The 72,089-nt window shown below is 41.8% G+C and overlaps 2 protein-coding genes across 2 annotated transcripts; both read left to right on the top strand.

Annotated features, from left to right (window-relative positions):
- Positions 1 to 39,959: 39,959 nt before the first annotated feature.
- Positions 39,960 to 49,476, top strand: LOC133367531 (vomeronasal type-2 receptor 26-like). The gene is made up of 5 exons (XM_061591624.1): positions 39,960 to 40,250; positions 43,823 to 44,683; positions 45,539 to 45,766; positions 46,359 to 46,485; positions 48,581 to 49,476. Exons 1-5 carry the CDS (start codon positions 39,960 to 39,962, stop codon positions 49,474 to 49,476), a joined length of 2,403 nt encoding a protein of 800 aa, XP_061447608.1.
- A 4,520-nt stretch (positions 49,477 to 53,996) lies between these two features.
- Positions 53,997 to 60,785, top strand: LOC133367530 (vomeronasal type-2 receptor 26-like). The gene is made up of 3 exons (XM_061591623.1): positions 53,997 to 54,005; positions 58,306 to 58,432; positions 59,884 to 60,785. The coding sequence occupies exons 1-3, from the start codon at positions 53,997 to 53,999 to the stop codon at positions 60,783 to 60,785; spliced, it is 1,038 nt and encodes a 345-aa protein (XP_061447607.1).
- Positions 60,786 to 72,089: the final 11,304 nt, after the last annotated feature.

Raw genomic sequence — 72,089 nt, 5'->3', positions numbered from 1 at the left:
CTCCTTTATCTTCCTCATTGGATGATTGCTGTTGATAACCTGTGAGCTTAGGTGAACTAATGTTCAACAGACAAGAACTCTATGTAGACACAGAGGGAGGGAGGAAGCAAAACCCCTCAACCCTGTGCATGCACTGGCAAGGGGGCTGGCCTTGCCAGTATCAAGAAAGCACCCAACATAGGGCCAGATGGGACAGTAGCAATACTGAACTGAAAAGGAAATATGATTAACTGCATCAAATCAAATTTTCTAAAATTGCTCTAAGATGCTGACAGAACTTTAGAACCAACTGAAAAACTTGAGTGACCTCAATCAGAGAGTGTTGGGAAGCAGAGAGATTAGATATGGATACCCCTATACTTCAAGGCATGACAAGTCTTGAGAAGACACACTTTAATGATGGCCCAGCCATTTGCTGACAGAGAAAGCTTTCTGGTTGCTTTTTGTGAAGTGAGTGGAAGATAACTTGTAGAAGAGAATACATAGCCTTTGAGATAACAAATGGAGCCTAGGTGACAGGATATTGATATACTACCATAATATATGTGGCAGATACAGGACCAAGCCCGCAAACCAAGATCACTGAAGAAACAAAATGTGGCCAGATGGAGAGGATGAAGATGTTACAGAAGATTTCAGGTATGAACAGTTCACCTGAAGGAAGTGCAAGGACTAACCTAACATGAAATTAAGTCCCACTACCATGTTCTACATGGTCCTTCCAAGATGTATAATCATATATGAATGAAGAGGCACAAGGATGCCCAACCACAACCATAAGCAACAAGTGTCTGAGGACAACCAATCAACAATTGAAATTTGCTAAATTAATTAAGCCATGATTAAAAGTGATATAATTTTCCAGGGTATATAAGAGACCAAATCAGAAGCACCACTACCCCCCACAGCCAGTGTTGAAAGCCTAAAGAAATATAAGAGTCAAAGAATCCTGCAACACCATCAATGGCAAGTAAACCCCTGTGTTAGGAAATATTAACATTAGAGTTAATACATTTTAATTGGTTGTTATTATTATTATTATTTAGATTTATATCCTGCCCTTTCTCACAGTAGGAGCCCAGGGCAGCAAACAAAAACACTAAAATCACTCTAAAACGGGTTGTAACAGATCTCCCATTTCATAATATCAGTGACTTCTTGGATTTTTGATTGTATTCCCACTGGGTCTCTAGTGGCTGGCACCAAGTCTTCTCACCTATCTCACTGAGGTGTGATTTCTGAATCTCCCTGGTGGAGTCAGAGATTTCAGCTTGCTGTAGCACTCCTATGCACAAGGACTGACATGGAAAAATTAGAGGGTTAACCCAAATTCTTGCTATGGTGTCTGTCATTGGGGTTCTAAAGTGATGCTTCTAAAGTCAGGGAGTGTTAAAAACACGGGGAGCATTACATAAAGTATTTTCCTATATATGTATGTTAATGTATGTGTTTATAAGTGAATATTAAGTTTAACAGGTAAAAGCAATCCCATGTCCTGTTAGCATATAGAGCAGAGCCAGCTCTAGAAAACAGGCTTCAGAGATCTAATCTAAGAGAAATAGAGCCTCCTTTAATTCCTTGAAGAGAACCATCGAGGAAGGACAAGTGGCCCAAGACAAGCCATGTTTGAAAGATATGATACCTACTGTTATGAAGTATGGTGGAAGCAGTATGATTCTGATAGAGTAATTTGGCAAGCCCCAATAATATATAAGGTGAGCCTCCAGTCCAACAGAAAGAATCCGTTGAAGGTGTGTAATATTTTAGGAGCAGCATCAACTTTTCCCCACCATTTGACTTCGCTGTTTGTTGACTGCAGAAAGAATCCAGATGGCTGCAAATCAGGACCAAATGGAGATGTATTAATTAGAAGTTATCAGGATCAGAAGAGTTTAGAGACCATACAGCAAAAAGCTTATATAAATATAATGGCTATGATCTGAAAGCACTTGAGGCCACCACCTTGCTGAAGCTAAGCAAGTCTTGGTCTGGTCAGTGCCTGGATAGGAGACCTTCTGGGAACCACATGTATAGCACCTTGGGTTCCATGGTGAAAGAAAAGCAGGGCATAAATTTAACAAATAAATTAATTAAATCCCAATATAACTTAGGATTCATATTGGTATGTGGAGTTCCTGTGTAAAAGATATGGCCATAAAGTAAGTTATCCTCATATAGTATATGGAAAAAGGATGGAGAATGGTTCATGCCCCTGAACTTGAAGAGTGTGAGAATATACTCATCTTTATATAATCACTGGAAAAAAGCCCATCCTGAAAAATCCAGAAAACAATAAATGCCAAGCAAGATTTTCACCAGCATTATCTGATATTATGATGGAAACCCTGGATTCAGATTCAGAATCTGAGTGCAACAGATCATCTATAGCTGTATAAAAGGAGTAGCCAGATCATAATTAGTGAGTTGAAGACTGTGATAAGGCTATAGTGATGCATATTTTCTCTTATCATATTAGCTAAATGTAATGAAAGCTGTTATAATAATTGTTTTATAGGCTGAACACTATATATATGTACAGTATAGGTATAGTATTATCAGGTTTTCCTTGTTAAATTAAATGGATTAACATATGAATATAATTCAGTGTTAAGATATAAGTCAGCAATTGTATCAAGAAGAAGATTGCTTCCGAAGCAGCTTTCCTGCAGAAGATGAATCAACAACCCTTGATGGAAGAAATAAAGACACCAGGCTTTCATGACCAGTGTGTTATGCTCTGTCAGCTCTGCACTGAGTCAGCAGTGCTGGTGGGGGCTGGAAATTCCTGGGTCATTAGCAGGGAAGGAAAGTCCTTAGCCGGCAGTCTGGTTGTAAATCTGCCAGGCCAACGAGGAGGGAACCTGATAAGGGCCAGGCCAGTCTGAAGCTTACTTGCCAAGTCAGAAGTCCAGAAGCAAGGTCAGTAGAGGTCCGGGATCAATTGCCAAGGGGTCAGTCCAAGAGATGCTGCAGGGAAACTAGGTATACACGAAGCCACGCCTGACGTTGCAGTCAGCAACAAGCTGAACCCAAGGTGTTCCTGATAAGGAGCAGGTTTGACAGCAGGTGTGGGCCCTCAGCGTTTGGGCCTTAAGGGGACAGGCCTGCCTCTCTTCTGCCTGACCTTCTGCTGTCTACGTTCTGCAGGTGAGGGGGGAGTATCCTGTTCACTGTCTGCGTCTGGCTGCAGGGCCTCCGCTGTATCTGGGGTGCTCTGCAGCTGAGGGGGAGAAGGAGCTGGATTCTCAGGAGTCTCCTCCATGTCTCCTTCTGAGTCTGCTGCTCCTGGGTCTGCTGCCGTTACTCCCGAGTCGTCCTCATCTGAGGAGTCCTCTGACGGGGCCATGACATGCTCACTGTGTGACCAGTGTGTTATGTTCACCCACCATAAGAAGTGATGATGTCATTGTAATTAACTAAGAATCGATGATTATATGCATTCCAAGTTTATATGTCAATAATTTCAGCAAGTTGGGGAGAAATCGGCCAGCCCAGATATTGGCTTGAAATATGCATAAAATGTGCTGAAATCATTTACATTTGCTTACAGTGGCTTAGCTTATAGCTTCATACTGTATAAGTGGAATTTTTTTTAAAAAGGTTTGCTTTAAAAATGGACTTCTGATGCCCTCCCGTCTGAACAAAGTAGCGTTTTGCATGAGAATGTTGACATATAGTATAAGATAAGACATCTAGGCAGGCAGCCAACACTCCTGTTTAAGAGGAAGTTCCTTATATGGTATGGTTAACACCACAACATTCAACTAGTAGTTGACACTGGTCATATTTGCCATCTCTAGGAGAAGGCGTACAGAGGAAGCTAGTGCTGCTTGTGGCAGGCAACATAATTGATAAATGGGCCATGGGACCACACCCTCACTTAGATAAGAAAGTGTATAAAAGGCCAGGTTTTATAGCACTCATGAGCCCTCAACTCCAGCTGGAGGTTGAAGAAAGCAGGATAACCACCCATCTATTCCATCCATGACATCTGATGGGCGATGTATTATGATGTATTTCCATGTGGTTTGTAATTTTGGCTCTGTAAGATGACTTACAGTTTAACTCAGTCTCTCATCTTTTGTAACTTGTTTTAACTAAGATTTGCCTTCAAACTTTTATACTTTGATGTTAAATGGATATCCAGCAACTACATTCATGTTGATATGTATTCCTATTCTTCTGTTCCGGAAATAATGGCTAAGGCCACCTAGAATACATTTTATTAGTTGTAGTGTGCAAGGTGTGAATAAAAAACAAAAAGACTGTTCTGCAAGTCTGACTCCCAAATAGAAAATTTCTGGTACCTCCGAAAACTCAAAAATTCTGGAGTGGGGTCTCCCCTATCTTCTGCATTGGACAACTGCTGTTGATACCCTGTGAGCTTAGGTGAACTAAGGTTTGACATACACAGACTCTAAGTAGACATGGAGAAGGGAGAAAACAAGAACCCTGGACCTGTGCATTCACTGGCAAAGAGGCCGCCCTTGCTGGTATCACTATGAACACCTTTTTTTGTCTTGTAAACATTTAATCTTGGTTCATAAACCATGCAGTCCCTATCTCATCCACCCCATGCTTAACAGCCAAATGCCACACTACCTAGAGGTGTTCTCAAGGAGACCCAGGGGACTTCAGAGTATGTGGTGGGGACAGCTTGGAGAATGAAAGACTTCCACCTGGGTGCAGCAAGAAGTTCATGATAAAGGAGGCAAACAGAGGGGGACACTCAGCTTGGCCTGATCTCCCTTCCTCTCACAGGCCAGGATGTAGCTGGGGACCTATGACAGTTACACTCAGGTAAATACTATGCATAGGATTACAGTCATTCCTCATGGTTGATCAGGGATATGAGCCAGGCCTTCCCAGCTCAATTGCAGGATGCTAAGTACACCAGCCTACATTTTGGAGCTTCCTTGGGGGAAATGTCTATGTGGGCTCTTAGGATGAGCTCCTATCTTCAAAATTCACTACACTACTGTTACCTTGTTATTTAACCACAGGAAATTAAAAAAGACAGTTCTGAATATGTGAGGGACACAATTTCTTCAACAATTCCACAGGGAATCCCCAATTTTTACTGAATAATTACCTACCTGTTTGATTACTGAAAGGACTGTAATTAATTCTGATGCTCCTCAAAACCCCTGTGGATTTTCAGTAGCCACTGGAAAAACTAACAGCAAAGCTTGGGAAGGATGCAATACATATGCCCAGTACTACTGAGAAAGGATCTGGAATCCACTAATCTGGTCTTCCATACTGCCAGGTTATGGCCTCTCAGAAAATTAAACTATCATTCAAGTTGGAGAGCTTTAATCATGGAGACTCTAGTGACAGTTCTAAAGAAAAGAACCGGGGAATCTAAGTATAGATGGAATATTTGCTCTTTGTTGAGGATTGTGGTTTTAGTGGTCTTGCTGCTGATACTGTTTCCTCACAAAGTATTTCAGGCCCACATAGTAAAATGCAGGATCCAGGATCCACACCTTCCACTTCATAAATATAATCAATCAGGAAATTTCATCATTGGTGGCATTCTTTCTCATGGTGGCTTCCTCTCCAATTCAGAAACCTTAACTGAAGAACCCCCACCTTCATCTCCAGAAGATCTATTGTAAGGTTTTTTCCTTGTTTTTTATTTTTTATTTTTGTTTTTATTTCAAGGTAAACTGAAGAACATAAGAACATAAGAAGAGCCTGCTGGATCAGGCCAGTGGCCCATCTAGTCCAGCATCCTGTTCTCACAGTGGCCAACCAGGTGCCTGGGGGAAGCCCGCAAGCAGGACCCGAGTGCAAGAATACTCTCCCCTCCTGAGGCTTCCGGCAACTGGTTTTCAGAAGCATGCTGCCTCTGACTAGGGTGGCAGAGTACAGCCATCACGGCTAGTAGCCATTGATAGCCCTGTCCTCCATGAATTTGTCTAATCTTCTTTTAAAGCCATCCAAGCTGGTGGCCATTACTGCATCTTGTGGGAGCAAATGCCATAGTTTAACTATGCGCTGAGTAAAGAAGTACTTCCTTTTGTCTGTCCTGAATCTTCCAACATTCAGCTTCTTTGAATGTCCACGAGTTCTAGTATTATGAGAGAGGGAGAAGAACTTTTCTCTATCCACTTTCTCAATGCCGTGCATAATTTTATACACTTCTATCATGTCTCCTCTGACCCGCCTTTTCTCTAAACTAAAAAGCCCCAAATACTGCAACTTTTCCTCGTAAGGGAGTCACTCCATCCCCTTGATCATTCTGGTTGCCCTCTTCTGAACCTTTTCCAACTCTATAATATCCTTTTTGAGATGAGGCGACCAGAACTGTACACAGTATTCCAAATGCGGCCGCACCATAGATTTATACAACGGCATTATGATATCGGCTGTTTTATTTTCAATACCTTTCCTAATTATTGCTAGCATGGAATTTGCCTTTTTCACAGCTGCCGCACACTGGGTCGACATTTTCATCGTGCTGTCCACTACAACCCCGAGGTCTCTCTCCTGGTCGGTCACCGCCAGTTCAGACCCCATGAGCGTATGTGTGAAATTAAGATTTTTTGCTCCAATATGCATAATTTTACACTTGTTTATATTGAATTGCATTTGCCATTTTTCCGCCCATTCACTCAGTTTGGAGAGGTCTTTTTGGAGCTCTTCGCAATCCCTTTTTGTTTTAACAACCCTGAACAATTTAGTGTCGTCAGCAAACTTGGCCACTTCACTGCTCACTCCTAATTCTAGGTCATTAATGAACAAGTTGAAAAGTACAGGTCCCAATACCGATCCTTGAGGGACTCCACTTTCTACAGCCCTCCATTGGGAGAACTGTCCGTTTATTCCTACTCTCTGCTTTCTGCTTCTTAACCAGAAGCTGGAGCCTCAGAACATACACTGACAGGGGAACAGGCAGCTACCTTGGCATAACTCCCTTTGTATGAAATGGGACTTAGTAGCCATTCACAGGATTGTGCTGTTACTGATTTAAGTTAATGATAAAAGGAATACTGAAGAATAGAAGCCCCCATGTCTCCAGAGGAAAATGTATAAAATTTAGTAGAATGAAGATATATTTGTGTGTATAAAATAGCAACTTTGAATGGTTCATTTTGGTAAACTTTTTCTGACTAGGTATGTTATAGAGAAGGTATAGGAAGGTTTGTGTTATGAAGCTGAATATCGTTCCATTTTATAATCTTTGCATAGGCCACATGAGACTAAAGACTGCCTCACTGAACACAGCATATAAATACTGTAATAATTATAAAATAGAAAACATGCTATAAATAAACTAACACCAGAATGGAAAGTTTGTTTGCCTAGTTTATTTGCAGCTACAGTTGTACAGAGTCAGAGCATTATATACTAACACCCACGTATTGAGGAGTAATCATCACAGAATACGCTATGATTAACGTCTAAGTTGAAATGTAAAGAATTTCTATCCTTGACATACAGATTGCAACTCTTGTTTTAGGGTGGTGCCCAAGGGTTACCAACATATCTTGGCCTTGGCATTTGCAGTCAAAGAGATCAATGAAAACCCTCAGCTCTTACCCAATCACACTTTGGGCTTCCACATCTATGACAGCTATGTCAATGCAAAGAAGACGTATCATGCCACAATGCTACTTTTATCCACACTGGAAAAATTGGTTCCCAACTACATATGTGATTTCCAAATTAATCTGACAGCAGTGATTGGAGGACTAGACTCCCACATCTCCCTTTATGTGGCAACTCTCTTGGATATCTACAAGATACCCCAGGTAGGACACCTGTGCCTCCATGTGTGTGGAATGTGAACACAGGCCACATTCACACCAGACTTTTATTCCAATTTAAACAGTCATGAATCCTGGCAGAGCTTGGAAAAGTTACTTTTTTAAACTACAACTCTCATCAGCCCCAGCCAGCATGGCCGCTGGATTGGGCTGATGGGAGTAGTAGTTCAAAAAAGTAACTTTTCCAAGCTCTGGGAAGTGTAGCTTGTGAAGGGTGCTGAGAGTTGTTTTTGTTTTTGTTATGTGCCTCCAAGTCGACTACGACTTAGGAGACCATTATTACTCTCACAGAGCTACAGTTCCCTGAGTTCCTTAGGAAGACGCATTGATTGTTAAACCACTCTGGGAATTTGAGCTCTATCAGGGGAATACGAGTCTTCTAACAAGTCTTAGCACCCTTCATGAACTACACTTCCGAGGATTCTTTGGGGAAAGCCATGGCTATTCAAAGTGGAATAAATGCCTGGTGTTGATGTGGCTTACATATTTGTTTCATACTTTCTTGCCACTTCCAGTTTGTATTTTATTATTTGAATATAGCGGTACATGCCTGAACAGTGCTCTTCTTTCTTTTTTTGAATGTCATAGCCAGACTAAGAAAGCCCCTTTTTATAATGCATTCATTAAATAGGGGTGGGGGTCATGCATATTTTATTGCCTTTATTTTCTTCCTCTTCTGTATGCAGATACATAGATACAGCCACAGACTAATGCAAGTTAATACAAATCAATGGAAGGGTCCGGCCCTTCATTGAATAAGAAAAAACAAGAGGGTGGATTCCCAGAAACAGCAGGGAAGTAATTTCTCTTCCATCCCCTAGCAAGGAGCCTATTATCCAAGGGTTCCTAGCAGGGGCTCAGCTTCTTCCCTCACTTACCATTTTCAGGGAACCAGCCTTTTTTCTACTTCTGTGCAAGTTAAAGTAAAATTTTATTTTGGTCACAGACCACTGCATAAATGTCATAAATAAATCAAAACCATTTAAAATACATAGAATCAGGGTTGAATAAACGGTTACAATCAGTACAGGCTTCACCTGTGGACTTTCAAATGAGAACACATGGAACAAAGTATTGGCTATAAATAATAGGTTTTTCTACTGTGCAACTGGGCAGAAAATCATTAGGATTCTTGCCAGCCACCAATATATCTCAAGTAATGACCTGAAATGTATTAGATTTGGCAGGGACACACAGATCTAGGTCCAACAAGCAAGCCAAAGCATGTTACAGGCAGATCAAAGCACACTCTTGGTTATTTATGGCAAAATTGAACAGCCATCCTTGTACAGACTATCGGAAGAATGCATGTTGTTATTCTGTCCATGGTTGCCTGTATATAGCAAATCTTCTATATGATCTTTCTACACTTTTGCAAAATCAAATGTTTTTCGGTGCCAATCACCACATTTCAATGATGTAGTTACAAAGACAGTTCAGTCTGTGATAGGCAGCCATTTAGCCAGCCTCTCCTGAGGAGGTATCACAATATTCGCTATGTATTAACTGTTGTTGCTGTTAGATTTTCTTCTGGTTTAGAAAATCTGTGATGTTATTTTCATGGTCTTTTGTTCAACATGCCTGCTGATGGGATACCAATCCTCGATATCTCAAAGTCGCTTAAAAAGGCCAATAGCTCCAGCCTATTTTGCTTGACAGTCCAGCCAGCTATATCCCATGTGAGGAAATTGAACTGATCAGTTGTTGTATTGTTGGTTCTCCCATTGTCCCATGGGCAAGTTACTGAGTATCCAATTGTAGGTCTGACTGAGAGGTTAGCTTGGTAAGATGTTTGTCAGTTTAGCTCAATGATCTGATTTTGCTCACTGGTCTTGTCCACATAGACAGCACCAGATTCTGGTGGGGGCATAATAGACTTTTTTTTTATCAATCACACTCAAGGGAAGCATCACGGGAGTGTGACCCAGTTCCTCGGGGCCAAGATATCTGGATTGTAGCCAGTCTGCGCCAGACATTAAGGGCCGAGTCGGGGCGTTCAAGCAATGTTCCTTTGGGGGCACAGGAAGCTCTTCAACTGTGTTGTTTGGCTTTTTTAAAGAGGATCCACGAATAAGAGGATTATGACCCTTACAGGAAGGAGGAATCCCGACAGAGATAGTGTGCCGCTTTAGCTGTCCAGTCACCAGCTCTAGATTCCTAGGATCTGACATCACTAGGCAGCAGGGTGATTCCAGGTCCCGTACCTGCCACTTCATGGCTTTGTCCTGCAAGATGGAGTGAGCAAGCGTATCTCTTAGGAATGTGAGTCTGGAGATTATTTCTTCCTGAGGCTGAGATGGCAAAGATAGAAATGAATTTAGTAGTTCTTTTTCTTCCGAGACCAGGTCAATTTTCGGGTTGTGGAGTGCTTGATAGAGCATGCATTTTGGACTATGTCCAGGGCTCGCGGAGCTTTCGGTGGGCTGGGGCTTGTCTAGGCAAATAAGAGTATTACTCCAGTTGTTACATTTAAGGGGTCATGGGATTTTGTGGAAAAGGCTGATGCAATTTTGATTCTCGAATAACCTGGATATTAGGATTCCGGCATGATAGAACTGGAGAAGATGGCAGCGGAGTAGGAGGCTGTGGATTTGAAGCTCCTCCGTCGTTTATCATTTAACATCGCTAAACATCTCTAAACATCTTTAAATACCCTTGGTCTTGTGTAGGAGGTGAGCTAGCGTTCTGTTTTCCTCCCTCCTTTGGATACCATTCTATGAAGATCTCCTACAGCCCTTACCTTTTTCGGTGGTGGGGTTGCTGCGGCTGGCGTTTTTCATTGCAGCCGATGCCTTCTCTTGCTGCCACTGCAGTCGTGTTTTTCCTCCCGACTTGCGCCAGTGCTGCGACTGCTGGAGTCTGTGGTCCTGCTGCGGCCTGGGCTGTTGCGTTTTTGCCGCAGCTCGCTGCTTACTGCTGTGGTCTGGGCACCTGCGTCGCTGTAGTCGCCGCCTGCTTGCTTGCTGCTGCCGTTGGGGGGTCGTGTCACCTTTGGGGCTCATCGTTGCGGCTGGTCTCTTTACTGCCGCTGCTGCTCCCTACTTGCTTGGGCCTTGTATCGCTGCCGGGTGTGCCGTTACTGGGGCGCCGGGGCGCCGCGGCCCTGCATCGCCGTCATCGTTGCCGCCTGTCCGTGGCCCGGCGCCGTCATCACTGCTGCGGGCCGTGTTATTCCTTGAGAACCATCGTTGCGACTTGTCTGTTTGCCGTTGCCACCCCTGCTCTCTGGGGGGTGGGCGTCGTTACTGTTGTCCCGCTGTTGCGGGCTGTGCTGCTGCTTGGACATTGTCTATGCGGCTTGCGCTGTTGCCGCCATCGTTGCGTTGCCTTCATTGCCGATGCCCACCCATGCCGCCTGGGATACCATCGTTACGACTCGTGCCGTCTGGGATACCATCGCTACGACCCAGAGCAGGCATTTTGCTGTTGCGGACTTGTCATCACAGCTTTAGTGCCACTGTTTGTTCGGGTGATCCATCATTGTGGCCGGTTACAGTTGGATGGCTTGTGGAGTGTGTATGAATGTGTGAATGTGAATGTGAAATTGGGTTGCAATTATATTGATTTAGTTTAAGTTAAATTGATTCATTTAATTAATTACAGCTGTGTAGGATACGGAGGCAGGTCTCCGGACTAATTTTATTAGGGTGGGTGGCCTGTTGATTGGGATAGGAATAGAGGCATGTGCAAGCCAGGGAGGGAGGTGGGGGGCCAAGTTATAAGAAGTTTGGGCGGCAGGTGCTGGAAGGGTGCTGCTGGCAGACCATGCCGGAATAGGGGAACATGGGATAGATGCATTATATCCATCCCATGTTCCGGGTCTGCTCAGAACCAGCCGGAAACTGGGGGACGCAAGGTTCCTACCGACCTTCGACTGCTGTTATGTAATGCCAGGTCTGTAATGCAGAAAACCTCACTCATCCATGACATGATCTTGGATGGGCGGGCAGACCTGGCATGCATTACAGAAACTTGGTTGGACGAAGCCTCTGCTCCCATTCTTGAGGCCATGTGTCCACCAGGTTTCCGTTATGCACAGCAGCCGAGGGTGGGAAGGCGGGGAGGGGGTGTGGCAGTCATCTATCGAGAGTCCTTGGTTTTTGCCAGACCTCCTCTTCATAGGACTCAATTCGTTGATTTTATGTACTGGAGGTTGGGCCCGAAGGGCAGTTTAGGGATCTTGCTGGTGTACCGCCCACCCCGCTGCACAGCAGATTCCCTGGCCGAGGTGCTGGAGGTGGTCTCGGCTGTACGGGCATTGTCCCCAGAATTGTTAGTGCTGGGTGACTTTAACGTGCATGCCGAGACCACTCTCACTGGAGCCCCTCGGGATTTCCTGGAAACCATGGCTTCCTGGGAACTGCACCTAAGTAATATTGGGCTCACCCATGTAGCTGGTCATACTCTTGACCTTGTGTTTGTCCTGGAAGAGGAGAGAAGTGGTCTGAAGTTGGAAGTGGTTTATTCCACCCCTGTGTCATGGTCAGATCACTACCTGGTAAACATGAACTTCTCTTTTTTTATCATTAATTTTTATTCAAATTTTCAAAAACATAACAAAACAAAACAAAAATAATTAAACAATAAAATAAAATGTTGACTTCCGATTTGTCGCAGATCAGTTATAGGTCTACAATATATAACAATCCTGTCTCTTAAATTGTATTACAAAATCACTTTCCTCCAGTAGTTATCTTAATTAATCATCAAATCTCATAAACATTACTTTATTCTTTCCACAAAAAGTCAAAGTGAGGTTTCACTTCCTTGAGAAATATATCTATCAATTTTTCTCCAAATAAACATATCGATTAATCCATCTCATCAAATCTGTTAGGTCCAATAATTTCAATAGCCATTCTTCCATTATCAATGTTAATTCCATCTTCCATCTTCAATAATCCTGTTAAGTCCAGTAATTTCAGTAGCCATTCTTCCATTGTCAGTATCCCATAATAATCTTGCTATCATAGCCATAGTCATATAATAAAAGTCTAATGGGAATTTCCTTTCTCACAAATATTTCCTTGCCATCAATTCTGAATATGTTGCTGAAATATTGTTGCAAAGTCATATCTCTGTTCTTTTTTTTTACAAAATGCACTGGCACATCTCTTGAAAGTTTGTCCATGGTCACATATCTGTAGTTAATTCCATAGATTTTTTCTATGTCAAGCTCCATCACATCATTCCAGTCCAGAAATTTATCCAAGACATTAATATCTCTAATATCTTCATTAATTTCTTCAGAGACAACGTTGAATTCCAAACAGTAAACTTTATCTCTAATATCCATAAAGTCCAGGTCTTTTTCCAATTCCACATTTGTTCCAATCTCCAGGGCTTGCATCTTCTCTTTAATTTTTCTTTCCTCTCTCACAAGATCCCCTATTTCTTTAAGCTCCTGGTTCATTTTGCCAAATTCAATTTTCATCTCCATTCTACCCTGTCTCAGGGTTTGTTTCATTATCTCAATCTCATCCATTATTTTCTGAAACATAATTACTTCCAGATTCTCAGCCACTTTCTTGATTGCCATTCTTAAAACCACGAAGAAGAAAAAAACCACTTCTTATTTCAGCAACAATTGGGTTAATAATTCAAGCCTGATGACATCACAGTGTAGACAATACAGCCTGCCTTATCTCTTATATGTTCAGGAATGCAAAACAAATTTAGTTCACAGCATCAGAACAGTTAGTGGTGTCATGAACAAGCAGATTCGTCAGAATGAAATAGACCAAAAAAAAATAGTCCCAGACATATGATATTCCAAAGTTCATAAATCAAATTTATTTATTTATCTCCTCGGAATAGAAATCCCTCATCCGTTTGTATCTTTAAAATTCACAATTCCAGGTCAGCTTTTTGCAATCAAAATAAAGATAAGCTTTTTCAATTTCTTTCCTCCTTAATTTCGTGAATGAAAGAGAAGAGTGTTAACTCACCCAGGAATTCTTTATAGCTGATTCATTGACAAATCTCTTTTTGCTGCAACAATTTAAACCGGATGAAAAAAATAGAAAGAAGAATGCTTGCCTGTTAGAATCCGTTTTTCTTTGAAGAAAAGATAAACGTGTCGCTTTATCAGTTAGAGCTTGTTTGAAAATCCGTCCGGCATTGTTGGCTGAACCTTCTCGCATAAATTAATGAAATCCAGTCCTCCCAACTAACACAGGCTTTTGTGGTTAATCTCTACGTTTCTCCCTGCCCGGGAGAAAATCTTTACCAGTCAAAAAGAACCTTCTGACTGATTTTAAAACTGAAAAAGCTTCTTCTGAGACGAGAGCTCGACTCAAAAGCAGGCACAGGCGAAGTCACCCTTCCCGGAAGTCCGTAAACATGAACTTCTCGATACCATGCCCCCTCTGCAGGGGTGAAGGACCTATTAGAATGGTCCGCCCCAGGCGCCTGATGGATCCGGATGGATTCCTGACTGCGCTAGGGGAATTGGAACCTGCTGAAGGTCGCCCGGTCGAAACCCTGGTGAAGGAGTGGAATGATGGGATCACCAGGGCATTAGACCGGGTGGCTCCGAAACGTCCTCTCCCCCTGAATAGAACTCAGCTAGCACCATGGTATACACCATGGTTGTGTAGTCTGAGACAGGAGGTGAGATGACTAGAACGCCGGTGGTGGAAATCCCGCTCCGAAGATGTCCGGACACAGGTTAGAGCTGCAGTAGCTGCCTACCAGGTGGCAATAAAGGCAGGAAAGAAGGCTTTCTTGCTGCCTCTATTGCGTCTGCGGAATGCTGTCCCAGGAGGCTGTTCCAGGTGGTCCAAAGCCTGGTCGGTCCAGTTGCTCAGGAACCCTTGGAACAATCAAAGGCCTCCTGTGACATATTAGCAAAGCACTTCGCTGATAAAATCGAACACTTGAGGAGCTCAATTCAGTGAATGAACCAGAGTTGGCCAGTTGCATGCCGGTAAGTTGGGATTGGTTTCAACTTCTCCCTTCTGAGGATGTGGACAAGGTGCTTACAACTGTGAAGCCTACCATTTGTCTAACTGATCCTTGCCCATCGTGGCTCCTTATGACCTGCAGAGAGAAATTGGGTGAGGGGATTAAAGCGGTGGTAAACACATCCTTGAAAGAGGGTGTAATGCCATCAGCCTTCAAGGAGGCAATTGTAAAGCCCATCCTGAAGAAGCCCTCCTTGGATCCCCAAGTTTTCAATAACTTCCGCCCAATTTCAAATCTACCATTTTTGGGCAAGGTCATTGAGCGAGTGGTGGCCAACCAGTTGTCGACACACTTGGATGAAACGGATTACTTGGATCCATACCAATCGGGTTTCAGGACTGGTCATGGAACTGAAACAGCCTTGGTCGCTCTGGTAGATGATTTGAGGAGGGTATTAGATAGGGGAGAATTCTCCTTTCTTGTCCTCCTCGATCTCTCAGCGGCTTTTGATACTGTCGACCACAGTATCCTTTTACATCACCTGGAGGGATTGGGAATTGGAGGTACCGTATTACAGTGGTTCCATTCCTTTCTCTCCGATAGGTATCAACAAGTAGCATTGGGGGAGGAGGTTTCAGACCCTTGGCCTCTCAATTGTGGTGTGCCACAGGGTTCTATCCTCTCTCCCATGCTATTTAACATTTATATGAAGCCGCTAGGGACAATCATTAGGAGATTTGGGCTGCAGTGTCACCAATATGCAGATGACACTCAGCTCTATCTCTTGTTTAAATCTTCACCAGAGTCGGCTGTGGAGACCTTGTCCAAGTGCCTGGAATCCGTGAGTGGATGGATGGGAAGGAACAAGCTGAAGCTGAACCCCGATAAGACCGAGGTACTGCTTGTGGGAGACAAAGGAAGGTTGGGAGATGTTAACTTGAAGTTCAGTGGGGTGAGTTTACCCCTGAAGGACCAGGTCCGCAGCCTTGGGGTTGTACTTGATTCCAGGCTGTCCATGGAGGCTCAGATTTCGGCAGTGAGCCGGGCAGCCTGGTATCAACTACACCTCATACGAAGGCTGCAACCCTACCTTCCTGTTCATCAGCTCCCACTGGTAGTACATGCCCTGGTCACCTCTCGTTTGGATTACTGTAATGCGCTCTACGTGGGGTTACCCTTGAAAACGGTCCGGAAATTACAACTTATACAAAATGCTGCGGCTCGACTACTTATGAACAGTCGCCGCCGGGATCACATCACCCCAGTGTTGTTCGATTTACACTGGCTTCCAATTGTTTTCCGGGCCCAATTCAAGGTGTTGGTATTAACCTTTAAATCCCTATACGGTTTCGGCCCAGTTTACCTTACGGAGTGCCTTCAGCGCCACCAATTATGCCGCCCGACAAGATCAGCCACACAGGGCCTTCTCTCAATCCCGCCGACAAAAACAGCTAGATTGGCGGGTACTAGAGAGAGGGCATTCTCAGTGGCGGCCCCCACCCTCTGGAACTCCCTCCCACAAGATCTCTGGCACGCCTCTTCCCTAAATGTGTTTCAGAAAGCCTTAAAGACCTGGCTCTTTCAGCAGGCCTTCGGGATTTCCGGGGAGGGTTAATTACTAAGATTGGAATGCCTCCTACCCTGTTTTAATATTATTGTCTGCTGCTGTATTGTTCTTATATTGTTTTTATATTCTATCATTGTATTGTATTTTATCATATTATGTTTTAACTGTTGTACGTCGCCTAGAGTGGCCATTGGCCAGATAGGCGACACAGAAATTAAATTTTTTATTATTATTATTATTATTATTATCTTTTCCTTTGTACACCAATTGTACAGACACCCAGGTCTGAAATGTTATCACTGCTCGAGCATGGCAATAATCATAAAATAAACATTCGATGTCAATAATATCATCGATGTTGCCACACGAGAGGGCATTTTTTTTTGCCAATTGCAGGAAATGGGCTTTACACTGGATGAACGACAGCATGCCTTTAGGTTTCGGAAAATTGGAGAACACTAGCTTTTGCCGGCTTAGGGACAGTTTCCATTTCTGTTCAATTTTAGGGTTTAAAATGATTCTTGATTTAATTTGATCCTGAGACGAAGTCTCGGGTCCCTCTTCAAGGACACGTTGCCATGGGTCTTGAATTCCAGCAGGGGTGAGCATAGAGTCAATTTTATGGTCTAGGGGAACCGGAGGGGGCTGGCAGATGTTTGTTTTCTCAGCAGGAGGGTAAAATAAAGTGGCGTCAGAGTCTGGGACACCTTTGTTGGTATCTTCCTCTTTGGCCTGTTGAGGTGCCCTGCATTTCTGAAAGGTTTTGATTGGAGGTTGTTTTGGGTTATCTAACAGGTCAAAAAGTCTTCTGAAATTCATTCCCTTGGTATATGACGTTATTTTTGGCCTTTTCCCATTGGGTTTGATGTTTTTACTCTTTTTCTGAGTTATGGCCTTGTGCTTTTCTTTTCCAGGATTTCCCTTTGCTGGCTTCTTTGATGTTCTTTCTACCATGGTTTTTATATTGGTTGTTTGGGAGGTCTGGGCAACAGTCTTTTCCCAGATATTTGGCCCCTCTTCGTGTTTATGAAATTTTACTATGATCACCAGCAAATCATAGCATTCCGAAAGGAATTTTTTGATTGAGTCAAGTTCTGTTGCTAACAGCGCCATCGTGTTCTCCAGTTTAGATGAAGCTGATTTCTCCTGAAGTAACAGCAAAGGTTGTTTATCAAAAGGGGGAGAGGGCAGAGGGTTAGAATCCATGCTGATCTTGGTGTGTTCAGGTAGTGTCGGGGCCATGGAATTTTCTTGGATCAGTTTAGTAGTTGCTCTCATCCCTGACTGAATGAAATGGCTGTCTGTATCTTGAGTTGATGCAGGTTTTTGTGGAAGGAAATCAGAGCTTCTCCTGGATCCAGGGGAAGTGATCCCCAGTAATGTTGCTTGGGCAAGCTCTGTAGCCAAGTCTAAACCCTGAGGGGACCTTTCTTCAGGGTAAATACCGAGAATGCACCTAGTATAGTCCACAGACCAGTCAAGGTTAACGGGAGGAATGTTTGCTGCCCCGTCGTCCTTGCATTCGGCATTCAGGGGAGAGGCTCGCCTACCATCCCCCCTAGCTTCCACATTCGAGGAAAACTAAGAGTGGATTTTAGTTCGTCTCTTTCCTATTTTCTTTGGGGGGTCAGTTGGAGAGAGTATAGGCACTCCCAAAGTCTTGCTTGCTTGACGTGCGAGGACCATTTGGTGTCCAGAATTAATTAGCAGCAGACCTAACTTTTCTTATAGTTAGAGCAGAGACAGTAGAAAAGCTCCCCCAGATTAGGTTTGAAGTATATGTCAGCTTCACTGTATTACCCTGCTGCACATTTGCCGTAGCCTCAAGAGATTTACTGTCCGGGGGAGAAAGAGAGAGAGAGAGGGAAAAGAGGAATTTGCTCAGGAACTCTCTTGGCGTTTTTTCTGGTATCTCCTTCAGTGTTCTTCCAATCTCCCCCTCAATTGCTCCAGTGAAAATACAAGCTGTTGGAACTATTTTGGGATGATTTAAGTTGGCGTATCAAGGTTAGGGCTCACCTCAATTTAGAATAGAAGCTCAGCAATGCCCAGGAGCCATATCAAGTGCAGTCGATAGTGCCGCCATCTTTTTCCCTCGCCTTTTGTGCAAGTTAATGAAGAGATTGCACCACAATTTGCTGGCATGGGAGAAGAGGAGAGTGTAATCTCTCCATTAACTTGCACAGACGGAAAAAAAGGTTGCATCCCCTGAAATGCCTGGGAGGGGATTTAAACTCACCCATCCCCTAACAAGGACCCTGTTATCCCAGCCCCCCCCCAAGCTAGAGAATGGACTTTCCTCTTCACCTGTCATAGTAAGGGCTGCAGCCATCTGTGCTTCACGGGACCTAATTTGTCTTATGTTGCAAATGGCAAGGAAAGCATGATGCTGGGAGAAAAACATGCGGGTAGCTACCACCGTATAATAACAATGATTGGCTGATTGTCATGGAAATCCACAACCCAAGAAGAATATAAGTTTTAAAGAGGAGAGAATCAAGAAAACAAGTTGTTCAATGGATTCCTGACATCATATATGTGAATAGCTTTAAGTAGGATAAACTGTAATACAGATGATACTCTCTCTCTCCCCTTCCTCCATTCTCTCTTTAGCTCATATATGGCACTGCTCCAGTGATGGATGACAAAACCCCAGGACTTTCCTTCTACCAGATGGCACCACAAGAAAGTCTAGAATATGGAGGAATACTCTCTTTGCTCCTGCATTTCAGGTGGACATGGATTGGAGTGGTTGTGTTGGATACTGACAACGGAGAAAGATTTGTGCAAACTCTTGTTCCTTTGTTTTCCACAAAGGGCATCTGTTTTGCATTCCTAGAAAGAGTTCCCAACTTTAGTTTTTTCTCTGAATTATATGAATCTCTACAAAAGGGGGCAAAAATCAGTGATAGAGTGATGAGCAACAAAGCTAATGTAGTGGTGACCAGTGGAGATTCTTATTCCATGCCAATTTTTAGATGGCTTCCATATCTATCCGAACGTGAGCACATGACAAAGAATGTAAAAGGTAAAGTATGGATAATGACAGCCCAGATTGAGATTGCTTCATTTGTCTTTCAAAGGAACTGGGACTTTGGAATATTCCATGGTACTATATCCTTAGGAATTCATTCAAATGACCCTCCAGGATTTCATCAATATCTTAACACCAGAAACCTTTCCAGCACAGAAGGAGATGGTTTTGTCAGGGACTTCTGGCAACACTCGTTTGACTGTGTATTCCCAAATTCCATTATTGACAAAGTACAGGGAAATATTTGCAGTGAGGAAGAAAAGCTGGAGAGCCTTCCTGCGGATTTTTTTGAAATGAGCATGACAGGCCACAGCTGCATCATCTACAATGCTGTCTATGCTGTGGCCCATGCTTTACACGCCATGTCCTCATCCAGACTCAGACACAGAGAAAAGGTACACGGTGGAAGACTGAAGACTCAGAAGCAACAGTTCTGGCAGGTAACATGCTAAATATCTTCAACTGACAGAGCACTATACATTGGGAGTTGCTTCTTCCTGATGTCTGGGCTTCCTCGGTGCTGCAGGCCTGCTCTTTGATGTTAGAAAGAGTTTTGTGCATGGGCATGAGAAAAAAAAAACAGACCTGAGTCTGTAGTTTATAGCCCAAGGAAGAGGAATTGAAGTCACAGTGGTCCAGTTAATTCATCACATATACTGTGTACAGTTCTGGTCGCCTCACCTCAAAAAAGATACTGTTGAATTGGAAAAGGTTCAGAAAATGGCAACCAAGATACTCAAGGGGATGGAGCGACGCCCATTTGAGGAAAGGTTACAACATTTGGGGTTTTTTAATACAGAGGAAAGGCGAGTAAGAGGTGACATGATAGAGGTGTATAAAATTATGCATTGCATGGAGAAAACTTAAACAGAAAAGTTTCTCTCCTCTTATAACACTAGAACTTGTGGACATCCAGTGAAGCTGAATGACTGAAGATTCAGGACAGACAAAATAAAATACTTCATCACACATTGCATAGTTAAACTCTGGAATTCTCTCCCCCAGGAGGCAGTGACAGCCACCAATTTGGAGGGCTTTAGTCATTGGATCCTGTTTGCAGGCTTCCCATAGGCACCTGGTTGGCCACTGTGAGAACAGGATGCTGGACTAGATGGGCCTTTGGCCTTGTCATATTCCACCACTACTGCCACCACCTGTCAGGACCCTCCTGTCAGGATCTCACCTCAGGCGCCACCTGATAAGATCCCACCTGTGGTCACCACCTTGTCATGGTCCCACCTCAGGGTCCTGCTCTCAAAACAGATCTCTCATTGACTCTAGCAAAGATCTCTCAAGATCCCACTGCTAGGCAGCAGCAGCAGCCACTCCTTTTAAACAATATTGCCTTGAGACTGTGCCTTCGTCTCCTTATTGCTTATTGCTACGTTGTGTCTGGGTGCATTTACAGGCCACAACCCCCCTGTATCTTTGTGCCTATAAAGATTACAGCCCTGGGTTGCTCTGGACACCTGATGATGTTACACTATCTCTTCACCGCTGCCACCATTGATACTGGTTCCCAACCTTGGTATATGCTCTGCCCACCCTTCTAGTCTGTGAAAGCCCTAGCCAAGGATCAGATGTTCTGGTAAACCAAAAAATATTTATTTATATACACAGGGAATAACAAAATTACTTAAAGGTATAGTCAACAAGCGTGTGGTTTCATAAGTTGTGTTACTCTTTATGTTTCTAGTCGTCAATAACCTGCCTCACTACCCGCCTAATCCAATCCACCCAACAACCCTCTAAAAGGCTCACAAAAACCCACTGCCCCACAAAATGAATGAACCCCTCTCAACCATCATCCTCTCATTTATACCTTCAGACACTCAAACGCTCAGCCAATCATCATACAACATTCTCCAACATTCCAACCCATGTACTCCACCCTCTCACTCAGTCTACTTACCACATATACCCTAATAAACCCGCACTTACCATATTTACAGTATTACGTATATACAGGGACATCACAGGCTTCAACCAGCAAGCTCTTCTTATCTTCTTATTGTGGTGGGGGCAAATATGCTTCTGAAAATGGGCTACCCTTGTGTCCTTGTTTGAGGAGAAATTGTCCTATTTTAGGGAAGGGTGCAAGTGAGGAGGGAGGGTTTGTTAGTGAGATGCCATGCAGCCAACACCCTGATTCCAGTCACCAAAAGGAAGCAGTGGTAATGGCCAGGGAGATGTGCACTATACTCCCTACTTTCCCATAATTGTTCCACACAACAAATAGTTCCACACCACTAGCAGCTCTCCTCCAGAGAGAGGGGAGAGGGCTATGTGAGAGAAAACTGATTGGCTCTGTTCACTTTTGACACAAACATCACCCACCATTGGCTGTTGGCTCTGCCCACCACAAGATATTTCTCAAACTCACTGTTCCTGTTAGTCCACAGCTCTTCATGGGGAGGGGGTACCTTGTATTAGATCCTAGTCTGAAAGATCCATCTGCAGCCTTTTAAAAAACAAAACCTTGCCTTTTCTTCTTTCAATCTAGCTCCACCACTTTCTGAGAAGTGTCTCGTTTAACAACAATGCAGGGGATGAGGTGTCCTTCAACCAGAATGGAAAGGTAGCATTCGGCTTGGATTTCCTAAACTGGAATATTTCCTCCAATCAGTCCTTTCATAGAGTGAAAGTTGGGAGGATAGATCCCTGGGCTCCTCCAGACCGACAGTTTACAATTGATGAAGATGGCATGTTTGGTTTAACAAGGTAGGGTTCAAAGGTCAGCTATTTCAAAAGACATCCAGTTTTGAATTAACACTAATAATCAATGCAAGCAAACCTAATTTCTATTTCCCAAAACAGTATATAAATTCATAAATTCATAAACTGAGAGTTTTGTGATGCAGTTCTCCAAACAAATAATGTGTACAAAACTGAATTAGAGGAAAATATGTATTTAAATGCATGTATTTATGAAAATGACATACAAGAACTTTCTGTTGTTATAGGAGGCATGTTTAGCGTATGAAAGCATGAGAGATTAAAAGGAAATCTAGTCCTGCTAACATCCTGAACATGTCGCCACCCTGATTCTCTGGCTGCTACTCTGGTGGAGTGTCACTCTTTTATCTTTTATGCTGGCATAGCATTCCCCAGAATACACATGAAGATCCATGGGCACATCTCCAGTGGTGGAGTCATAGTGTTTTCTCTCAAAGGGCAATTTCTCAAAATATTTACAAATGTGCTGTAGATTGATAATATTAATAAAGAAAAGTAGCAATCGCCTGTATCGTGTTAAGCCTCTTAACACATCACAGAACTGCTGTGATAATTCAGCAACAAGCAAAAGGGCCCCAGGACATCAAAGATTATAAGCTCAAGGCAGGAAAAGGGGGTGTTCTCTAAGGGTACAATTGTATTACGTTCAGGCCAGGTTGATCTTCCATTGCTGAGATTCTGCCATGAATAGTAATTTGTGGACTCTTGTACCAAGCTCACTATTCTCATGATCTGTTGACCCTTAAGCAATACTACCTCTGGTTATTTTTCATCAAGTCTGAAAGCCTGAAAGCATGTTATGTCTTTGTAGGAACTTGCTGGCTGCCAAGGTCAACTGGTTTCTAGGCAACGTAAGATAAGGGCTGGAGTGAGAGCAGCCAGATTCTCTATGTTTTTTCTGTGGGGGGTTTTGTTCTTGAAGGAGAAGCAGATTTCTGTATGTGCTCTTGCTATGAGGGAAAACGAAACTGCTTACATGCCTTAATGTCCTGAGTAAATGGACTCTTAATACTATGATGTGTACTTGGATTTCTTGACCAACTTATACTCTAATGTAACTGCGCTTACAACGCACACCACACACATTAACAGCGTTATGGGCCCAGATCCAGCGCACGTTACAGAGTGAGTAAGTGGTCTGAGCTGCAGACTGAGTGCCAGAGAGCAGCGTGATTGATTGTGCCAGACAGAGGTGAGCGAAGATGGCTGTAAACATGTCTGGAGGCATGCCCATGGAGAGACTTAATGAAAATAATTACGCCAGCTGGAAGATGAGAATGCGGGCTTTCCTGATAAAAGAGGAGTTATTTGCTGTGATTGAAGGGACCCCACCGGTACCACCAACAGCAGTCTGGACGCACAGAGATGAGAAGGCGCAGGCTTTTATTACCTTGGCTCTATCCAACTCTCAACTGCTGCACGTAAGAGATGAACCCACAGCCAGACGTATGTGGGAAGTGTTGCAGGCTTTGCATGTGCAACAGACAGCAGGATCCAAGCTGTGTCTGGCGAGGAAGCTGTACCAGATGCGTTTCACGGATGAGTGCACCATGAGTGAGCATCTTACTGAATTTAGGCGCCTATTTGCTGAGCTGGAAGACCGAGGCGTGGAACACAGTATTCTGCAGAAAACATATATTATCTTGGCTTCACTCGATGGAAGCTGGAATAATTTTGTGATGGCGATGGAAGCAATGCCAGATGGGGGCCTGAATGTGGGTTTTATTGAGGAAAAGTTGACCCAGGAGTGGCAGCGGAGACAGGAGGTGAAAAAGGCCAAGCCGAAGGAAGCTGTCAGAAGCAAGCAGGAGCAGCAACGGCTGAAAACTTGTTATTTTTGCAGAGCGCGTGGACACATTCAAAGAGACTATGCAGTCAAGCAAAGGAGAAACAGGGACGGAGGCTGGAAACAGAGCAGTGTGAACTTTGTCAGCACAGAAAAGCCTCAGTTTATGGATACAGACTGGACTTTGGACAGTGGAGCGTCCCATACCCTCGTAAAAGACTTACATTTATTGCACACTTCAAAGGCAGTGCAGGACTCTGTTCTTTTAGCTGATGGATCGAGACGAACTGTCAAGGCACGAGGGACGTTAAAACTGAGTAAGATTGGCATAATTTCTGATGTATTGTATGTCCCTGAATTGTCTAATAATATTTTGTCAGTCCGAAAATTAACCAGCATTGGGTTTTCAGTGGTGTTTGAAAGAGACAAATGTTTTGTGAAACGAAGAGGCGAAGTCGTCTGCAAGGGATTTATGAGGCAGGAATTGTTTAAAATGGCCCTGGGTGTGAAGTGTGCTAATGACTTGAGTTCAATGGGGCGGAAAGGGAATGACGGTCAGGGCTGCAAGAAGACTGCCGTTGAAAGCCCACCGTCGGTGTTTACTGCCCAAATGGAGGAGCTGGAGGAGCCATCCTCATTTAATGAAATAGGGCTAATGCCTGAGGCAGAACAGAACAAGTGGCAGCAGGCCATGCAGGAGGAATTGAAAGCCATGGAACAGAATGGCACGTGGACGTTAGTAAAGCTTCCCATGGGGAAAAAGGCCATAGGTTGCAGATGGGTGTTTAAGAAGAAGAAAGCTAGTTCCGGGGAAGTACAGAGATACAGGGCACGTTTGGTAGCCAAGGGATTCACCCAGCAGCATGGGACAGATTTTGATGCTGTTTTTGCCTCGGTTGTGAAACACGAGTCTATTTGTGTTCTGTTAAAACTAGCAGCGATGCAGAACATGAACGTAAATCACTACGATATAGGGACAGCATTCCTGCATGGTGATTTAAGAGAGGAGATATATATGGAGCTGCCTCCGGGTTCTGTGTCACAGGAAGGGTTCGTGTGTAAACTGCATAAATCAATATATGGACTGCGGCAAAGTGCACGCTGCTGGAATGAGAAATTGGACTGCGTGCAGCAGGGGTTTGTTAACCTGACGTTTTGTGACACTAACAACATGGTGGCTGACATCATGACTAAGCCTTTGTGCGAGGAGAAATTTGGCAAACTGGTGACAAGGCTTGGAGTGAACTGAAGTACAATGATTAATAAAGTTTGAGCTTGGAAACTGTAATGTATGATGCAATGAATTGAAATGTATTACTGGATGCAAATGTATAACCATGTATTGTAGAACTGTACTGCTGAAATTGAAATGTTATAATTGCAAATGTTATAGATGCAGTCTTGATGAAAAAGGTGGGAGCTGTTGACCCTTAGGCTTTTTGTACACCGCCCAGAGAGCTACTAGCTATGGGCGGTCTAAAAATGAAACAAATAAATAAATAGGCAATACTACCTCTGGTTATTTTTCATCAAGTCTGAAAGCCTGAAAGCATGTTATGTCTTTGTAGGAACTTGCTGGCTGCCAAGGTCAACTGGTTTCTAGGCAACGTAAGATAAGGGCTGGAGTGAGAGCAGCCAGATTCTCTGTGTTTTTTCTGTGGGGGGTTTTGTTCTTGAAGGAGAAGCAGCTTTCTGTATGTGCTCTTGCTATGAGGGAAAACAAAACTGCTTACATGCCTTAATGTCCTGAGTAAATGGACTCTTAATACTATGACGTGTACTTGGATTTCTTGACCAACTTATACTCTAATGTAACTGCGCTTACAACGCACACCGCACACATCAACATGATCATCATTGCCTTCTTTCATTTTTTTGATTAGGCACAGCCTATCTCTGTATGCAGTGAACGTTGCCAACCAGGTTCTAGCAAGAAAGTGAAGGAGAGGGAGCCATTTTGCTGCTACGATTGCATCCCATGTCCACAGGGAAAGATTTCATTCTGGGAGGGTAAGAGATAGGGCTATGCAACAGCTTTGTCAGAAAACAGAGACAAGGTAGACATGTTTGAATGAAACTGGGGGCCATCTTAGGTGACCCCCCTCAAAGCCAACAGAGATCCCCAGAGTTCTTCGAAGAGATTTGGAGAGAGGTTTAAAAAATAAAATAGCACTATAAGCCACATAGCCTGTGCCCAGAATGAGAGGGGGGAAATGTAAACACTATAGAAAGGAAGCTAGGGTGGGGAGAGGGGGGTTGGAAGGAGTGGAGCTGGAGTTTGCTCATTTAGAAGTCTATTTTCCTATCTAGGACTAGAATTTCACCCCAAACTCTCAAATTTTCCTCAATTCTGGCCACAGTGTTTTACTAATTAAGCTAATGGGGGGGGGTTATTCTGAAACACATTGATCTACCTCCCTGAAATCATTGCATCATTGTGGGAGGGAGTGGTTCCAGCTGGCCTGAAAGAAGCAGTGATCCAACCGCTCCTGAAAAGGCCCACCCTGGACCCATTAGTTTACGGCAATTACCGACTGGTCGCAAATACCCTCTTCTTAGGGAAGGTGATTGAGTGGGTTGTGGAGCAGCAATTGCCAGTACTCTTAGATGAAACAGATTATCTTGGCCCGTTCGAGTCTGGGTTGAGGCATGGTTATGGGACTGAATCAGCCTTGTTCACCCTCATGAAATGCGACCCTGTTACCCTTACTTGATCTCTCAGCAGCTTTTGATACCATTGACCATAGTGTCCTTCTGGGCCGACTTGGTGAGATGGCTATTGGAGACATTGTTTTACACTGGTTCCGATCCTATCTCCAAGGTCATTTTCAGAGAATAGCATTGGGTGATTGTCTTTTGGACCCCTGGTGGTTGTGCTGTGGGGTGCCACCAGGGCCGGCCCCAGACATGCCAGGGCCCTTGGGCACAAGCCTGCCCCTGGCCCCGGCACTCCCCTTCCATGATTCAGGGCAGGATCGCTGCCACGGATCGCACGCCCCGCCAGTCCCTTGCTTAACCTACCTTTCTCAGCTGTTCTGCAGTTGCAAACAGTGCTGCCCTTAACAAAGATGGCAGCTGAGGTTTCACTGTAGCCCCAGGGGCCCTCAGCCAGTGCCCCACCTGGCCACCCTTTGGAACTGGCCCTGTGTGCCACAGGGTATCATCTTGTCCTCCCCCCCCAAGTTTAAACATCTATATGAAGCCCTGGGGAGCGGGCATCAGGAGATTTAGGGTGAGGTGTCAGCAGTATGCTGATGATATCCAGCTCTATTTCTCTGTAACATCTGAATCAGGAGGGGCCATGCAAGCCCTGGACCTCTGCCTAGACTCTGTGGTGGCTGGATGAGGGACAATAAACTGAGTCTAAATCCTAGCAAGCCCGAGACACTGTGGGTTGGTGGTTCCTGAGTTCAGATAATTGGTCAGTTGCCTGCTTTGGATGGTGTCATACTCCCTCTAAAAGAGCAGGTCCATAGTCTGGGGGTACTCTTGGATCCAACTTTGTCACTAGAGGCCCAGGTGACTTCAGTTGCTAGGAGTGCATTTTACCAGCTTCAGCTGGTAAGACAGCTGCAGCCATTTCTGGACCTGGATAGCCTGACCACTGTTGTCCATGCACTGGTAATCTCCAGACTGGATTACTGTAATGTGCTCTATGTGGGGCTGACCATGAGGTTGGTTCAGAAGTTGCAGCTGGTGCAAAATGCAGTGGCGAGACTGCTCACTGGGGCAGGGTATTGCCAACATGTCACCCTTCTGCTGAAAGAATTGCATTGGCTGCCCATTTGCTACCGGGCCAAGGTCAAGGTGCTTTATTTTGGTGTACAAAGCCCTATACAGCTCAGGACCAGAATACCTGAAAGACCATCTTATCCCTTATAAACCTAGTCAATCACCGTGCTCTGCTGGTGAGGGCTTCCTGCAGATACCATCTTATCAGGAGGTCCATTCTGCACAACATAGGAAATGGACCTTTAGTGTGGTGGCACCTACCCTTTGGAATTCCCTCCCCTGAAATATTAGACAGGGGCCATCTCTGTTATCTTTTTGGTGCCTAATGAGGACCTTCCTCTTTCAACAAGCCTTTAAGTTGAGACCTTATCCCAGCCTGTGTCGGTGTTAAAATTGCTTTTTAATGTTTTTTAAACCTTTTTTTAAAATATGTATTTAAAGGTTTTTTCAAAAATGTTTTTAAAGATGTGTTCTTTTAATATATTTTAAATTCTGTTTTTATGATGTTCTAAAGTGTTTTAGTGCTTTTGTTTGCTGCCCTGGGCTCCTATTGGGAGGATGGGCAGGATATAAATCAAATAAACAGACAGACGGACGGACGGACAGACAGACAGACAGACAGACGGACAGACAGACAGACAGACAGACAGACAGACAGACAGACGGACGGACGGACGGACGGACGGACGGACGGACGGACGGACGGACGGACGGACGGACGGACGGACGGACGGACGGACGGACGGACGGACGGACGGACGGACGGACGGATGGATGGATGGATGGATAGATAGATAGATAGTGTTAATCCCCTCCGGGGGACTACTATGTCACCAGATTTCATGAAGATAGGTAAAAAAACAAAACGATAAGGATGTTTTGGGTTCCAAATGCAAGTCTATGAGATGACTGAAACGTCTGTTTTCTGAATATTGCTTTGGATTCCCGGTCTAAGGCAAAGGTCCCCTCAAACACTGACAGGTACACTGCCGTGAAGTAGAGGGGGAAACACACAGTACTAATAAGAAAGATACATATATAGGGTAGGATACAGGCTTGGACAATTACAGTTAGTTTTCATTAGAATACCTTAAAGGATGCAATAAATTGTCATTTCTAACTTCTCCACTTGAATTCAATTTATAAACCATTTATGTCTTGATCCAACCCATAGAGTACAGACATATACAACACTATGGATGTAATCCAAAGGAACGTATCAAATCACACGACACAAAGGGTTTCCTATTTTTAATGTTTAAAATGTGATAAACAGGTCATTCAGACACTGAGGACACAGAGTATATCTACAGGACAACTTCAATGGCATGTTCAGAATACTTTTCTAATATAATCTGGTTTACAACATCCTTTCCCTCATACCAAAATGTGCTGTTCAGAGTCATGCAGCTTTAAACCAGTTAAATCACCCCCTTCACACCACTCATAGTATCATCAGTGACTCCTCCAATCTGAAGAGAGAAAGCTTATCTCAGTAAGAGTAATAGTTACAGCATGCTGATGGAATTGATGGTATGCATGCGAGCTCACGACCACACCTTTCTTGTTCCAGATATGAATGACTGTAAAAAATGCTCAGATGAAGACTATCCAAGCAAGAACCCGGATGTATGTATTCCGAAGCTTAGAAGCTTCTTGTCTTATGAAGAACCTTTGGGAATCAGTTTAGCCTTCTTTGCCCTGTCCTTCACTTTCCTCACACCTCTGGTACTGGGAACATTTCTGAAGCACCACAACACTCCCATCGTCAAAGCCAACAACCAAACTCTCACCTACACCCTCCTTATCTCCCTCCTGCTCTGCTTCCTTTGTGCTTTACTCTTCATTGGCCAACCTGACAAGGTGACGTGTCTCCTCCGACAAACTGCTTTTGGTATCATCTTCTCAGTGGCTGTGTCTTGTGTGCTGGCAAAAACTGTCACAGTGGTTGTCGCTTTCATGGCCACCAAACCTGGATCCAGGATAAGGAAGTGGGTGGGGAAAGGACTGGCTAGCTCTATTGTGTTCTCTTGCTCCTTTATTCAAGCAGGCATCTGTTCTCTGTGGCTTGCCATCTCTCCTCCATTCCCAGATGTGGACATGCACTCAGTGACTGAAGAAATCATGTTAGAATGTAATGAGGGCTCTGTGACTATGTTTTATTCTGTCCTTGGCTACATGGGCTTCCTGGCAATTGTGAGTTTCACTGTGGCTTTCTTTGCAAGGAAGTTACCAGACAGTTTTAATGAAGCCAAGTTTATCACTTTCAGCATGTTGGTCTTTTGCAGTGTTTGGTTATCCTTTGTTCCAACCTATTTAGGCACCAAAGGAAAATATATGGTAGCTGTGGTGTCCAGTGCAACATCTGCTGCAACGTCTTGAGATCTGTTTCAGTTGATGCGGCCTGATGATATGGAGAAAGTGCTTGCAACAATGCGGCCAGCAAATGTCCTCTCAACCCTTGCCCTTCTTGGCTTATAAAAGCTCGCCAAGGGTGTTTGACTGAGTGGATCCTGAGTGTGGTCAACACATCATTGCAGGAGGGAGTGGTTCCAGCCACCCTGAAAGAGCAGTGATCCGACCGCTCCTGAAAAAGCCCACCCTGGACCCATTGGTTTATGACAAGTACCAACCGGTTGCAAATACCCTCTTTTTAAGGAAGGTGAATGCAGCAATTGAAAGTACTTTGAGATGAAACAGATTATCTTGATTCATTTCAATATTAGACAGGTGCCATCTCTGTTATCTTTTTGGCACCTACTGAAGACCTTCCTCTTTCAACAAGTCTTTTAAGTTGAGACCTTATCCCAGTCTGGGTCTGTGTTGGAATTGCTTTTTAAGATGTCCTTGGAGCTTTTATAAGAAAGATATCTTTTAAAATGTTTTGCTTTGACATGTTTTAAAAGATGTTTTAATATGTTTTAAAGTCTGTTTTTATGATGTTTTAGAGTGTTTTTAGTGTTTTTGTTTGCCACTCTGGGCTTCTGCTGGGAGAAAGAGTGGAATATAAATTTAATGAATAAATAAATCAGAAAACCATAACTTTGTTTAAGAGAAGAAGTACATCTTTTTCTTCTCCACTCCCTTCAGGACAAGATAGTTCTTCAGAAGCTCCCTGTGTTGGCAGTTGGAAGAGGGAAGGGCCACAATTTAGATGTGGGTGGAGGCATCTCCCAAAGTGTATTTTTTTCTTCTCTGCTTCCTTTAGGTCAAGATTGTTCCTCAGCAGGGCTGGCACCAGGCATGACTGGGCCTTTGGGCACCAGCCTGCCCCGGGCCCATGGCACTCGCCTGTATGCCACACTTACCTCTCCTGTTGCCACAACATGAATGCCATGTGCACTGCGCGTGCACAGCTCCTATCAACCAAGATGGTGGCAGGAGCTTTCCTGAGGGGCTGATGCCCCCGCTGCCATCTTGGTTGATGGCATGTATGTGTGCTACACCTCACATGCATATGCCTGCCATCAACCAAGATGGTGTCAGAGGCATCAGCCCCTTAGAAAAGCCTCCCCCGCCATCTTGGTTGATGATAGGTATGCCTCTGCAGTGCGCACAACATTCACTACAACAGGAAAGGTAGGTGGGACTGCAGACAGGCATTGCAGTCCCACGCAGTTTGTAGAGGGGGCCTGGCAGCTCCCTCTCTGTGATCTGTGGCAGGGCTGGGAGTCTACACTGCAGTGGATTGCAGAATGGGAGACCTACCCTTCCACCCTAAGGAGGGGTCCTTGGCCAGGGCCCAACCTGGGCAGCCTCTGGCTCTGGCCCTGTTCCTCAGGAACAATCCTAAGAACACTTGTGGTGGCAGCATTTTGTTGCAGATCTACACTCATATTCTATTATTTCTGAAGTCCTTTTCTTGGTATGAGTTATTCTAAGACCTGCCGACCCTTATTTTCTAGCTCATTGAAACACAAAACTTCTGGTCAGAATATGTGACAAACAAATTTTCTTCAACAACACCACAGGGAATTTCCAATTTTGACAATAATTGCCTTCATTCTCAAAAGGATTGTAATTAATTCTGCAGCTTCTCGAAACCCATGTGGAATTTCAGTGGCTACTAGAAAGTTTAATAAGAAAGGCTGAGAAGAATGTCATAAATAAAGATAAACAGAACCATTTAGAGCTAGGGAGAGGGACCGGAAATGGGCAGTAATCTTGGATAATTCACATTATATAGAAGAAGAAGAAGAATCTCTATCAGCGGACTAAACTTCTCCAGTAGTCTTAGCTTGGACATTCTCAGGTTCTGGCCTGCAACAACACTAATCTACCATTCAAGTAAGACATACAGTATCTAATCACGGATAGTCTAATTACAGTGCTGGAGAACAAAATAAGGGAATCTGAGTGCAGAAGGAAGATATGCCCTTGTATTCATGATGCTGATTGTAATGGTCTTGCTCCTGGTACTGCTTCCTCGCATGGTATGCAAAGCCTACAGCATTCAATGCAGGGTCCATAGTCCTCCCCCTCCACTCCAGAAGTACTATCAGTTGGGAGACCTCATCCTTGGTGGAGTTGCTTCTCAGGGCCGCTTTGTCTCCAACTCATTCACCTTCACTGAAGAACCCCCTCCGGCACTGCTGGAGGAACTTGTATAAGGACTTGATTTTTTTCCTTGCTCTATTCCAACAGGATGATTAGACCACAAGAAAGTCTTGGAGCAGCAGATACTGGTTAGTTGGGTTAGGCTTATAAAAATGTTTGATATTCCCTTAATTGTATTAAGAAAAGCAGAGCTTGAAAAAGTTACTTTTTTGAACTACAACTCCCATCAGCCCAATCCAGTGGCCATGCTGGCTGGGGCTGATGGGAGTTGTAGTTTAAAAAAGTAACTTTTCCAAGCTCTGAAGAAAAGAAGCTCCCTTTTCTCCACATGAGGAAAAAAATACAGTCACTGGCCAATGCACTTGAGCTCTTCAAAATAATTTTACTTCTTTTTACATTTTCTTTGTCCTCTCACAGTTCTTTCATCCACAAGTTTCTGCGTTTCACCAAGTTTCTCTGTAGTCACCTCTCTTTTCTTTATTCAGCAGCTTTTCACAGTAATCTTACCAACATTCTTTTAATGTCTCTCAGATTTCCTACAAGTGATCCTAATGAACAGAACTCTCAAACAGACGAAGCTGCCAGATGCCATTGGACAATTGGTCCATCTAACCCCATACTCTGTTGACGTGTGTGCGTTGTTGCGTGAAACAGCATACATTACGTTGGAGTTAAGTTGCTCAAGAAACTTCTCAGATGCATTAGATCAGGTTAAGAGTCTTTTATTAAGACATTATGGCTTAAGGCTTTAAGATCCCTCCCTCTAGGAGAGAAGTTCTCAGTTCAAAGACATTACACAGGAGACAAACCTCTCAGTTCAGAGGCAAAATACAGAAGACACAACTTACAGACTCTGTTAGAACTTTCCCAGTTGCTATCTCATGTTACCATGACAACGGCTGGCCTTGGAGTATCTGCTCTCAAGCCAGCAAAGACATAACAGTGTTACTTCTCCAAACTTGCAGACTTGATGGAAAATAAAATCAGTGACAGTACAGTTCAATGGTCAACAATTCCCCCTTTTTCCCATCATGTCTGTAATTCATGACAACAATAACAATAATACATTTCCACAATACATCTTGCAATACAGTCTACATTTCAGTACAGTTCAGAACATCTCTGCACATTTAGCTAAAACTTTATTCAATCAAACTTTGGCTGAACACAAGTAAAATATAACGTTTCAGGATCCATTTCAACCTGTTTATACATTCCAGGACTGGTAATTACCCCCACAGTAAATTTTTCAGGCGGTTTCCCTATATTTGATCTTGTAGAACGTCTTAAAGGCACTAGGGCGTCTGCTCTCTCTGCCCCCCCATCTGTGCTTGTGCTTGGCACAGCCTGCCCAGGAGATTCCATTTCCTCAGCCTTGCGTTTGTTCGATCTATGTTTCCCACAAATGAGCTCATTTAACGCATCCCTGAGAGGAATATGTGTGCCCTCCACCTTTATGTCTGGATTTGGCTTAAATGTTTGTAATTGTGTGTCATCTGACCCTGTAATAATGACTGTTTCCCTTTGATCCCAAGGTTTTTCTGAGACTTTAATGCTTCTGCTCAGAATTAACTGCTGTGTTTCTGGACACCAAACAAATTCTTGTTGTTCTCTGGGTGCAAGCTTGCCTCTTCTTTTTCTCTGTGGAATGTGTACCTGGCTGCTTTGCACTCTCTTAGGCATTAACCTGATTGCATTACATGAAGATTCCATGTGAGCAGTAAATACTGACTGTGTGCCTTTTACAGCTGTCTTTTTACAGCTCTGGCGGTCATTCCCTTTCCGCCCCATTAAACTCAAAGCATCAGCACATTTCACACCCATGGTCATTCTAAACTGCCCCTGTGTCATGAATCCCTGGCAGACAACTTTGCCTCTTCTCTGCACAAAACACTTTCCTCTGTCAAACAAGACTGAAAATTGACAACTCACCAGTTTTCTCACAGACAACATGTTATGATCTAATTCTGGAACAAACAAACATTCTGAAAGTATTCCCAGTTTATCAAATCTCACCAGACCTCGGGCTTCCACAATCTTTTGCGATCCATCAGCTAGTTGCACAAAATCCTGCATATTTTCTGAAGTGTAAAACAAACTTCTGTCTTTGATTAATATATGGCTTGCCCCGCTGTCAACAATCCAGTCAACAGGTCCTAAATCTTGAGACTTCTGTTTACAAACAAAGTTCACACTTCCCTGCTTCAAGCCTCCGTCCCTGGAGTTTCGCTTGACTGCACAGTCTTTCTGGAGATGCCCACGAGCCCCACAGGCATAACAAGACTTCAGCCGTTGCTGCTTGTAATCCTGTTTCCTTTCGACAGCCTCCTTCGGCACGGCACTTTTCTCCTTTGCCTCCTGCCTCCGCTGCCATTCCTGGGACAATCCTGCAATGCGTCCCACATCTGTTTAGCCGACGGCTCATCTCTCACACACATCAGTTGAGAATCCGATAGAGCCAAGATTATAAATGCCTGCGCCCTCTGATCTTTGCGCTTCCAGGCCGCGGTCAATACCGCCGGGGGTGGTCCATCTATAATGTCCCATAAATCCTCTTTTATCAGCCAAGCCCACATCCTCGGCTTCCAGCTGCCATAATTCTTTTCATTAAGTCGTTCCATCGGCAAGCCTTCCCCAGACAGGTTTACAGCCATGTTGCTCACCTCTGTCTAGCTGCCCTCTGGAACTCCGTCTGCCATTCAGACCAGCAACTTACTCCCGTGTGATGCGCTGTGGATCTGGGCCCATAACCCCTGTTGACATGTGTGCGTTGTTGCATGAAACAGCATACATTACGTTGGAGTTAAGTTGCTCAAGAAACTTCTCAGATGCATTAGATCAGGTTAAGAGTCTTTTATTAAGACATTATGGCTTAAGGCTTTAAGATCCCTCCCTCTAGGAGAGAAGTTCTCAGTTCAAAGACATTACGCAGAAGACAAACCTCTCAGTTCAGAGGCAAAATACAGAAGACACAACTTACAGACTCTGTTAGAACTTTCCCAGTTGCTATCTCATGTTACCATGACAACGGCTGGCCTTGGAGTATCTGCTCTCAAGCCAGCAAAGACATAACAGTGTTACTTCTCCAAACTTGCAGACTTGATGGAAAATAAAATCAGTGACAGTACAGTTCAATGGTCAACATACTCTGTACACCAATTAGCAGCAGCTCTCCAAGATCTGAGGCAGAGCTCATTCCCAGCTCTACTACTTTTTTGCAGTGGTGTTCATCTGCAAGCAAAGCATGTGTTCTTCCACCAAGTTATAGCTCCTCCAAGTTCTTATATATTTTTCCTTGAGCACAATTTGATTGAGATGTGAACCAGTCTACAAGAAAATTCCATGGGACTTTTCGTCTTCATGTTTCTCATGTAATATTTATTTTTGATATTTATTTCTGATATTCTGATATTTCTGTTTTGGTTTCAAATAAAGCTGAGTTTCTTGATTTCATCTGAAGCCACCACTGCCTTCATGAATTCTTGATCCCTGATTCCTGATAATGATGTCTGTTGATTTAGTTTTCTTACACAATGTTACAGTGGAAATATAAAAGCTGTAATTATTTCCAGTGCATCTACTGGAGCTAGTGTATATTTATGAGTGTTCATAAGCAACTTCAAATGATGTTGATTTAAATCACTTTGTTGTTGTTATGTGCCTTCAAGTAGATCACAACTTATGGCGACGCTATGAATCAGTGACCTCCAATAGCATCTGTTGTGAACCACCCTGTTCAGATCTTGTAAGTTCAGGTCTGTGGCTTCCTTTATGAAATCAATCCATCTCTTGTTTGGCATTCCTCTTTTTCTACTCCCTTCTGTTTTCCCCAGCATTATTGTCTTTTTCTAGTGAATCATGTCTTCTAATTATGTTTCCAAAGTATGATAACCTCAGTTTCATCATTTTAGCTTCTAGTGACAGTTCTGGTTTAATTTGTTCTAACACTCAATTATTGGTCTTTTTTGCAGTCCATGGTATGCACAAAGCTCTCCTCCAACATCACATTTCAAATGACTTGATCTTTCTCTTATCTGCTTTTTTCACTGTCCAACTTTCACATCCATACATAGAGATTGGGAATGCCATGGTCTGAATGATCCTGACTTTAGTGTTCAGTGATACATCTTTGCATTTGAGAACCTTTTCTAGTTCTTTCATAGCTGACCTCCCCAGTCCTAGCTTTCTTCTGATTTCTTGACTATTGTCCCCATATTGGTTAACGACTGTGCCAAGGTATTGATAATCCTTGACAAGTTCAATGTCCTCGTTGTCAACTTTAAAGTTACATAAATCTTCTGTTGTCAATACTTTAATGTTCTTAACGTTCAGCTGTAGTCCTGCTTTTGTGCTTTCCTCTTTAATTTTCATCAGCATTCATTTCAAATCATTACGGGTTTCTGCTAGTAGTATAGTATTGTCTGCAAATCTTAAACTGGGCTCCTGCTGAGAGGAAGGGCGGGATATAAATAAATAAATAAATAAATAAATAAATAAAATTGATATTTCTCCCTCCAATTTTCACCTTTCCTTCATTTATTTATTTATTTATTTATCTATTGTTTGATTTATATCCCACCCTTCCTCTGAGCAGGAGCCCAGGGTGGCAAACAGAAACGCTAAAAATACTTTAAAACATCATAAAAACAGACCTTAAAATACATTAAAACAAAACAACATTAAAAACATTTTTAAAAGCTTTAAAAACATATTTTTAAAAGGGTTCAAACATATTATTAAAAAAATAGTAAAGAGCAATTCTAACACAGACGTAGACTGGGATAGGTCTCAACTTAAAAGGCTTGTCGAAAGAGGAAAGTCTTTAAAAGGCGCCAAAAAGATAGCAGAGATGGCACCTGCCTAATATTTAAGGGGAGGGAATTCCACAGCGTAGGTTCTGCCACACTAAAGGTCTGTTTCGTATATTGTGCAGAACAAACCTCCTGATAAGGAGGCCCTTACCTGCAGAGTGCAGTGATCGACTGGGTATATTTTATTATTTATTTATTTATTTCTTAAACTTATATACTGCCCGACTAGCAATAGCTCTCTGGGCGGTTAACATAAAATACAATAAAATTACAGAATCTGATACAACAAGCATATAAAAACTACACAATCTAAAACCAAGTTACAAACATTTAACTAAGATTAAAATGGCTCAGAGAAGAGAAAGGTTTTAACTTGGCGCCGAAAAGATGATACTGTCGGCGCCAAGCATACCTCCTCGGGGAGACTGTTCCACATATAAGAGGTAAGACGGTCTTTCAGGTATCCTGGTCCTGAGCTGTATAGGGCTTTGTACACTAAAACTAGAGCCTTGAACTTGGCCCGGTAGCAAATGGGCAGCCAGTGCAATTCTTTCAGCAGTGGAGTGACATGTTGGCAATACTCTGCCCCAGTGAGCAGTCTCACCTCTGCATTTTGCACCAGCTGCAGCTTCCGGACCAACCTCAAGTGCAGCTCCTCATAGACCGTATTACAGTAATCCAGCCTGGAGGTTACCAGTGAGTGGACAAGAGTGGTCAAGCTATCCCGGTCCAGAAACTGTCACAGCGATCTTACCAGCCAAAGTGGGCAAAAGGCACTCCTAGCCACTGAGGTCACCTGGGCCTCCAGCAACAAAGATGGATTGCAGAGCACCCCCAGACTATGGACCTGCTCTGTGAGAGGGAGTATGACCCCGTCCAAAGCAGGCAACTGACCAGTTATCCAAACTCAGGAACCACCAACCCACAGTGCCTCCGTCTTGCTAGGATTCAGACTCAGTTTATTAGCCCTCATCCACCACCAAGTCCAGGCAGCGGTCCAGGGCTTGCATGGCCTCTCCTGTTTCAGATTGTATGGAGAAATAGAGCTGGATATCATCAGCATACTGCTGACACCTCGCCCCAAAGCTCCTGATGACTGTTCCCAAGGGCTTCATATAGATGTTAAACAGGATGGGGTACAAGATGGTACCCTGCGGCACCCCACAGCACAACTGCCAGGGGACCAAAAGACAGTCACCCAATGCTATTCTCTGAGAGTGACCCTGGAGATAGGATCAGAACCACTGTAAAACAGTGCCTCCAATACCCATCTCACCAAGTCGGTCCAGAAGGATACCATGGTCAATGGTATCAAAAGCAGCTGAGAGATCAAGTAAGAAAATAAGGTTGCACTCCTCTTGTCCTCCCGATAAAGGTCATTAGTCAGGGCGACCAAGGCTGATTCAGTCCCATAACCAGGCCTGAACCCAGACTAGGATGGGTCAAGATAATCTGTTTCATCCAAGAGTACTTGCAGTTGCTGCGCCACAACCCTCTCAATCACCTTCCCTAAAAAGGGTGTATTTGCAACTGGTTGGTAGTTGTCACAAACCAATGGGTCCAGGGTGGGCTTTTTCAGGAGTGGTCGGATCACTACCTCTTTCAAGGCAACAGGAACCACTCCTTTCCACAATGACGCGTTGACCACACCCTGGATCCACTCGGTCAGACCGCCTTCGCAAGCTTTAATAAGCCAAGAAGGGCAAGGGTCAAGAGGACACGTTGCTGGCCGTATCATCGCAAGCACCTTGTCTACGTCATCAGGCTTGGTCCAATTCCGCTTTCCATATTATATGTTCTGCGTATAGATTAAACAAGTAGGGTGATATAATACACTCCTGTCTCACACCCTTTACGATTGGGAACAAATCAGTTTCTCCATATTCTGTCCTGCTCAAAAAATGTGTTTGCAAGAAACAGATTATTGGCTTCACAGAATTCAATAAGTCTTCATTTCTATCTCCTAAGCCCTATTTCCCCACAATTCCTATTTCTTCTCTGTTCCCTACTTTTGCATTCTAGTCCCCCATGATTATCAGCACATCTTGTTTTGGTGTGTGATCAATTTCTTCCTGTACTTCCATGTAAAATCTCTCCAATTCCTCTTCTTCTGCATTTGCCGTTGGAGCGTAGACTTGGATGATGGCTATATTAATAGGTTGTCCATTAAATCTCATTGATATCACTCGCTTAGACCTTGTGTTATAGCTCTTAATTGTTTTTGCTATGTCACTTCTCACTATTAAAGCAATCCTTTCTTCTTAATTTCTCACTTCCTGCATAAAATATTTTGTAGTTGCCTGATTGAAAATGTCCCATTCCTGTCCATTTTAATTCACTCACACCAAGTATTATAATGTTGATACGTTTCGTTTCTTGCTTCATAATTTCTAACTTTCCCTTGTTCATGCTTCTCACATTCCATGTTCCTATTGTGTGCGTTGTACAACTCCAGACTCTCCTTTTGCATCTGTGTGCATCAGCCTCTTGGCTTCCTTTTGGCTTTGACCCAGCTGCGTCATTAGTCACAGCACTACTCATCCAGTAGCTCATTGAGTGCCTTCTGACCTGGGGGTCTCATCTTCCAGCACTATGTTGTGTTGCATTTTGGAAACTCTGTTCATAGGGTTTTCGTGGTAAGAGGTATTCAGAGGTGGTTTTCCATTGTCTTCCTCTGAGTTTGGATGCATGTTTGTCAGCTTTGATCATTCCGCCTTAGGTGCCCCTGCCAGGAGTCTAGCCTCTTGGTCTAGACTCCTGATGGCATTGCTCTCAGCTTCTTCAACACTCTCAAACCTCCTCACTACATTAAGGTGTGCGTCCTAGAGGGGATCATATCAGTAAACCCTCTCTAAAAAGGTTCCTTCTCATGATACAGCAATATTGTTTGGGGGGGGGGGTTCCCCTTAATGTAGACCACTTTGGGCTAAGACTAAAACAAGCAAGATATTAATATTACAGTATTTACATACAAAGGAAGATGCAACACACAGTGGCTATATTATATCTATGTATGGTATAGCCTTCTGATACAGATGTCATATCTCATTCTAGCATGGTGCCTAAGAACTACCAGCACATCCTGGCCTTGGTTTTTGCAGTAAAGGAAATCAATGAAAGCCCACACCTCTTACCCAATGTCACTTTGGGCTTCCACATCTATGACAGCTATTTAAGTGCAAAGTGGACCTATCATGCCACTTTGCTACTTACATCCACTCTGGAGAGATTTGTTCCCAGTTACAGATGTGGTGTCCAGAATAGTCTGATAGCAGTCATTGGGGGACTGGACTCTGAAATCTCCCTTTGTGTTGCAACTATATTGGATGTCTATAAGATACCACAGGTAGGTTATTTGTGAAGTATGGAAATGTATACTTCTTTCACATTTCTTCCCCCCCCCTTTTATTTTTTTGTTTGGAATCAGAAATGATCATATGGATCTTTATTTATTTCTTTATTTATGAATGTCATGTGTTGGCTAAGAAAAAATATCTATATAATCATTCATTTCAGCATGACCTGATTCCAGATACAGTAAATCTCGGAACACTTGACAAGGATGACCTTTTTGCATACCCAGGCCCACACTCCAAGAGTCAAACTAAATGTGGGCATATATAACATTTGGCTAAGAAGTAGGGGAGGGGAATCTACTTTCATCAAACAGAGCGTGAGTGAAAGAGTCAAAGCCAACCCCCCACCCACCTCATCTTTATGTGCAAGTCTGTTTTCTGGCTTTGTGCACCCATGGTATTTGATGTAGCAATATAGGAAGTGCAGTAGAACTGGGCAGATACAAACCCACACCTTCACCAGGTTTTCCTTCTCATGCAAAGGTGTGGGGCTTTTGGTGGCAAAATTTGTCTGACTTTCAGATGGAAAGGTTATTTGCTTTATATGAAGCAACTAGCATTTTTTGCATAGTTTTCTTTGCTTTTAACTTAGCAGTTAAAAGAAAAGTTAGTCCACCTAGGCAACCAACTGTCGTTATCAGAGTTTAGGGGCACAGTCTCGTCAGGCAAAATCACTCAAGGAAGGTATGAAATAGGAATGGTGAGGAGGATAGCCAGGAAAAAAGGAATTGTGGCCTGGGAAGATTCCCAAGGGCTGATAGAAAAGCCTGGGAGCACATTTGATCCTAGGCCTGAGGTTCATCCCTTGAATAAAGCTTGAGGGGAGGGGTCTGCAAAATATTCTTATCTGTAAAATATCCAAGGCATAAAAAATTATTTTCCTAGTAGTTCAGGATGTAAAATAGAGTTGCATGTGTCAGCACAGTATAACTTTATATTTTTAACAAAGCTGTTTCAATCGCTCCCTTTGCTTTTGATAGGAATACAACACTTCACTTCTCAAATAAAATGGGCTCTGGATGAATGATGTGTCAAATCTTCAAAAGTCTGTGTTTATCTGTAGATATCTAACGGTAGTCCCCAGTGAGTGACACAACAATGGTGGTAGCAAATTTAAATTTCCATAAATACAAAAGGCATAAAAAAAGACTTTTATGAGAGATTGTATACTTCTGACTGTCCTCAAAATAATGTAATCTGAGCTTTTAATGAAATGATTAATTTACCTTATCATATATCTTTCTAGTCCATTTGAATAAACAGTACTGTTGGAATATATTTGCTGTTCTTTTATTCTGTTTCTATTTGTTGTATACATTATTTATAACATTAATGTATCTCTTTTTGTTACTGTTGTAATTATATTTTACTGACTTGGCAATAATAAAAATTAAGAAAATTGTTTTCTGGGGGAAACAAATTATCTTCCCCCCAAAAGAATTTTGCTTCACCCCAAAATATTTCCAAAACAAAATACCTAATTTTGAGGTGGATGAAACATTTGATAATGGTCCGTGTCTATTCTGATAGTGTCCTTGTGAAGGCACTTTCCATTCAGGTCTCTGTATTTCTCCAGTGTGTATATCACTAGAGTCTAAGGCACCTCTGCCCCCAACTTTAAACTCACTAGATGACCATAGGCCAGCTCCTGTTCCCTCTGTATCAGACTCCCATCTCTGGAACAGAAACAATAAAAATCAAGTTAAAGTGTTTTTTATGTGTTTTTAACGTTGTTTTGTTTTAATGTATTTTAAGGTCTTTTTATGATGTTTTAAAGTGTTTTTAGTGTTTCTGTTTGCTGCCCTGGGCTCCTGCTGGAAGGAAGGGCAGGGTATAAATAAAATAATAAATAATTACCTCATGGGGTTATTATATCTTATGTACACCGCCCAGAGAGCCGTCAGGCTTAGGGCGGTATATAAATGAAATAAAATAAATAAATAAATAAATAAGTATTCAATGTGTGTGAATTGGTTTGAACACTTGGAAGAGGCATATTTATTATTTTCTTTCATGTTTATGGATAAGGAAGACTTCATTTACCTTAGGTAGAAATATAGCAAAATACAAAAGCTCTTGAATTATGGTAGCCACCATACTAAAAGAATTTTTAGATATCAAATCCCATTGGATCCCCTCTTTTTTTGGCTGAATTATACCCAGTGATGACTAATCATCAAACCCATTGAACATTATAATAATGGCTAGAATATTATATGTAAAGAGTTGGAAAGATAGCAGGAAACCAAATAAAACAGATCTACTTGGGAAGCTATGGGAACAACCATATATTATAAAATTAAGTGCCATGATTAATAAAGATAGATAAAGAAAGATTTAGAGGTCATAAACGGCTCAAATCTAGTAACACAATATGATAAAATATGAACTAGCAATATCAGAAGAAGGAATAGGTAACATGCATTCTTAACATAATTCAACATGGAAGAGATGGGATTAAGACTAATATTTAATAGTGTAATAATTGATTACTCAGTAGTTCTTTTTTACTATCTATGCTAATTATAATCTGTTTTGAAGCAAACCTCTTTGTTATTTCTTCTTTGGAAAAACAGTCCATTCAGAAATACAGGTACATGTGTCATACCTTCCCCGACTTGCCAGTACCCACTCTACAGGAGGAAATGTTTATTCTTTCTTATTCTGCACCCTAACAGAATCCCCACATCAATACGGTCATGCACAGGTGACGATCCTTTTACCACCCTCACCATTAAGCAAAACCAATTTCTAAGGATCTTGTTTTCTCTCCCCCCAGCCTTTGCTTTAAAATTGGTTGGCAACAGAAAGCCTCAAGCCCTCTGAATACTTTATAGCCTCTAAAGATCCTAGCTATGGGATGATATCAGTAACTATCCTTTCTACAGGGAATTCCACTGTCACCATCACTAACTATATCTGCTATTATTTCACCTTATATCAATCAAGCCACAGGTGAACTTGTTCTATTTTGGTAACTAGGCTGAGAATCAAATGTGTGTTTAAACAAATAAATTTTATTTATTTAACAAACATAAACAAGTTTTCTCAATATTCCAGTTCTGAAAGTTTTTGTACAAAATAATGACTAGCGGTTTCATTTATTTTACTCTTTGAAAAATCTCCTCAGAGAATAAAACACAAGCCTGCCTGTCTTGCCCATCTAACCACCACCCTTCAAAGCCAACCCTTTCTCATCAAGATCTCTACTCTGATTCCTTGACAGCTCTCACCCGATCCCAGATAAGCTCTCCATCCCCCATTCATTCAAGCAATCAGCACTGTGTTGCTCAACATTCTAACTCAGTTGCGGCCCCTCCCTCTCTCTCTGTCAATACCACATTTACTCTAATGCAGCTCCATTCCATATGTTACCTATTTAAAATATTATAAGAAACTATGAGAAGTGAAACATCAAAACATACACTAAATCTTACTTATGTGTGTCTCTTAATATTAACATACAACACAAATATATTGTTAAATTATTTGTATATAAAGTATATTAAGATTTTACGCACAAAATTAATATAATTTTCTTTATGCCGCCCCATCTACTTAGCTCATATATGGCTCTGCTCCAGTGATGAATGATAAAACTCCAGGCCTTCATTTCTACCAGGTGGCATCTCAGGAAGAGCAACAATATGTGGGGATTCTCTCTTTGCTGCTGCATTTTAGATGGACATGGATTGGGGTTGTTGTTATGGATAATGACAATGGAGAAACGTTTGTTCGTACTGTAGTTCCACTGTTTTCCAAGAATGGTGTCTGCTTTGCCTTCCTAGAAAGAATCCCTAGTTATAGTTATGTCACGGAAACTAACAATATGATACAACAGGGGGCAAAAATACATGATAAAGTGATGAGCAGCAAAGCCAATGTTGTGGTGGCCAATGGGGAATCTTATTCCATGACCATTTTCAGATGGCTTCCATATGTATCAGAATTAGAAGACATAAGAAGGAAACCAAAAGGTACAGTATGGATAGTGACAGCCCAGGTGGAGTTTACTTCATTGGTCTATCAAAGAACGTGGGATACAGCTTTGTTCCATGGTGCTCTGTCCTTCAAAATTCACTCCAATAATATACCAGGATTTTCCCAATTTGTAAAGAGCAGAATCCCATCTAGCACAACAGGAGATGATTTCATCACAGATCTCTGGCAACAGATGTTTGGCTGTGGGTTTCCAAATACTGTTGGGGACAAGGTGGACGGAGATATATGCACAGAGGAGGAGACATTGGAGAGCCTTCCTGGGACTTTTTTTGAAATGAGCATGACAGGCCATAGCTACAGTATCTACAATGCAGTCTATGCTGTGGCTCATGCATTACATGCTATGCCCTCATCTATACTCAGACAGAAAGGAATGGTGGATGAAAGAGGATTGAAGATTCAAAATCAACCGTTCTGGCAGGTAATGGACTAAAAATCTTTGTACGGCATCACACTGTATACTAGATGTTGTGCTTTCCAAATTTTTATGTTAACATTTTCCTCTTCTTTCCTTCCCCTTCCAACTAGAAAGGACAGATTAACCCTTATTATTCTGTAATGGGTATTTTTATATACAAACAGTAAGCAAAATATATTCTTTTAGAAATCTATAGGATTTATAATATTTTAATAATTTAATAGTGTAGTAGGCCAGCTAAAAATCCTTTCCTTGGTCTGCTGTCTTCCCTCTGCCTATTACACATACGCAGCCATGGTAACAAACAATCCATGGTACAGCCTGGCCCAGAAGACAAGGAGAGCAGAACACTTGTACTGAACATCTTGGTACTCTCCAAGGCCTGAGAAGAGTCAGCACTGGAATGCATGAGCTCATACTAGAAATGTGCTGGTAGCCTCTATGTAATGCTTATGTGTAACTCCCTGATTGGGGAATGCAAATGTCTTTGTCCTGGAATGTATAAAAAACCCAGGTGAATAGTGTCATGTTGCAGCTCTCTGCTCACTCGGAGACTGACATTGCATATGCTTGTCACCAATGAAGGCCGAACTTTGCTGCAAGCCTGTGTCTTCAATTGCCTTAAGGACCCCTGGTCCAACAAATCCCAATATTCCCCATCATATGTACAATGTAGTAATTTTCAGATTCATGTACTAGCCCTTCATGCAATCTCTTGATCAAAAAGGATGAGCATGTCTTCCATCAATCTTTTCCCACTCAAATATATAGCATCATTCTGCTGCTGTCATTGAACCTTAGTATGAAAGATTTAAACTCAGCCCTTTCTAACGTCTTGCCTTTTCTCTTTCTGTCTAGCTCCATCGCTTTCTGAGAGGTGTCTCATTTAACAACAGTGTTGGGGACAAAGTTTCCTTCAATCAGAATGGGGAGATAGTAGCTGGACTGGATATTGACAACTGGGTATTTTCCTCAAACCAATCCTTTCATCGTGTGAAAGTTGGGAGGGTTAATCCTGAGGATCCTGCAGACCAAGCATTCACTATCAGTGAGGCTGGCATAACATGGCACAGCTGGTTTAACCAGGTATGGTACAGTTTTGAGCAGATTATAGTAGATAGGTAAAAACGGGATACTCTACTATGCCCAAGCCACCATTGCATACAACTCATCAAATGTGATGATATCACAAAGAGCATTTCCTAGAGCAGGGGTGGGGAACCTTCAGACTGTGGGCCAATCTTAGCCTGCCAGGGGGTTCAATTTGGCCCACAAGGCCATTGTCTCCAAACCATGCCCACTCGCCCATCAGCTGATGCCACTGGTGATGTCAGCTGATGGGTGCAAGGACAGGATTTAATCCAGCATTGGATGCATGCCCTGTTCCCAGTAGGGAACATAATGAGCTGGGATTTAAGCCCTTTGCAAAAGCATTCTTTGTAGCAGTGGCTTGTGGCAGTGGCTGCAGGAATGAGGGATGGGATAAAGGAGCAGGCTCATTTCTCCTATCTCATCCTCCCCACACTGCTGCTGCCTCTCACCTGCATGCTCTCTTAAAGGAAACGCATGGAGCTACTTTGAAAAGCACTTTTGCAAAGGGCTTTAAGCCATGCTCTTTGGCAAAATTTAAGGGTTCTTATTCTGAACATTATTATTCTCCTCTTTCATATGGGGTAAGACACAACCTCTTTCAATATGCAGCAAGAGTTGCCATCCTGGTTCTAGCAAGAAAGTGAGGGAGGGGGAGCCATTTTGCTGTTATGATTGTACCCCATGTCCAGAAGGGAAGATTTCAGAGCAGAAAGGTAAGAAATATATTCTACTGAAATGATCTCAATAGATCATATATAATCCAGAGGAACAGGTACACAGGATTACTTTTAACAATGTGATTGAAAGAAAGGGCTGGGAGGGAACTATTGAATACAAAAGAACATGGAGTGGGGTTTTTTGTGAGTTTGCTTCTGTTATTTTGATCTATCCAATTAAAATGCATTCTGAATAGCCAAATGGTAGGTGGTTCTCATAATATCTTAGCTGAGGAGGCAACTTTTACAGGTAGAGTAGAGCTTGGTTTGCCCACCCAGATTTTCATCCATACATCTCCTTGACTGTGAGTATTGCCCAACAGAAAAAGTATTAATAAGAAGGCTGTGCATTTTTCTTTTAGATGTATTACCCATCATTCCTTCCTTTCGCCAATTGACATTTAACTGTTCCAATGTACTTTACTTAGACCTGTTTCTGAACAATGCTTAGATCCCTCCATTGTTGTTGAACAATTTGGTTCCTTCTTTACCCTCCATCAACATGTAAGATTATCCCCACATTAATAAAAAAAGCCTGCATCATATTTGCAGTTTGTCTGTTTGTTTAGAAAAAAAATCCTTTAAAATCTGCACAGTTCTACAAAAAATAAGAATAATATGCCATGGTCATAGAGCTGCCTACTTTCCTTTTTAAACATTTTATAATTGCTTGGATGAGTAAGTCCATCATCACATAGGCAGGGAAAAAGTCATCTAAACTGCTTACAGTCAAGAAGTAACAAAGGTACATGGGGGCCTGTGGTGACCCAATGTCATATGCTGTAATACAAGTTGGTATAGGTTTGAAATAGGATATATATGGTAAGTATATAGTGAAGGATGTGAGTTGGAATGTTTATGAATGCTGTGTGTTGATTGATTGAGAGAATGGGGGTGGTGGTTTTCATCTGTGTGTCTTGAACATGGAGTAGAGTAGGTTGGTAGGGAGATTAGAGGGGGTAGAATGGCAAGGTTTTACTTGTAGTATTTGAGGCAAGCTAAAAGTGTAAAATGTGAAAAAAGAAGATCTGTAACTACATCCTTGAGAACCCAAGTTTTAAGTATTCTAGTTCATTCTTTTGTTAAATAAATCTGTTTGGTTTAAAAACAAGCCTGGTTCTTGGCCAGCTATCACCAAGATAGCAAAAATATAAGCAAAGGTTAAAGCAGTAACTTACCCTAACGATTAATGGTAACAGGTTTAGGGAATCAACCCACAGAGGCTGAGGCTTTCCTGGTGCCTCAGCAGCAACAAGCAGAGGCTTTGCTTAGCTGTGTGGGTGTGGCAAAATTATATCTCTTCTTGCCAAAAGCAGAGTGATAGCAAGGGGGATACAATAGGGCCCTCAGATCATCTTGTTTTCACATGCAGATTGGTTCATAGATATGTGGTTCAATCCATAAGGCAGGTCAAGCAAAATTCATCTGCCAACCCTAGATCAAGAACTGAGTTGAGGCTAGACACATAGCCAGCTTGCCTGGGACATCAAGAGAGGCAGATTCACAAGTAATGGGGCCAAACGCTGCTGACACCAAGGAAAAGAGAAGGTGTGGTCTATGCAGTTGGCACAATGACAGAAAATTGCAGCAGTAAATGTGCTTGATGCAACTCTTTCGTCCCACCCTAATTGTGCAGTTGTGTAATGTGGTGATTGTGCATAGGCAGCTAATGTAACATATGCTGTGGTTGCAAGATCTGTATGGTTGTGGTTATGAGTAATTCACAACTCATGATTATTGCACTGTTGTAATTGTGTAGCTGTTACATATATAATTTTAGATATGTTAATTATACTTTTGACATTTAAAAAGTAGTGGTACTGCATTGGTACAGTCAATATTTTTGATGGAAGGTTAATAATCATAGAACTTTATCCACAGTTAGCAGGGTTCTGTGATCACACCTAGCATATTACTCAAAGCAACTTTAAAATAATTTAAACGCACAGTCTGTGCCACATTTCATACTATATGCACTTAATTTGTATAGAGAACATTTATCAGTCTTAAAGGAATATGTATGACATATTATTTCAACTCATGGTGCCATGGAGATTAATGGCTTAAGACCACTTTTTTTTTCTTTTTACAGACATGAATGACTGTCAAAAATGCACAAGTGATAAGTATCCAAACAAAAATCAGGATTTCTGTATTCCCAAGACTGTAACCTACTTATCTTATGAAGAACCTTTGGGGATCATTTCAGCCTGTTTCGCTCTTTCTTTTTCTTTGATCACAGCTCTAGTGCTAGGAACGTTTATGAAGTACCATGACACTCCCATCATCAAAGCTAACAGGCATCTCACCTACACTCTCCTCATCTCCCTCTTGCTTTGCTTCCTTTGTGCTTTGCTGTTCATTGGTTTTCCTGCAAAGGTGACATGTCTCCTCCAACAAACAGCTTTTGGTATCATCTTCTCATTGGCTGTTTCTTGTGTGTTGGCAAAAACCATCACTGTGGTTCTGGCTTTCATGGCAACCAAACCAGGGTCCAGGATGAGGAAATGGGTGAGGAAGAGGCTAGCCAACTCCATTATTCTTTCCTGCTCCCTTATTCAAGTAGGCATCTGTATTTTGTGGCTAGCAATCTCTCCCCCATTCCCAGATGCAGACATGCACTCAGTGGCTGAGGAAATTGTACTGGGATGTAATGCAGGCTCTGTGAATATATTTTACTATGTCCTAGGCTATATGGGGTTCTTGGCTATTGTCAGCTTCACTGTGGCTTTCCTTGCCAGGAAGTTACCAGATAGTTTCAATGAAGCCAAGTTCATCACTTTCAGCATGTTGGTCTTTTGCAGTGTGTGGTTGTCCTTTGTTCCAACGTACTTAAGCACTAAGGGAAAATACATGGTAGTTGTGGAGATCTTCTCTATCTTAGCTTCCAGTGCTGGGTTATTGGCTTGCATCTTTTTTCCAAAATGTTATATTATTGTCTTGATGCCTGAGTTGAACAATAGGAAACAGCTAATAAGAAAAAAATGAAGAATCTGTGTTTATCTTAGAGTTTGGAAGAATTTTGATTTCAGCAGTAATCCTTTATTTTGTTGTTGTTGTTGTTATGTGCCTTCAAGTTGATTATGACTTATGGCAACCCTATGAATCAGTGACCTCAAACAGTATCTCCCATTTACCACACTGTTCAAATCTTGTAAGTTCAAGTCTGTGGCTTCCTTAATAGAATCAATCCATCTCTTGTTTGGCCTTCCTCTTTTTCTACTCCCTTCTGTTTTTCCCAGCATTATTGTCTTTTCTAGTGAATCAGGTCTTCTCATGATGTGTCCAAAGTAAGATAACAAAGAGGGAGGAGTGGTGGTCAAATATCAATGCAAAAAGGAGAGGGGGTATAAAACCCAAATGACCATTAGCGTTCTAAAGTTGTTTATTTTATTTTGTCTTCTTTAAAAATGCCCAACGCGTTTTGGCTCTATTGTATATCAGCCTTCATCAGGGGCTACAATACAAACATATATACATTTGCATAATTAATACTTCATTTGTACTACATTTAAAATTCTTAATAAACAATAGGAAAACACACATTTGTAAAAAAAAAATTACTTACATTTTTCTTTGTCTATTTGTTTCTCTAACTGTTTAATGCTGGCTTAGATACATAGATGATGTATTTCTTATTTGGACAGGAACAAAAGAACAGCTATTAGACTTTTTGGTATGGGTAAATAATAAACATCCCAGTATAAAATTTGATTCAGTATATAGTGAGACAACTGTACATTTTTTAGATATAAAAGTCATTAAATGTGGTCAACAACTTTCCACAACATTATACAAAAAGTCTACTGATAGAAATACGTATCTTCATTATGAAAGTTCACACCCAAAAATCATAAAAAATAATCTGCCCTATGGACAATTTCTTAGAATTAGACGGAATTGTAGTTCCAATAAAGAATTTATAGATCATTCACAGTCTTTAAAACAACAATTAATAAATAGAGGATATCCATCATCAAGAGTAGAAGAGAGCTTTAGATCAGCTTCACAACAAGATCGTACTACCCTTCTAACATCTAAACCCAAGAAAATTTCTACCCGAATGCATTGCAGCTTAACATTTAATCATATTACAAATAGATTACAAAATAGTATTAAAAATACTGGTATATTTTGAAACATATTCCAGGGTGTGCAGAAAAGCCAATTATTTCTTTTAAAAGGACAAAAAATATAAAAGAATGCATAATTAAAAGTACATATAGAGAGCAACAGGATACACAAAGAACAATAATGGAAATTCCTAAACCAACAGGTCATCACCCATGTGGACATTGTACATATTGTAAATATACAAGTAAGAAAACATTCTTTAAAAATCCCCAGAATCAACAAGAATTTCCTTAACAAAATTACATTACATGTGCAACTTCATATGTCATTTATGCCATAGAATGTAGCTGTTCAAAATTATATATAGGACAAACAACTAGACCCTTGAAAGTAAGAATAGGAGAACATCTTAGTAATATAAGGTGCAGCAGAAAGGGTTCACCATTAGTAGACCATTTTCTTGAATGTAAACACACTATGAAAGATGTTCATTTTTGGGGTGTAGAAAAAGTGTGGGGGCAAAATAACAGTAGACTCCTAAAAAGAGAAATATGGTGGATTTTGGCTTTAAATACCATGTCTCCTTCAGGATTAAATGGAGAACTGGATTTTCTTCCTCTTTTGTAGTGATACAGAGTTTTTAGAGGATCCCTTACAGGCAATTTCTGAATAGATAATGAAATACACATCTCAGCTGAGTACCACTCTACATATAAAAGCATGTCATCTAGTTTTAACAAATACACAGAAAGAAGGTAAAGAGAATGCTATAAACAGTTAGAGAAACAAATAGACAAAGAAAAATGTAAGTAATTTTTTTTTACAAATGTGTGTTTTCCTATTGTTTATTAAGAATTGTAAATGTAGTACAAATGAAGTATTAATTATGCAAATGTATATATGTTTGTATTGTAGCCCCTGACGAAGGCTGATATACAATAGAGCCAAAACGCGTTGGGCATTTTTAAAGAAGACAAAATAAAATAACTTTAGAACGCTAATGGTCATTTGGGTTTTATACCCCCTCTCCTTTTTGCAAAGTAAGATAACCTCAGCTTCATCATTCTAGCTTCTAATAATAGTTCTGGTTTAATTTGTTCTAACAACCAATTATTTGTCTTTTTTGTAGTCCATGGTGTGCACAAAGCTCTCCTCCAACACTACATTTCAAATGAGTTGATTTTTCTCTTACCAGCTTTTTTCACTGTCCAACTTTCACATCCATCCATAGAGATTGGGAACACCATGGTCTGAATGATCCTGACTTTAGTGTTCACTGATACATCTTTGCATTTGAGGACCTTTTCTAGTTCTCACATAGCTGCCCTCCCCAGTCCTAGACTTCTTCTGATTTCTTGACTATTGTCTCCATTTTGGATAATGACTGTGCCAAGGTATGGATAATCCTTGACAAGTTCAATGTCCTCATTGTCAACTTTAAAGTTACAAAAATCTTCTGTTGTCATTACTTTAGTCTTCTTGAAGTTCAGCTGTAGTCCTGTTTTTGTGCTTTCTTCTTTAACTTTCATCAGCATTCATTTCAAATCATTACTGGTTTCTGCTAGTAGTATGGTATCATCTGCATATCTTAAAATATTGATATTTCTCCCTTCAGTTTTCACACCTCCTTCATCTTGGTCCAATCCCGCTTTCCATATGATATGTTCTGCATATAAATTAAACAAATAGGGTGATAAAATACACCTGTCTCACACCCTTTACGATTGAGAAGCAGTTTCTCCATATTCTTCCTGCTCAGTTCACCCTATCCTACATTCAGCACACCTCTAAAAGACATCCACATTTCATTGGAATGGATGCCCGCTCTTCCATGTGTACTGAACAGCTTCTTTCTGTGACAAAGTACAGTGGTGGTTGATGTGGGTGCCTTTCCCTTACCGGCATTAATGGGGCACCTATTGGGGGCAGCATGCCTGCAACATATTGTGCTCCTGTCTCTTTTTCTTCTCTTTTAGATGTGGCACCCATTGTGCCACACCCCACAGTAGCAATCTTATGCAACTTTTTCAAAATCCAAATGTGCCCACTGGCTCCAAAATGTTGGCAACCCCTGGGGTCGATCCATGGATTATTGTTAAGTATGTCTAAGGCAACTTGTTGGCGGGGGGGAGGGGGTTTACCATAGATTAAACCAACCAACAGAGCTTGGAAAAGTTACTTTTTTTGAACTACAACTCCCATCAGCCCAATCCAGTGGACATGCTGGCTGGGGCTGATGGGAGTTGTAGTTCAAAAAAGTAACTTTTCCTAGCTCTGCCAACCAATGAAGTATTCTGAAGAAGGACAACCCTGGCACCAAATACAATTGTTCATTCCCTTCTTCCAGACTACAGTCAATTATTTCTGAAATCCACAGTTGAGCAACAGCTTTTATTGGGACCAACCAAAATGTCACAAAAGAGTAGCAAGCTTTCAAGTTGTTCCTGGTGTCTCTTTCTTGTTGTCAGTCATTCCAAGGCCTAATCTCTCTTAAACTGTGAGTAAGAGTGAAAGCTATTCTTTGAATGTGATAAACAAGATTTCTTCACCAATTCTCCAGTCATAAAACTGGTGATTACCTGCCCCTTTAATTATCAAAAGGATGGTTAATAATTCTGAAAGTTCAGTCTCAAAACCCCTGGGGAATTTCAGTAGCCACTAGCAAAACTAATAGCAGTGAAGGATGTCATAAATATAGTCAGTACCGCTTCAAGCTAGGAAGAGGGATTGGAAACATCTTGCATACTTCATATCAGGAGTGAACAGATTACAGGATTACTTTGATTTTTTACCTAAAATCCCAAGACTCACCAACTGGAGCCAGGAGTTAAATAGTGGTGGGGAGGGCAACATTTGCATAAAGGAACAGGGTGCCTCTGAGGAAATGCTCAGCCCAGAGATTTATTTTCTGAAACAAGCTTTCTTAATCTCAGCAGCTAATTTGGGAAGGGAAGAGCCTTTTTGGTTTCCTATTATTAAATAATTGAGAGTCAGAATCTGTGCTGTTCTCCTGTGAATCACTGGGAGATCTATTAGTAGATCCCGATCTATTTCTTTGCCCACCTCTGCTTCATATTATGTATAACAAGGACAAGTCCTATCAGCAGCCTAAACTCCTGCAGTCTGAACTGAGATGTTCCTGGCTTCTGGCCTACTAGGAGTCTAATTTACCAGGTAGATTATTTACACATGGAGTCTAACGACAGGTCTGTAGAACAAAATAAGAAAATCTAAGGGTAAAAGGAAGATTTCCTGCTTCCACACCAGGTAATAGGAATCCCTGGGGCCCAAAAGAGCTGCTGTTTTGCCCTCCCTTTTAGTGCATTTTTCCTGCTTCTGCCTTTCTCTTTAGTCTTCAAAATCTCCATAATTTGCACTTCCTTTTCCCCTAGCAATCAGGTTGCATCTTTTCTGTGCTGGGTTTACCTGAGATCATGTCGTGCGTAATAATTTTCTTTTACTATCACTGCTACACAATATGTGTGGATGAATGTTAAAGAATCCCCGTCCCCGCAAAAGGCAATGTGAAAACTTCACAGGAGCTAAAGATAAGGACTCATTAGGAATCCACTGTATAGTTAATTTACAGTACAATAGTATACATGTCTACACAGAAGTCAGTCTCTTTGTGTTAAATGGGGCTTACTTCCAGGTAAGTGTGTACAGGATGTCAGCCTAGGCTTTGGCTCTGGGTTGGCATTTGGGGAAAACAAGGTTCTTGTGCCTTTAGCAGCTGTATGGCAAACAGAAATTCAGCAAGTCAAGCCTTTCTAATATGGAAACCTTGCGGTTTAAGAATGTACCTATAGCCCACAGATATTTCTATCAAACTTTAAAAAGCAGGAATATTGGGCAGCTATAATGAATTCACCAGGGGAGCAGGAGACCTGACCTCCTCTCTGAGATATTGGACTGCCCTACAAATTTGTCAAAATGCAAACACAATTTGGATTGATCTTTCACAGTCCAATCCACTTGCTGTGTAGCTTGGAAGAATTTGGTAACAAGTGCCTCTGAGCATATGGTGAATGGTGGCAACACTTACCATCTCCAAAGATAGAGAATTATTTTTTTGTATGTTTGTTGGGGTTCTTCTTATTTGGCTTCTTCCCTGTGTTACTAATGTTTCTATAGAGAATCAAAACTAGAAAATTTTATTTCCCTCATTATTCATCCTAGAAATCTGTGTCAAATTTATTTTTATTAATTTCAAAGCCTTTTTATTGATCAATGTCATATGATGGTGAAGACAGCCTTTTGTGTTTCAAATTGAAGGTTATGTTCTATTTCTATTTTGGGTACATTAACAGTGGCATCTGAAAGTGCAGTTTGATATAAAATCAGACTGATTACAATATGTTGACTCTAGCTGTTGGAAAAAAGAGGATGCATGTCTTCAGCCTGCTATGTTTAAACCACTTTATCTAAGGCAAGGTGGGCACGGTCAATAAAAACACAGAGCACACATAGAATTTTGCTAGAATATATTTCACCTCCCACTGTTTTTTCTTGTGCAAACTGAGATACTCCTGAGGTCCACTGGAGACTATTCTGCAGAATAGTCAGTGCCATTATTCCACACTTATTTTTGGAGGTTTTTTAGTGTAAATTTTGCAAAGTGTTGCTGTACTTCACATGTTCACACAAATAGGGGAAAAAAGAAAATGATTTCCTATAGGAAACGTCACTAAAATTGCAAAGTAAATCAGACATATTTAAAGTGACCATCTGAACTATATCAACTGTCAACTGTTGCTTCCTCCCTGCTAAAACAAGATCAGCACAGCACATGTCTTTTTTTTCTATTATTTGGGCTGATTGCAGGTGTTGCCACCACTCAGCATATGCTCAGAAGCTCATATTACCAAATTCTTCCAAGCTACACAGGAAGTGGATTTGACTGTGAAAGACCAACCCAAATGGTGTTTGCATTTTGACAAATTTGTAGGGCAGTCTAATATCTCAGAGAGGAGGTCACGTGTCCTGCTCCCCTGGTGCATTCACAATAGCTGCCCAATTTCCCTGCTTTTTAAAGTTTGATAGAAATACCTGTGGGCTATAGGTACATTCTTAAGCTGGAAAGTTTTTTTGCCTATTAGTGAATTTCCCTGCTTTGTAATCTGGGAGGTAAGAAATGGGATCCTGCGCAAGTTTGCTGAGAATGGATTGATCATTTACATGATTGAGTTCAGTGGGATTTACTCCCCTGCAATCATGCTTAGGATAGGTGAAACTAACCACAGAAGATAGGGAGGGGGAGGAGGAGAGAGGGAGGGGAGGAAACTCAGAGGTGAGGACTGGGATTGGAGCACGCAGGAAGGGAGGGGAGCAGAAGGACAGGTTTCATCATTTGCATGTTTATTGAATTCAGTGTGATTTACTCCCATGCAATCATGCTTAGGATAGGTAAAACTGACCAGGGGGGAGGGAGGGAGGGCTAGAGTGGACAGGGGAGTGGGAAGAAGGAAGAGGGGAGGGGAAGGAGGGTGAAAGCAGGTCTGATCATTTGCATGCTTATTGAGTTCAGTGGGATGTATTCCTATGTAATCTTGGTTAGGATAGGAAAACCTTACCATGGGGGAGTGGGAGGGGGAAGGAGCATATTGGAGGGGGGCAAAGGAAGGGGGAGGGGAGGGCAGGTTTGATCATTTGCATGTTTATAGATTTCAATGGTATTTACTTCCATGCAGTCATGCTTAAGATAGGTAAAACTGACCATGGGGAGGAGGAAGGGGAGGGAAGGAGGGGCAAGGGGAAGGAGGAGATTGGAAGGGGATGGGGATGGGGAGGGAGGGACAAAGGAAGGGGGAGGGAAGGGGCAAGAGGGAGGGGATAGGAGGGAGGAGAAGGGAGGGTGTGTTTGATCATTTGCATACTTTTTGAGTTCAGTGGGATTTATTTTGGTGCTATCATGTTTGAAAATGGAAATGGACTGCCTTCAAGTTGATCCCGACTTATGTTGACCCTATGAATAGGGTTTTCATGGTAAATGGTATTCTGAGGTGGTTTAACCATTGCCTTCCTCCAGAGCTTGGAAAAGTTACTTTTTTGAACTACAACTCCCATCAGCCCAATCCAGTGACCATGCTGGCTGGGGCTGATGGAAGTTGTAGTTCAAAAAAGTAACTTTTCCAAGCTCTGCCTTCCTCTGAGGCTGAGAAGCAGTGACTGGCCCAAGGTCACCAAGTGAGCTTCATGGCTGTATGGGGATTTGATCCCTGGTCTCCCAGGTTGTAGTCCAACACTGACCCGGGGAAGGAACAGGGAGGGAAGGAGGAGGGGAGGGGGAGGGGAGGGGAGGAGATTGGGTGGGTGGGCACTGGACAGAGGGGAAGCCCCTTTCCTTTCCAAAAGGAAAAAAATGTGAACAGTATCATTGCTTTTCAGCATTTCCCCCACCTTTTTATTCTACAGCAGGCACATGTAGACTCCCACCCAAATTTAAACCAAAGCTGTCCCTGGCCTTTGTTTCACTTTGGACACTCATGGCTTCTCTCAAAGAATCCTGAGAAGTGTAGTTAGTGAAGGGTGCTGAGAGTTGCTAGGAGATGCCCTGTTCCCTTCACAGACCTTCAATCAGAGTAGTTGACTATTAAACCTGTCTGGCCACTGGAGCTCTCTCAGTGGAACAGGAGACTCCTCTCAGCACCCTTCACAAACTACACTTCCCAGGAATTTCTGAGAGAAGCCATGACTGTCTAAAGTGAAATAAAGGTCTGGTGTGGGTGTGGCCCCAATTAGGCAAGCCCAGCAGCTGTGAGTCTGGCCTTTAGAACACTGACAGTTGGTTCTTACTGAGTATTCCCGATGTTATCATTGGGTTCCAGCCAAAATTTCTTAAATTAATTAAAAATCAGCTAGAAATTTTTTTAACTTTTAAACTGCAGAGGATGAAGGTCAGAGTATGGGGCAAGGTCAGTATTGGGATTACAGGTACTCTGTGAACATGGCTTATTTTTAATGAATTTCAACAGATTATGAGAACTCTCAGAGAAAAAAATCCAAAAGGGCTCTTGGGTTTTTTTCTCTCTTTTTAGAGTTTGAACTCTCTATTCTCTCTGACTGTTTTGTGTATTGCCGTGAAAATTGAGAGGGTTGTTAAGCAAACATTTCTGAGTTCAAGACTATAAGTTTGTAAGGTTCTGTTTTTAAATGAGCTTATGGGAAGCAACAGAATGGCATGAGGGGTATTTTCAATTTAACATTGTGAAATGTGAAAAATCCATGCTGGCTATAGTATACAGCCACTATGGTGGCTGTATAATGTCATAATATGATGATATGCGGGTGATCAGTTAACATGCCTTCTACTTCAGAATATATTTTCATATTAAGTTGTCTGAGCTATTGTTCCTAATCAAGATATAGAATTCATTCTGTGTCTATTAGTACATGCTAAATAAAGCATCATGTCCAAATGGAACAAAAAGGATACACCAGCCATCTGAATTATTTTTAGAACAGTGGGGAACATGGCATGAACTGTGAAATTAAGCTACTGTGTAGGAACCAAAGCTGGAACTAAATCTATAGGCACCTGGTCAATTTTCATAATAGATTATCTTTGTAGGTATAAATATAGGGATAATGATGTACCATATTCATTGTTTTAAAAAAGGAAAATTGCAGTAAAATGGAGCTCATTCATACATTACTGAATTGTCTTGGAAAATTACTAGAAACTTAAGGATTCAAATCTCTTATTCTGAATGTTATCCTTTTCCTCTTTCATATGTGGATTAGTCACGTCCTCTTTCAATGTGTACTGAGAGTTGCCACCCTGGATCAAGCAAGAAAGGGAAGGAGGGGGAGCCATTTTGCTGCTATGATTGCACCCCATGTCCAAAATGGAAGATTTCGGAGCAGAACGGTACGATATATACTCTACTGAGTCACTAAATAGATCAAATCTAATCCAGAGCAATAGGTATGCAAGGTTACTTTTCTTTAGGGGTGTGACTGAAAGGATTGCTGTGGAAGGGCTGAGAGGGAGCTGTCCAATACAAAGGAATTTGGAGTGTTTCTCTGTGTGTGTGTTTGATCCTTTGCTTCTGTTATTAGGAATGTACAAACATGCCTCAATCTATTCTGACCTTCATTCACACTTTCATCTGGTATTTTCTCTGCAATTGGTTTATTTTGCACAAGTCTGTCTTCCATTTTGTCATCCAGTGGTGAAGAAATAGATGTATTTTAAAAGTAATCCACATATCTACACTCCAATCGACACATAGATCTGGGAGAGATGAAATGCACAGATTCACTCCATAATACAGATCAAACAATATTTATCTGCCATCCCTAAATCAAACACTGGGTTGAGTCAAGACACATACCCAGCTTGCTGAGGACATCAAGGAGGGCAGGCTCAGGACTAGTACAGACCACCACTGCTGACACCAAGTAAAGGGGGAAGTGTCACCTTTGTGGATGACACAATGAAAATTGCAGCAACAATGTTTTGTCTGCCGAACTTATTCAGTTGTAAAATGCACTGATTGTGCATAGGTTGCTCAGGTAGCATATGTTATGGTTGGTAGATCTGTATGGTCATCGTTACCAGTAACTCACAACTCAGGATTATTGCCATGTTCTACAATAATTATTTACATCATTGTATAAATGTTTGATATTGTAGTTGTTACATTTATAGTATGTAAATGGGAAAACCAAAAGAGGAAATCAGTTGCTAAGGAATGCCAAGGTCAGTCACAATACAGTAGAAATGCTTTGTGAGCAAATAGAAGCTATTTATTAGAGCCCGACAAGTTTAAGGTCTGAACAACCCTTTTTCAAGGGCAGTCGGTTACAAATAAAACATTACTGAATCACTAAAACAAATAATCCTAAAATGTTTTCTAGATATAAAATATTTAAAAGATGGATTATATAAAACATACACTTTTTTTTAAAAGGGAAGTCTTCCTAAATATCCCCCAAATGTAGTATTTTAATGGCACATTTTTATTTTTTAAAAAAATGGTGGGGTCAGTTACACCACACATGCATCAAGTGTAGGTACCTGACTGAAACAGTCAATCTTATGTGGAGATTTAATAATCAGTCACCTTTCATAGGGCTCTGCAATCACAGCTGGTTTCCTACATCCTTATGCTTAAAACCCAAGATTCAACTTTAAGATCTGCACAGGTCTAAATGATTTAAAAATATTGAAAAGAGCCTTGAATTCAGTATTGAATTTATCCTATAATTTGAAGAGAGAACATCTATTGGTATTACAGAAATTATTTTTGGCATGCTCTTCAGACAAATGGTGCAAAGAAGATTAATGGCTTAAGGCCACATCTTTTCCTTTTGCAGACATGAATGACTGTCACAAATGCACAGATGAAAAGTATCCAAACAAAAACCAAGATTTCTGTATTCCTAAGACTGTAAACTTCTTATCTTATGAAGACCCTTTAGGGATCAGTTTGGCTTGTTTTGCTCTTTCCTTTTCTTTGATCACAATTCTGGTGCTCAGGACATTTATCAAGCACCACAACACTCCCATCGTCAAAGCCAACAACAGGGAACTCACCTACACTCTCCTAGTCTCCCTCTCCTTCTGCTTCTGTTGTGCATTGCCATTCATTGGGCCACCTCAGAAAGTGATCTGTCTCCTACGACAAGTTAGTTTTGGCATGGTTTTCTCAGTAGCTGTGTCTTGTGTGTTAGCAAAAACCATCACTGTGGTCTTGGCTTTCATGGCCACCAAGCCGGGAAGCAACATGAGGAAATGGATGGGGAAAAGCTTGGCCACCTCCATTGTTCTTTGCTGCTCCCTTATCCAAGCAGGAATTTGCACTGTTTGGCTGGCACTCTCTCCTCCATTCCCAGATGCCGACATGCACTCCATGACTGAAGAAATTATACTGGGATGTAATGAGGGATCTGTGACCATGTTTTACTGTGTCCTTGGCTATATGGGCTTCTTGGCTATTGTCAGCTTCACTGTGGCTTTCCTCGCCAGGAAGTTACCAGACAGTTTTAATGAAGCCAAGTTCATCACTTTCAGCATGTTGCTCTTTTGCAGTGTGTGGTTGTCCTTTGTCCCAACTTACCTGAGCACTAAGGGGAAATACATGGTAGCTGTGGAGATCTTCTCCATCCTAGCTTCCAGCACTGGGCTGTTGGTTTGCATCTTTTCCCCCAAATGCTATGTTATTGTATTGAGGCCTGAGCTGAACAACAGGGAACAGCTAATAAGAAGAAAAGAATGAAGAATTTGTTTATCTTGCAGTATGTGAGAATATTGATCTCAGCAGGTGCCCTATATGAGCCTTCCAAATAGGTTTTCCAATTCTCCTTATTTGGAAAACTGAACCAAGGCTTGCCTAAAGTGAAGACACTATAAGTAGCCCAGCCTCCACCCCCACATTTTATTCTTACCTTGTCTTCCAGAAAGTCTTACTGAAATTGATAAACTACTTTTCACATTCTTCTCCTAGGGAATCTACTGACAGAGCAATCTTTTTGAATATGTAGAAATAAGCACCTTATCCTGTGGCCATAAGCCTAAGAAATAAAATGTTTTTTTATGAACTGTCAGGGCAATCAGATCAAAGAATGAACCTAATTATTGCATGCAATATATGGTTCCCATTGTTAAATATGATCTACCTTCTTCCAGAACTGAGATTTTCAAGTAGGATTGGAGGAGGAATCTGTTTTAAATGGACGTACCCACATAATTTGTCAATTCTGACCTCACTGAGCTTTGCCCACATAGGACTGCCTCTTGCATTGAGTGCCCACTTATGTCCATGCCTTGCCAGGATAATTAATCAAAGAAAACCCAACTAATTATATTTGTATACATTTATATGTATTATTGTAGGTATCTGTTTATGTGTTGATTACTTTAGGAAACATGGAGTCTACAATATGTGTATCATAATAGACATATAATAATGTGTATATTATTGCATATAATGTGTGATTGTTGTGCATATTTTTAGCAGAACCACTAAAAATACTTTTTATCAAGATAAAGGAGTGAGATGGAAACTAGAAAAAAATCGTGTGGATATGTTCAAGACTGAGATTTTTCAGAAAATTCCATTCCTATGTTCAAGTTTTTTAGTTGCAATCAGGTTCCTTTAGAGACATTCAGGGATACTTCTCCTGGAGTAGCTATACACATGTACTTCAATAGGTCTGCAGGATGCTGAATATGTTTGTGGGGGAGGAGTTAGAGCGTCATGTAATTTGGGGGGACTAGGGAGGCATGCTTAAGGTATGTTTGGACACCTCTGGATTTGACAGGTTGAGTGCATAGCATGGCTAATACTAATAATTGTGTGATGGGGTGGTCCCTGCTGCCTTGAAAGAGGCGGTGGTGCTTCCACTCCTAAAGAAAACAGCCCTGGACCCCTTGGATTGGAATAACTATCAACCAGTGACAACCACCCACTTCTTCAGAAAGGTGATGTATAGAATTGTGGTGGGACAGCTGCAAGCATTCTTTGATGACTTTGATTATTTAGATCCATTCCAATCTCCTCAGACAAGCATCGTCTCTGGAGTTGCCCTTAGTCGCCCTGATAGATGATCTTTACAGAGAGCAGGACAGGGGGAATTAAACCTGACTCTTGCTTCTTGATCCCTCTGCAGCTTTTGATACTGTTGGGCGCAAACCCAACACGCAAGCCGTCACTGTCTACCCCAGCTCACATCCACCCGGGAAGGGTGCGGAGTTGAGTGCAATTACCCACTACCAGAGACCAAGTAAGACAAACACAATTCCTTTGCAAAGGGGAACCCGATACTTACAAGCCAAGGGCCTTTCAGAATGGGAACCCCATTTACTGATAGGTCAGAGAATATATAGCCTTTCCCCGGAGGTTACAATATTGGGGAGCAACATCATAAACTACAGAAAGCTTTAATTGTCACAATAACCTCAAAGATATGTTGAAAAGGAGGTGAAGGGGTGCAAGGGAGGAATACAGGCAGGGACATCAGATTCTCATTCAGACTCGGGTCTGCATATTTTACATGTCCTTGAGATAAGCACTTTGCAGCCAGAAACAAAAGAATAGATATGGGATGGGGCATCAGTTGCAACCAGGCGCCCCTCGAGTGGTGACAATCTTAATATTGCTAGACTTGCATTTCAAAGGCTTACATGTCAAGGTTTATAGGGCAATAGGATAACTTTAACATTTGCTTTCATGATACACTTTGCAACTATATGCGAGGCAATATGCTTGGGAATGTTACAGGAAAGAGGGAGAGGGAAACGTTTCCAGCTTAAACCGGCTTTTATTCATTGAGCCTCTGGAATGTGAAAAGGTCAGGTCACCAGGAAATAAACCGATGTTTTATATCAAGATCAATTTAATATTTCAGCCCAATAGTCCCCCCTTTCAGCCCTGAGGGAATATCTATTCACTCAGGTAGCTGTATTTTCATGGTTTGCCTTCCATAAAGGTCTTAATGCCATTTCCACAAAGTTTGGCTGTGGTTTTCTGGGAACTAGGGAAACAGTTTTCATTAAGCATGATGAAGCAAGCTGGATCAGGTTGGGAATGCATTGCAGACAGCAACAACCGGCAATTAACAGGGCTATAACTAACACAACATAAAATACAATTTTATGCCAATCAGGCCATGCAGAAAACCAGTCAGAGAGGTTAGAGAAGAGAGAGAAATTTCCAATACGTTCCACATCATGATATATTTTACCAATGTCGTTAATATGCTTGATGACATCAGCCTTACTATCCGTGATATGGGTGCAACATTCGCTCCCAATCAACGAGCAGATCCCCCCGTGGGAGCTCAATAAAAAGTTCAGTGCGAGCCGATTCTGCAAGACTACAGTTCTAATTTGTCCCTGCTCATTGGTAAAGTCCAAAAAGGAAATGGCCGAATCGTTCATAAAACGATTTGGGTGAAGAATTTATTTCGGCTGGACCAAAAAAAAAAATGGAGTTGTTCTCTACATTAACCCACAATTGCTTCCTAAATTGGTATTACTAGATGATAGTGGTAGATTTGTGGGGGTTGAAATTACTCTACAGGGTACAAACATTTTGATAGTGGGTATCTATGCCCCCAATGAAGATAAAACAAGGTTTTACACAGGACTTATGGAAAAATTGTCAGAGTTTTCATATGACCATTGGTGCATTATGGGTGATTGGAATGGGGTAATCTCACCAAAAATTGATAGGCTTTCTGAAAAAAATATCAAAGAGACACAGGGTAAATTACCAAAGATTTGCTTTGAACTGATGGAACATTTAGAATTGGTGGATACCTGGAGATATATAAATGATAATGCAAAGGAATTTACTTATTTTTCAGAAAGACACAAAACATTCTCGAGGATTGATATGATTTGGATGTCTAAAATTTTAGCGAAGGACACTTTTAAAATGGATATATTACCAAAAACTTTTTCGGATCATAACCCTGTGATATTAACTTTAAAAAAGAAAAATCTTGGATTTAGATGGAGACTAAATGAATCTTTATTACAGAATGACAAAGTAGTACAAGAATGTAAGAAGAAATTAAAAGAGTTTTTTGAACATAATTTACATAAAGGAACAAGTGAAAATATCGTTTGGGATACAAGTAAGGCATTTATGAGGGGATATCTTATTAAATGTAACTCTGAATTAAAAAAAAAGAAACAACAGAAAATGCAATTAATTTTGGAAGAAATAAAACAAAAAGAGGAAGAATTGAAAAAGAATCCAACTAAAGTTTCTATTGTAAATCAAATCAAAATGTTACAGAAGCAAGTATCAATGCTGACAGTTAGAGAAATTGAAAGAAAACTAAATTTTGCTAAACAAAGGACTTTTGAATTTGCAAATAAACCTGGGAAATGGTTAGCATATAAATTAAGAAAAGAACGTCAAAAAAATATCATTTTAAAGATACAAGAAGGAGATGAGACGTTGACAGATAATGTAAAAATTAAAAAGATTTTTCATCAATATTATTCAACATTGTATAAATGTCAGGAAATTCCATCTGAAAAAATAGAAGAGTATATATCTAAACAGAATTTGCCTAAAATTACAGACTTTCAGAGACAAGCTATTAATGGCCCTATTATGTTAAGAGAGATATCTGAAGCTATAAACAAAATTAAATTAGGAAAGGCACCAGGACCAGATGGGTTATCTGCAATGTATTATAAATGTTTGGAGGAAGAACTCTTACTACCTTTACAGTCTACAATGAATCTTATTCTGCAAGAGGGAAAGATACCGGATAGTTGGAAAAATGCTAATATAACATTAATACCTAAAGAGGAGCAAGATTTAACTAAAACAAAAAATTATCGACCAATATCTCTATTGAATAATGATTATAAAATTTTTACAATTATCTTGGCAGAAAGATTGAAAATAATATTGCAACAATTTATTCAGGAAGATCAATCAGGGTTTTTACCTAAAAGACAATTACGTGACAACGTCAGGAATGTCTTGAATGTCTTGGAATATTTAGAACAATGAAATGATAAACAAGCAGCTTTGATTTTTTTAGATGCTGAAAAAGCATTTGATAATTTGAATTGGAAATTTATGTTTCAGGTTTTGGAGCAAATGGATTTTGGAGACAATTTTATAAAATGGATTAGATCGATTTATACATCTCAGAAGGCTCAGATAATTGTTAACGGAGATTTAACGGATCCATGTGAAATACAACAGGGTACAAGACAGGGATGTCCTTTATCTCCTCTTTTATTTATTCTGGTCTTAGAAGTGCTGCTTAGAGATATAAGGCAAGATAAAAGAATTTCGGGATTAAAGATAAAAAAAGAAGAATATAAATTGAGAGCATTTGCTGATGATTTGATAATTGTACTAGAAAATCCTTTGGAAGGAATTAATGTATTGATGGACAAATTAAAAGAATTTGGACCGTTAGCAGGATTTAAGATCAACAATCAAAAAACAAAGATGTTGGTGAAAACTTTAACTTTAAGGGAACAGAAAGAGTTAATGGACAAGACAGATTTTACAATAGAGAAAAAGTTGAAATATTTAGGTATCATTATGACAAATAAAAATTCAAAGTTGTTTCATAATAATTATGAAAAATTATGGACAGAGATTAAGAAAGACTTGCTAAGATGGGATAAACTACAACTGTCATTAATGGGTAGAATATCTGTGATAAAAATGAATGTATTACCAAGAATGATGTTTTTGTTTCAAACAATACCTGTAATATCCTCTGATTTACCTTTTAAACAATGGCAAAAAGATATCTCTAAATTTGTATGGCAAGGAAAAAAACCAAGAGTCAAATTTAAATTACTACAAGATGCCAAAGAAAGAGGAGGACTGGGATTACCAAATCTGAGACTTTATTTTGCTGCCTGCTGTCTAGTCTGGATAAAGGAATGGATCTTATTGAGGAATAAAAGACTATTGGATTTGGAGGGCCATAATTTGAAGTGGGGATGGCATGGATATCTATGGTATGACAAAGTAAAAGTAAATGTAGACTTTAACAATCATTTTATAAGACGTCCTCTGTTGAAAATATGGAATAGATATAAACCAAGGTTTTATTCGAAAATACCATTATGTGTCTCAAGTCAAGAAGCGTTTTGTAGAAGAGAAATGGCTGGAAAAGAGAAATGGTTAACTTATCAAGAACTATTAGAAAATGTACATGGAGAATATACAATGAAAGAGAGAGAACAACTGACAAAGGAAGGATATAGTTTTCAATGGTTTGCCTATTTACAATTGTTAGAAAGATATAAAATGGACAAGAAAATGTATGGGTTTGAAATAAGTAAATCTGATTTTGAAATAGGACTGTGTACAAATGATGAAAATATAATTGCGAAAATGTATAAACTCTTATTGAAAATGGATATGGAGGAAGAACAAGTAAAAGAGTGTATGGTAAAGTGGGCAAAAAATTTTGGTTATAATATACAAATGGATCAATGGGAAAATATGTGGAAAAAAGGTTTGAAATTTACACTATGCTATAATCTTAAAGAAAATTTTTATAAAATGATGTACCGTTGGTACATGACTCCAGAAAAGTTGTCAAAAATGTATAGTAATGTTTCTAATGTTTGTTGGAAATGTAAACAACAAGAAGGATCATTTTATCATATGTGGTGGTTATGTAAAAAGGCAAAATCATTTTGGGCACAGATAGGTAGGAAGATGCAAAAAATTCTAAAGATAAATATTCAGTCAAAACCAGAATTTTATTTATTGGGTTTTATGGATAAACAAATAGAAAAGAAATATGGAAGAATAATATTATATATGATTATGGCAGCAAGATTATTATATGCACAAAAGTGGAAAATGGAATCAACACCAACAATGGAAGAATGGCTATTGAAATTAATGGACTTAGTAGAAATGGATAAATTGACATGTTTACTTAGAGAAAAATCGACAGATACGTTTCTTAAGGATTGGAAGCCTCTCTTAGACTTTTTGTTGAAAGATCAAAATAAAATGATGATACTGGGATTTGACGATTAATTAAGACAGCCTATGGAGAAAAGGGATTCTGTATGTATATATTAAGGGACAGGTTTGATGTATATTATATACTTATAGCTGATCTGTGACAAATCGGAAGTCAACTATTTTATTTTCATTTTTTGTTGTTGTATTGTTATGTTTTTTGACTTTGTTTTGTTTGTTTTTGGAAAAATTTGAATAAAAAAAATTATAAAAAAAAAATAAAACGTTCAAAAGCCTGGGAGAGCTCTACAAGCTCTTGGTAGGTTTTAGCTGCCTCATACTGGGGGAAAAAACCTCTCAGCACCACCTCCCCTGTGCTTCTCTTGTTCCGGCGTCTTAATGCCGGCAGCGAGGGACAGACCCGGAGCCCCGGGACAACCCTCCCTAATGCACAAGTCCAGGATCCCGATGTTGGCAATTTCCTTACTGCCGAATGTCCGCAGAGCCACCAGAGCCCCGTTGGTGTCAAATGGTCTACTAAATCCGTTAAAAAAGTCACTAAATGGTATTCTGAAAAGGTGAGCTTTAACAAATATTGCCATATGGCCAGCCAAGTTGTGCCCTCCACAGAATGCGTCCCATTCACAAAGGTCCAATTCCCTTGAAAAAATTAAGCCCTCGCACAACATTCCTCCAGTCGCTTGTCCTTGGCTACTCACACAAACTTGACTGGAGATGGGCCCACTGATGACCAGCCCTCCCTCTAGTTCTTGAGAGCTGGAGTGTGACGCAAAGGAAAGATGTTCCTTTAACGGCAAAGGGGCCCCTGTAAGGGGGACTCCCGCTTGCCCATGTGGCGGTGTGTGTGCACAAACATAGCAGGTACCTTTCTTGGGGGCTGTTTCCTCCAGCAAAGCCACAAAAGTATTGCCATCCCATCCGTCACCTGTTTTCGCTGCCCATTGTGTTTGAACAGTCACAAGTCCCTTCTTAGGTGATATCTTAGCTGGCATCTATTGAGACCCCCCTTGTACCGGCATCTTTTGTCCCAGCCATGCATAGCAGGAGGGTTCACCAATGCCTACACAGAATTTTGTCCTCCCAGGCTTGTTAGATTGGAAGGTAAACATATTATATTCCTTTCTGATGGTCTTTATATCTACATCGGGGGGGCACCCATAATTTGGTAGCGGGCGGTATTTTCTGCATCTTAACGCTAATCTGATAGTCCATTCTGTCTCAACCCGGGTGCAATATGTGGCCCATTTACCCGTGTAATTGTGTTGCAGAACCACAGCCGCTTTGTAACACAGTCGCCCTGCTATGTCTGCTTTCACCATTCCTTCCTTTATCTGGTCCACATCATACAAAAACGGGTCAGGACAGTCCTGGGTTCGTGGTACCATCCTTCCAAAATCAACTAACTTATAATAATCTACATCATCACATATCAACACCCAGGGGGCAGCATATGGTCAACACATAAGAAAACATTATAATAGATATACACACAGGGAGTAATGCACGTAGAAATGAATGGGCCATCCTTTGCGGTTCCAAGGATCTATTTATAAGCTTGTTAATGCTCAGTCAATGTCAGCATTTTGGAAGGGGAGCTGAGCCGCTTGCCACTGTCTGGTTTCCTCGCTTCTTTGTAAGCGCAGTTTGGGAACCATTGGGGGTGGAGATGCAGTCACTACAGCTGGCTTTACGTGTGAATGATGTATCCAAGATTTCCGCCCTTCCAAAAAGACTGCTGCCTGGGTTGATAAAAGCACCTGATGCGGGCCCGTGTACCGTGGCTGTAAGGAGTCGCCCCTCACGAACTTTTTTGCCCAAACAAAGTCTCCCGGCCGGTACAGGTGTACCTGGTCCTCAAAAGGCACCGTTTTGGTGTATCTGGCGGTTTCCCACAGCTCCTGTACCTTTTTCTGCAAGGAAAGATACTGGGATACAGTTATATGATCCCCCCAATAGTGAAACATCCACACTTGGTAAAGACCCCCTTTCGACGGAGGCCTGCCGTACATTAGTTCATACGGGGAAAGCCCTAAAGCCCGGGTTGGGCGTGTACGCAAATGAAACAAGACGATAGGGAGTACCTGAGGCCACCTTAACCCGGTTTCCTGGGTATACTTAGCCAATGCTGTCTTAATTTCCCGGTTCTGTCTCTCAGTTGCCCCAGAGGATTGTGGATGGTACGCTGTATGGAACAAATGCTTGATGCCCAGACCTTCTTCGATTTTGGTCAGAATCTGTCCAGTAAAGTGGGTGCCTCGGTCTGAGTCGATAACTTCTGGAACCCCGAACCGCGGGATGATTTCTCGTAGTAATATTCACGCCACGGTTGTGGCTGTGGCATTTGTGGTCGGGAAGGCTTCGACCCAAGCCGTAAGGGGGCAAACTAAGACCAACAAATGTTTCTTTCCTTCTGCTTTTGGAAGATCTACAAAGTCAATCTGGACGTGTAAAAATGGTGCAGGCGGTATCGGTCTACCCCCTTGTGGAGCCCTGTTTGGCACCGCTGGGCCATTTGCCTGGCAAGTGTGGCATGCTTTCACTATTGCCGTACATACCGAGTGGATACCCAGGGCATACCAGGAGCGAGTTATTGTGTCCGCCAGTGCACGTGTTCCATAGTGGCCTCCATGGTCATGAAACCATTTGGCCGCCGTCTGGTACAAGGATCTGGGCAAACATGCTCTGCCATCTGGCATAATCCATAACTGGTGCTTCAGCGTTGCGCCCAAGTCAGTCCATTGCTTTAATTCCTGTGGGGGTACTGAAACAGTTATAGGTGGGACAAAGGCAGTTGTTACAAGGGCCAGCATGGGCCAAGTCAATGGAAGAAGTGCTGCTTGCCTGGCGGTTTGATCCACCAAAGCATTTCCCAATGATACTGGGTCCAGTTCTTTGGTATGCGCTTTACAATGTACTACAGCTAATTGTAGAGGTTCGAGAATAGTTTGCAACAGTTTTTGCACCAGTTCCAAATGTTGGATGGGTTTTCCCCCCGCTGTAGTAAGCCCCCTATATTTCCACAAATGAATATGACAGTGAATCACCCCAAAAGCATACCTGCTGTCCGTGCAGATAGTGACCTTCTTCCCAGCCGACAGCTGGCAGGCCCGTGCAAGGGCGTAGATTTCTGCTGCTTGTGCTCCCCATCGTCCGGGGAGTGCAGTTGCCTCCAACACTTCCCATTGAGTCGTTATTGCGAAACCCGTGTATCTTACCCCATCTCGGTAGTAAGAACTGCCATCCGTGAACAGAACGAGGTCCGATTCCGGTAACGGTTCATCTGAAAGATCCGGTCGTATTTGCAAGGTGGATTGCAAAACTTGTACGCAATCATGCTCCGGAAAAGGTGGAGGTAAATCAGGCAGAAGCGTTGCAGTTCAACGGTCCACAATGCTCAAACTGCACGTTTGGGTCTTCCAGCAGTTCTGCCTCCAGCTGTTGCTGTCTCTGGGCAGAGAAAACCTGTGTGGTGCCTTTTCTCAGTAAGGCTGAAAGTGCGTGAGAAGTCCATACAGTGGTGGAGTGGCCTAATGTCAGTCCCTTTACCTTTGTCAGTAACAGCGCAGCTGCAATCAATGTGCGTGTGCACGTAGGGGTACCTCGGGCCACACTGTCAATTTGTTGCGAGTAGAAAGCTACTGGGAAGTGATTAGGGCCATATAGTTGTGTCAGAACCCCGCTTGCAACTCCCGCTCTTTCATGAACAAAAAGATGAAAGGGTTTGTTGTAATTTGGCGGTTTTAAAGACATAGAGGTGGCTACACTTTGTTTCAATTGTTCGAACGCTCTTTCATTGTCCCGGCTCCATTTTATCTTATCGGGAGCTTTACTTGCCGTTAGCATGTGTAACGACTTACTCAGCTATCCGCAAGATGGCAGCCACGGTCTGCAAAACCCGATCAGTCCCAAAAACCCTCTCAATTGCCGCTTTGTCTGAGGGAGCAGGCAGTTCTGTATCATAGAAACCCTTCCTGGGTCCATTTGCCGGCCATCCGGGGTCAATATAAAGCCCAAGTATTTAACCTTATCAGACAGCCACTGTAGTTTCTTCGGGTCGATTTTGTGACCCCGAGAATGTAAATACAACAGAAAATCCTTACCGTCTTGCCGCTGTGCCCCCTGGTGTTCGTTCGCAATCAGGATGTCGTCCACGCACAAAACAAGAGTTGAACCCCTCTCTGGGGTGAACCCCTCAAGATCATCCCGTAAACATTGGCTGAAGACCCCGGGACTATCACAATACCCTTGTGGGATTTGGATCCAGACGAAAGAGCGCTGGTCCCATTCGAACCCAAACAAAAATTACGAATCTGGGTGCAAAGGGATGCTTTAAAAAGCATTTTAAGTCAATTACGGTGAACCACTTAGCGTCCCATGGTATCTGGCTAATGATGGTCACTGGGTCAGGCATGACTGTGTGTAAAGGGATCACATACCTGTTCACCGTCCTTAAATCCTGACAAAATCTCCATCGAACCGGGTCGCCCGGTTTCTTCGGGGGTTTCTTTATGGGCAAAATAGGCGTATTGCATGGTGTTCTCTGGGGTCGAATAACGCCCTTTGCAATGAAGCCCTCAATGATAGAGCATATGCCTTCCCGGGCTTCCAGCAACAGGGGGTACTGGGCAACTCTCGGTGGAGGGAGAAAAGGCTTTACCTGTATTCTAACAGGGGCCACAGACCGGAGCAATCCTACGTCGGTGTCTTCTATGCCCCAGAGATCCAGTGGAAGGTCAGCCAAATCCTCAGGTAGTCTGTGCTCAATGTGCTTGTGTCTAACTGTTGGCCCTGCTGGAACTCCCAATATACTCATCAATAATCCCACCCCCCTTGGAGTACAGGTTAAAGTAGCCTCAAGTTTACACGACATGTCTCAGCCCATTAAAGAAATGAGGCACAAGGCAGAATAAAGAAAAACATGGTTAAACATTTTATCCTTATACTTTACTTGCAAAGGGAAAGTGAGACACATTGGTGTAGGGTTTCCATCGACCCCCATTGTCATTTTAACCTCATCACTCAGCCACTCCAAAAGCGCAACATTTACTAAGGAGTATGTCGCTCCGGTATCGACCAGAAATGATA

Source organism: Rhineura floridana, chromosome 11 (assembly GCF_030035675.1).
Source record: "Rhineura floridana isolate rRhiFlo1 chromosome 11, rRhiFlo1.hap2, whole genome shotgun sequence".
Taxonomy (NCBI): Eukaryota; Metazoa; Chordata; class Lepidosauria; order Squamata; family Rhineuridae; genus Rhineura; species Rhineura floridana.
The sequence above is the reverse complement of the archived record's forward strand: the minus strand, read 5'-3'. Positions and strand labels throughout refer to the sequence as shown.

Coding starts and splice junctions, on each gene's coding strand:
- LOC133367531 (XM_061591624.1), top strand. CDS start 39,960: ATGGTGCCTAAGAACTACCAGCACATCCTGGCCTTGGTTTTTGCAGTA. Junction 40,251..43,822: donor ATGTCTATAAGATACCACAG/GTAGGTTATTTG, acceptor CCATCTACTTAG/CTCATATATGGCTCTGCTCC. Junction 46,486..48,580: donor GAAGATTTCAGAGCAGAAAG/GTAAGAAATATA, acceptor TTCTTTTTACAG/ACATGAATGACTGTCAAAAA.
- LOC133367530 (XM_061591623.1), top strand. Junction 58,433..59,883: donor GAAGATTTCGGAGCAGAACG/GTACGATATATA, acceptor TTCCTTTTGCAG/ACATGAATGACTGTCACAAA.